Below are 56,685 nucleotides of genomic sequence, written 5' to 3' on the forward strand. Positions count from 1 at the left end.
CAGGAATGTGCCATTTATAGCAAATGGATTCCTGCAGGTCAGATGCAGCCCCGCCCCGTCTGGACCAGCAACAGGGCCTTGCCATTAGATATGAGGGATCTGCTTTACCTTTTGGTGCTTCCATCATTTTCACACTGTGATTTGCTAAAGTGATCAACCATTTTTCATTTTCTGGAGTAGTCCTGAAATCTGGGCTGTGTCCTGGCATGTCCAAGGACTCCCTGAACTGGGATTTTCATCCTAAATTTGAGAAACTGGTCCTGGATCAGCAACACCTGGTGTCTTGTTTAGTGTTAGGGCAATGAAAACTGTGCAATTGAGGATTTCCTGCCCGGAAAAGCCCCTGGCATTAGCCGCAGAAGTGAACTAGCAGCTGTCGATATCCTGGCTGCTGTGATAGTGTCTAGTAAAAAACAGGGGCACATAACTGGCCTTTGGATTGAGTTCCCAAAAAGTAAACCCTAGCATTAGTCCTGCTGCATCTGCTCAGATGCTGCCTGGGGCCATGGCTACATCCCGGGGCAAAAGCTGGATAGCCACATTCATGCAGTCCTGCACCGAGGCCTGCTTATTAGTTCTGCCTTTCAGCAGAGCTACATAACAGTGACCATGGTAACCCAAACCAGAAGTGGTATAAACTACTTCCTGCCCAGTGATCTGTGGATTGTCTAAAACCATGTTCCAGATTTTGCTTCCTGGAAGCTGGTTACTTTTTGATTCATATGTGCTTCTCCACCCTGCCAAACACTGATGTCCATTAAAAGTCCTGTTAAAAAATATGGCACGGAGGCAGGTTCTTCACTTTCAGAACAAAACTGGACACACAAAGGAATGATTTAAAACAATCCATAGTCAAGATTATTATTTTAAGAAACAGGCCAGTGAGGTGAGTTGCAAATCGCCTGAGCTGAAATGTATCAGAAGGAATGAGTTCAGATCCCCATGGAGCATATGTTTCCTGTCTAGGGATCAAAGAGGCAACACATGTTAGAAATCATTCAGCAGTTACAGGGCTTGAGGTCAGGCCGCCAACTCCCTTAAAGAGACAGCATTGCAAAGCAGAGGCCTGGCATCTAAGCTATACTAACAGTGCTGCAGTATAGAAAGCAATGTCCTCCCTAACTTAAATATGCAGTCATGATTTCTTTCTTTATGGAGGAATTATAAATAAAAATATTCAGAAAGATGAAGTGCACCACTATGTATGCAAAATGCACATCTAATTTGCATGTATAATAATCACAAATGGAAATAAAACTGGGTAACTGGCATTTGATGGGTTACCTGGCTCAGATTATATTTCAGTTCAATCAGTCTGTTTCTAGTATTCCCATGTCACGTGCTCCCCTCAGTATTCTTGTGAGTCCCCAGCAAAACCCCATGTTTTGTCTTCTTTCACTTGCTGTGCCCCATTGATTAATGAAGAAGCAGGTCTTCCTGAACCCTGCAGACATCTCCATGCTGCCAGGGCATAAACCAAGGAATTAAATGAATGAAAATCTATGTTCCTCTCATCTGCTGTCAGGAGGTTGCTGCCATCAGAGGGTTCTTCTTGAACAATTCTAATCTTGGCAGGCTGGGCATTATTCTGCTCTCAGGTCTTGCAGGTCACTATAAACAGCCCTGCTAACACCATCAACTGTGGTGAAAGAAAATACTCCTGCTTTGCAAATTCAACACTTCAACACTATACTATGGCCTCATGTGAGATCTGTGCAGCCCATCAGACCTCCAAATAGACCATAAGTAGGACTGAAGAGCTGCCAAGTCTTGGGCAAGGGCAAATTCCCTGTATATGAGTGAATTTTCCCCCTCACTGAGCTACTGTATTCTTTATCACATATACCTTCACCTCTCACTTTGTTAGTGTTCTGGTGCAAAGGTTCACAAGGTTTTATAATGAAGGAAACAACAAAGATTATCTGTTTTATATTGGATTTATTATAAAATAGCCAATAATACAACTCACACCTCCTCCCAAAATGCCAATGCAATTCAGAGCTCCTTGGATACAGCCAAGAACAATGGTAGCTGAGTCCTGGCTGCGACCTGTTGGTGTGAATGGAATTATAATATTTGAGGGTGTGTACACACATACTATAAGGCATCCGTTTATCAGTGAGTCATTGTGGAATATGGCCATTATTCTACTGACTGATGGTACATTTTCTCTAGTTGCTGTAAAGACCCATGTTAGACTTGCAGCTCCTGCCACAGTGGTCACGGGTATATATGGTGTTATGGGCTATTGTACTGACAGCTGTTTCCTTCAGACAGTCACATTTCTGTTGTAGTTCAAATGACAATTTCTCGTGATGTTGGACTCCATGATTGAGAAGGAAGTGCCACTTTGTCCTGTCTCCTGCTAAGGCCTCCCAAAGGTTTGGCTTAATTCCAGAAGCCTTCATATCCTGCTTGCAAATGTCTCTGAAGTGCAATTTTGGGCACCCTACTCTTCTCTCTCCATTTGCAATTTGCCCTTCAGGATGTCCTTCAGGATTCACTCATCTTCTATCCTGTGAAGATGGCCAAGATCGTGTAGGCACCGATGTTTGAGTAATGCACTGATGGTTGGCAGGCTGGCTTTGGCAATGACCTGTGTTAGTGATACTGTCTTGCCACTTGATGTCAAGTATGTGCCATAAGCAACGTAGGTGGAATTGTTCAGCTTCCTTTCATAATATGCATATGTTGACCGTGTCTCACTGCTATACATAAAGACACTGAGGATGCAGGCTTTGTACACAAGCAGCTTAGCTTTGATTGTGAGTTTTGTATCATTCCAGACTGATCTGGAGAACTTACTGAAAGTGGTAGCTGCCTTTCCAATGCTCACATTTAGCTCTTCATTTAGTGATAGGTTATCGTTCTCTGTGGATCCAAAGTAGCAGAACTTGTTCACTGCCTCGAGAGGTGTGTTGTCAAGGCAACTTAAATGAGGCAACTTAATTAACTAAGTTGACTTGAGTTAAGCCACATTGAAGCATACACACATACAGCTCCTTGATGTGGTGGTAGCCATCTTGTGAGCTAAGTCAATTTAAACTAATGCAACTCAAGATTTTCATAGATTTCATAGACATTAGGGCTGGAACGGACCTCACAAGATCATCGAGTCCAGCTCTCCGCCCAAAGGGCAGGAAGTCAGCTGGGGTCATAGGATCCCATCAAGATAAGCATCCAATTTTTTCTTGAAGGTGTTCAATGTAGGTGCTTGAACAACTTCCGATGGCAGGCTGTTCCAGACCCTGGGGGCTCGGACAGTAAAGAAATTCTTCCTTATGTCCAGCCTGAAACAGTCTTGCTGGAGTTTATAACCATTCAACCTCGTCATCCCTTGGGGCACTCTGGTGAACAAACATTCCCCCAGATACAGGGGATCACCCTGTAAACTTAGAGGTGGCCATCAGATCACCCCTGAGCCTGCGCTTTTTCCACGCTAAAGAGCCTCATGGTGCTCAGCCTGTTGTCGTAAGGTCTGTTTTCCTGACCTCTGATCATTTTTGTGGATCATTTGAATTGTGGAGCCCAAAACTGGACACAGTACTCCAGCTGCGGCCTCACTAAGGCTGAGTACAAGGGAAGAATGATGTCCCGGGATTTGCTTGAGAAGCATCCACGGATGCAAGCCAGCATTTTGGTCACTTTACTAGCCACAGCATCACAATGCAGGCTCATGTTCATCTTGTGGCAACTGATGACCCCCAAGTCTCTTTCTTCCGTAGTGCTAGCCAGTGTAGCACTGCCGAACCTATAAGGATGCTGCAGGTTTTTCCTCCCAAGGTGGAGTACATTGCATTTTTCAGTGTTAAACAACATCAGATTCTCGTCCACCCATTTGCTGAGCCTGTCCAGGTCAGCCTGGATCGCCCTCCTGTCTTCAAGTGTGGATGCTTTGCCCCAAAGTTTGGTGTCATTGGTGAACTTGGCCAGTCCACTTCTGACTCCAATGTCCACATCATTAATGAAGATGTTGAACAGTATGGGTCCAAGGACAGAGCCTTGGGGGACCCCACTGGTCACAGGGCACCATGATGATTGACTTCTGCCAATTACTACCCCCTGGGTCTGCCCACGGAGCCAATTTCCCAGCCAGCAGATCATGGTGGACCCAAGGCTACAATTGGCCAGTTTCGCCAAGAGGTGATCATGGGATACCAAATTGAGGCTTTTTTGAAGTCAAGATATATGACATCAATCTCTTCTCCCTTGTCCAGGTGATAGGTCACCTGGTCGTAGAAGGAAATGAGATTGGTCAAGCAAGACCTACCCGCAACAAACCCATGCTGGCTATCCCTCAGGATGTTGGCATCGGCCAGTCCATTAAGGATGGCCTCTTTAATAAACTTTTCTAAGATCTTCCCCAAGATAGAAGTCAGACTGATGTGCCTATAGTTTGCCAGATCCACTTTCCTCCCTTTCTTGAAGATAGGCACCACATTGGCCTTCTTCCAGTCTTCAGGCACTTCACCAGAGCACCAGGAGTTCTCAAAGACCTGTGCCAGGGGCTGGGCTATGATGCTCGCCAGCTCCTTGAGTACCCTGGGGTGTAGATTGTCAGGGCCAGCTGACTTGAAGGCATCCAGCCACTCAAAGTGTTCCTTCACAAGGTCAGCTTCGATGGAGGGCAGAGGATCTCCCTCACCTGGACCTCCCTGTCCCGTAGTGAGCATGGGTGTCCCATGGGACTGATGAAAGACTGATGCAAAGTACCCATTTAATAGGTTGGCTTTTTCCTGGGCGTCAGTTGTCAGTTGTTCCATCTGGTTCAGCAAGGGTCCAATGTTGCCCTTGCTTTTCCTCCGGCTCCCCACATATCTGACTTTTTATTGTCCTTGATGCTCGAAGCTAGTTGGAGTTCAGTTGCAGCCTTGATTTTCCTGGTTCTCTCCCTGCAGGACCGGACCAGTGCAGAATATTCCTCCTTGGAGGGGAATCCCATCCTCCATCCTTTGTAGGCCTTTCTTTTTAGCCTCAGGACATCTGCTAGATCCCTGGAGAGCCAGGGGAGCTGCTGTGCCCTCTTGCTGCCTTTCCTTTGAGATGGAATAGAATTAGCTTGTGCATTGAGGATCGCTCCCTTGATGAGCAGTCACTCTTCCTGAACTCCGCTCCCCCTGGGGTCGTGGTCCCTTAGGGCCTCACTGACGAGCCTCCTGAGCTTGTCAAAGTTGACTTTCCTGAAGTCAAGGACTTCAGTGTTGCTGACTGACTTGCTAGCTTTACGGCAGATGGTGAACATGATCAGCTCGTGATCTCTGTCACCCAGCTTCCCATCGATCACTGGGTCATCAATTAGGTCATCCCCAGTAGCCAGTACCAGGTTGAGCAGCGCTTTACCTCTTGTTGGCCTATAGACTTCTTGAGTCAGGTAGAGGTCATCCACGCACGATAGGAAGCTTTGCGACTGCTCGGATTTTGCTGAGTGATCCTCCCACGAGATGTCTGGGTAATTGAAGTCACCCATGACATCCATGGTCCTGGAGCATGTGGCCTCAGCCGGTTCCCGGGCGAACTCCTGGTCAAGTTCTTGACTTTGGGTGAGAGGTCTGTAGTAAACTCCTACTGTTGTGTCCCCTGTGCCATGCCATACGGATTTTAACCCAGAGGGTCTCCAGTCATCCACCCTGGTCACCAACATCAGCTTGCAAGGACCTGTAGCTTTCTTTAACACAGACAGCTACACTCCCGCCCCTTTTATCTACTCAATCCTTCCTGTACAGGGTATAGCCATCTATACCCATGGTCCAGTCATGGGTGAAGTCCCACCAGGTCTCCGTTATCCCTATGACGTTGTAATTATTTGTGTTAAGCAGGAGGACGAGTTCCTCCTGCTTATTCCCCAAGCTCCTGGCATTTGTGTATAGGCATGCAAGTGTCCCCTTGGGGGCTCTTGCCTCGTCCACAGATTGTACCAGGGCTGGGGCAGGAGTGGGCTCCCTTAAGTGCCTTGGTCTGCTGGCTTTGCAAGGGTTGCTCAGTGGGCCAGCAGTGGCGGTAGTCCCCCCGTTCCCCAGCGGGCTTAGTTTAAAGCCAGGTGGAGCAGGTCAGCCAGTCTAGCTGAGAGGAGCCTCCTTCCCAGGGGAGAGAGGTGGAGGCCGTCTCTTCCCAGCAGCTCACTGCCTCTCTCGCCAAAGAGCAGGCTGTGGTCATGGAAGCCAAAGCCTTCCCGATGACACCAGCACCGCAGTCTTTGTTTCACTACCTGTATCCTCCTCTCCCTCCTCAGCTCATACCTGGAGACTGGGAGGATTGAAGAGAACACCACCTGTGCCCGCAGACCCTTTAGCCCTGCTCCCAGATCCCTGTAGCGCCTCATGACCCGGCTGGGAGCACTCCGAGCTGTGTCATTGGTGCCCACATGAATAAGGAGCATGGGATAGCGGTCTGTGGGCTGGAGGAACTTAGGGATCTTCTCCACAATGTCTCGGATGTGAGCCCCGGGAAGCAGCAGACTTCCCGGGCTAAGGGGTCGGGGTGGCAGATTGCCCCCTCAGTCCCCTCAGGATGGAGTCTCTCACAACAAACACTTTATGTTTTGTCTTGGGGAGAGCGGGGGCGGTAGCTGCAGTGGGGCCCATGTTGCCTGTGGGAGCCGGCAACTCAGCAGGCTCTGATGGGGCTGCAAGAGGTGCGTACCTGTTGCTAAGCTCCAGCGGGGGAGGGGCCTTGGTGCGGCAGGCCTTAGGGCCCTTGACCACCTTTGTCCATCCCCCTGACTGGACAGAATGGGAGGTCCCTGGGTCCTCTCTTGTCCTGGAGGGAGACCGTGGTCTACCCTCCGGCTCCCGGGGGAGAAGGGCCTGGCAGTAGGAGTCTATCTCGCTCGCAGTCCCTGATGGCGCACAGTCTCTGGACTGTGGCCTGGAGCTCCTCCAGCTGGCATGCCAGAGACCCCAAAAGGGAGCAGACCTCACAAGGGGAGGTAGCCATGCTCCCGGGCCCCAGAGCCTGAAAAAGGGACAGGCAGCCCCCGCAGCCGAGAGCCAGGGGCTCTGTCTGCGTGCAGCCCAAAACCATGGGCTCCGTCTTGGTGGCCGTCTCTGAGGTGCCAGAGGGGGGGCTGCAGATCTCGAGGGGACCCGAGGGGTGTGGCACATGCCCATCTGCGTCATGCCACTGGTGGGCTGGCTACAGCTGGGACTGTCTACCCTGGGGGGCTCACAGGCAGGGCCTCGGGCCCTCCTGTGCGAACCCCGCGCTAACTCACGCGCCAGCAGACAAGCGCGCCTGTTTGCGCAGCCTGTTCGCGTGGCTCCTTGGGGGGCTGGGCGAAGTAGGGGCCTGGGCGGGGTGAAACCCGGGGTGGCTCCACTCAGCCGCCTCTATCCACTCTCTAAGGGTTAACCTCCTCCGACCACGGGCCCCGCTGACCTCCAGCTGTGCTGGGGGTCGGTGGGGGGCTCTGCAGCTGCTGGGCAGTCTCTGGGGGGCTTCAGGGCAGCGGGGGTGCAGCAGGCTTTCACTCATGCGTCTCTCACCGCTCCAGAGCCTAACCTTGGAGGTGTATTATCTTGTGCAACACTTAAGTCAACTCTGCTCCACATATGTGTGTATGCTCTGACAGTTAAGTCAACATCAACAAAGTTAAATTGGCTCAACGGTCAGAAAGTTAGTACATGTGTACTCACCGTGAGATACCAGAGGATGTTGTCATAACACCCTTGTGCCAACCACAGACCAGGAAAGTGAGCCTTGGGTTTGAACCCCCAAAGCTCTAATCCAGATGTATTTATGTGGTTTCAACACTGACACACACAAACCTGATGCAATCACTGCTTTTTTACTACAGAGGTGGTATCTGCATGGCTGTTGGCTGTGGAAGAGATCTCTGCCTGCGTATGAAAGGGAATAAATGTAGCAGAGAATGGCTTGGGGACTGGGGAAAGGATCATGCCAGGGTCAGCTGCAGGATGGGAAGAGAGTGTCAAGGGAGGAGAAAGAGTGAATGGAGTTGGTCCAACAGATAGGAGCATAGCGTGGTGGTTAGGAGACCTGGAGCCTATTCCTGGCTCTATACCAAGTGATAGAAAGCAAGTCACGTCCCTCCCTTCCACTGTTATGATTTGCTCCTGTAGATAGTAAGTTTGCCAGGGCAGGGACTGTTTTGCCTTATGTGTTTGCACAGCAGTAAGTACAGCGAGGCCCTGCCATCACTGGAAAAACTGGCAGAAAGAGCAACGCATGAATGAGGAGATATAGAGATGGAACATCCCCGTAACTGCTGCAAGCAGGCTCCCTAGAGGCTGGGGCTGCCTCCTGCTTACACAAATTATTTCAGTTTACCAGGATGAGAAGAAAATCAGGCCCATCCCCACGCAGGGGGCTGCAGCCCACAAGCTTCCCCAAGATTATCCAGTGGATTCCACTTCTAAAGGCACCAGGATTCAGGATCCACTTCTCCTTCCCCCTTGCTCCCAACAGAAGCAGACAAAGCTGAGGGCAGAGAAAGAGTGCGAGTAATGAAAAAAGTCACAAAGCTCTACTAGCAGCACAAAGCAGGAAGACTTCAACTGGGGCCACTATTATTAAGCAGTCTGCTGATAAATGCAGCAGTCACCCATCCCATCTTTGACTCTTCTACTCCACTGCCAAGTCCTCAGGCTGGTTCACCTTGGCTCTGTGTGTGTGTGTGTGTGTGTGTGTGTGTGTGTGTGTGTGTGTGTGTGTGTGTGACACAGCAATGGGAGTCATTGCCCCAGCTACCACAGTGAGGAACAATGCTGGCTTTCTGCTGATTACTGTTTGGGAGAAAGAGGATAGTTTATGCGGGCTTAAATATGACAAATCAGACAAAGCTATGGAGATACCAAAATTAGATAAAGAGGATAGAGGCCCAGAAGCCAGATCAGAACCATGGTCTAGGGCATCTCTTCCCAGAAAGGTGCTGACCCCCAGTACAGGCAGGACTGGAGTGTTTTATAAACTCAGATCTGTGTTAACATTTTTCACAAGTGACTAGGTATCTCCATCCTTGGAGGTTTTTAAGACCCAGCTAGACTAAACCTTGGCTGGGATGATATAGTTGGGAATGGTCCTGGTTTGAGCAGGGGGTTGGACTAGGTCCCTTCCAACCCCCATTTTCTATGATTCTATGATTTGGGAGCCTCCATTTTTGTAGATCCGGCCAGATACCCCACAAAAGATTTTCAGACAGCCCTGACCCCTTCCCCTCTGGAAATCAGATATCTCCGAGGTATTTGAATTTCGGTGTGCCTAAAGTACTGGTCACTTTGGGAAAAATCCTGGCCCTTGGCCATAAAATGGTTTGCAAGGCCATTTTATTACTGGGTTCATTATACTGGGCAGTTTTACACTGGGATCTGAAACATTTCCAGCAGAAACAACTTGAGCACGGATCTGCCTAGCTCACCTCAAACTGTAGTCTAGACAAGGGTAGGGAAAGACAGTTTCATCTACAGGCAGTCCTCAGACTTACGATACAATTAGTTCCTGAAAACTGTCTTAAGTTGAAACGTTGTAACTTGGAACCAATTTTCTCATAAAAAACAATGTTATAAATGGGGGACTTGTTCCTGAACCAAGGTTCAATATCCTATTTTCACCAAAAATACCCCAGAATTTTGTACTCAATCAGTTATAGATGAGTAATATAGCTACATTACTGTATTTATATTGTAAATAGCAATCATATTGATTTGGAAGGACTTCTTTGAGGTGACTTTGCTGGACTTTTTGAAAGGTTCTTGGCTGGAGTCTTCTCAGGAGTCCTGGCTGCACGTTTTTCTGGAGTCTTGTCTTCTTTCTTAAAGAAAGTGTCCAAGGCAGTTTGGACAGATGTTCTCCAGGGAGATGAGTGATGCAGCAAACTTGTTGGCTGGCATGGCGTTGCATCAGATCAAGACTTGTAAAGTCGAAACTGATGTCATAAAGTTGAAACAGGGTGTCAATTTATAAACACCATAAGTGCAAAATGTTGTAACTCGAAACGTTGTAAATGGAGGACTGCCTGTACACTGTAATTTGTATCATGTTAGCACCTAAGTTACAACATGGCAGTCCCCCTACACAAGTAAATATGATTTGGTCTTGATTACACAGAACAGCTGAACTGAGTTTTAAGCACGTTCCCAAGTTGAACAATGGAAGCTTGCAGGGTTGAAGCACTATCTGGGAATACAATTTAGTGCCACCTTCACCAAGCATGTTTCAACTCTGTCATGGAAACTAGTAACATGTAAGACCAGGAGTAGGGCAGATGGAATCGATAAGGAAGAGAGAAGGATGAAGAAAAAGAGAATGGGCACAGAAAAGAAAGAGAAACTGGGCTCATGAAAAGTAAAACCCTTCAGTAAGGATTCTACTTTGGGTTTTTTCCTGCTTGGTATTACCTTATTAGTATCAGGAATGTCTGGGCTGGCCTCCTCCATTTTGCTAAAGGTCTCTTTGAAGAATTCAGAAAAATGGATCAGGAGATCTCCAAATCTTAATCTACTGGATCTACAGGGCTACTGGCATAGGCAATGCATATGGAGGGAAGAGGGGGGCATGTGCCCCCCATGAGATTGGCTGCCGCCAAAGCCACTCCCAGCTTCTGCAGGCAGTCACCACTCACCGCCTGCCCCCCTCACTGCCAATGCGGCCAGTGGTGTCTGTGGGTGGTCCCTGCTCACCACACACCCCCTTGCCCCTGCCGCCAACACCACCTTGCCCCCTGCCCCCCAAGTCTCGGGAGGTACCAGTCGTTCATGGCTACTGGTAAGCCACAGCCATGGAGCCTATTTTGTTTCCTGTCTAATCTCACGTGTCAGGTGCATTTCCTCTGGGTAGAATCTGTCAAATCCTTGAATTCCTAGATGACCTCTAGAGAGAGGTAATTAGCCATGTTAGCCAGAAGTCAAGCAGAAGGGTGCCTGTAGATCTTAGGGTTCCTGTAGACATGCTGTAATCGCAGTATATTGGAGAAGATTCAATTAATGGAATCTGCTGGAGTGTGCTAATTAGAATGCTTCAGCAGCCTTGGCATTTTAGGTATTTAGCATCCCTGCACTTCAAAATGGTGGTAGGGATGCTTTAACTACAGCTCATCAAATGAGCTTTAATTAAAGCACCCCCACCACCATTTTGAAGCACGGGACACTAACTAGATAGCCATTAGCCATGTTCATGTTAGCTTTAATCTAGTTAGCACAGATAGCAATAGCCATGAAGATTCATGGATTAGCCATATGGAATATAAGGTTGCCTGGAAAGCAGACAGCTCAGGCTGAATCTCTGGAACTTGTTCAGTAGTTGCAGATGTTAGTTACCTAGCTCAGTTGCAGCTATATAATCCAAAACTGAATGATAGGGTATGGATATGTATAACTGCACCACAATCACCACCAGCTCATTTTCATAGATTCATAGATTCATAGACATTAGGACTAGAAGGGACCTTGTAAGATCATCAGGTCCAGCCCCCTGCCCAAAGGGCAGGAAGTCAGTTATGGTCAAAGGATCCCAGCAAGATAACTATCCAAATGTTTTTTAAAAGAGTCCAGAGTAGGTGCTTACACCACCTCTGAGGCAAGTCTATTCCAGGCCTTGAAGGAAGAAGTAAGAAGCTTTTCCTTATGTCCAGCCTAAAGCAGTCTTGCAGGAGTTTGAGACCATTGGACCTTGTCATCCCTTTGGGTGTTCTGGTGAACAGGCATTCCCCCAGATCTTGATGCACACTCCTTATGTACTTATAGGCTGCCACCAAGTCACCCCTGAGCCTGTGCTTCTCCAGGCTGAAGAGTCATATAGCTCACAGCCTCTCTTCATAAGGCCTGTTCTCTTGCCCTCTGATCATGTGCATGGCTCTCCTCTGGACTCTTTCAAACTTCTCCACATCCTTCCTGAATTGTGGAGCCCAGAATTGGATGCAGTACTCCAGCTGTGACCTCACTAAGGCTGAGTACAGTTGGAGGATGACATCTTGGGTCTTGCTTGAGATAAATGCAAGCCAGAGTTTTGTTTGCTTTGCTGACTGAGGTATAGCATTGGTGGCTTATATTCATATTGTGGTCAGTCGTGACCCCCAAATCTCTTTCAGCTGTGGTGCTAGTGAGTGTAGTACTGCCAAGCCTGTAAGTGTGATTGGGGGGGGAGGGGGTCGCTGAGGTGAAGCACCTTGCATTTCTCCATATTGAATGTCATCAGGTTTTCATCCACCCACCTTGCAAGCCTATTGAGGTCGGCCTGGATACTGTTCCCCAAAGTTTGATGTCATCAGTGAACTTGGCCAGTCCGCTTCTGACACCAGAGTCCAGATCGTTTATGAAGACATTAAAGAGTATAGGCCCAAGAACAGAGCCTTGGGGGGCACCACTAGTTACTGAGTGCCATGTTTATTCAGTTCCACCAACTACCACTCTTTTGGTCATCAGCCATCAAACTGTAGTGTAGCCAAAGCTGCAGTTGCCCAGTTTTTCCATGAGGACATTGTGTGACACCAGGTCAAAGGCTTTTTTAAAGTCCAAATATATGATATAAACCTCTTCCCTTTTGTCCAGGTGATACATCACCTGGTCATAGAAGGAAATGAGATTGGTCAGGCAAGACCTACCCACAACAAACCTGTGCTGGCTGTCCCTCAGAATGTTGACTTCTCATGGAAAAACTGGGCAACTGCAGCTTTGGCTACACTACAGTTTGATGGCTGTGGAACTGGCTCTGAGGTCGGACCAAAAGAGTCGTAGTTGGTGGAACTGAGAATGTTGACTTCTTCCAAGATCTTCCTAGGGAGTGAGGTCAAACTGATTGGCCTGTAGTTCCCCAGATCTTCTTTCCTCCCTTTCTTGAAGATGGGCACCACATTGGCCCTCTTCCAATCTTCAGATACTTCACCCTAGCACCACAAGGTCTCGAATATCCTTGCCAGTGGCCATACTATGATGTCAGCCAGTTCCTTTAGCACTCTTGGGTGCAATCTAGCTGGACCAGCTGATTTGTGGGTGTCCACTCCAGCCTCTCAGTGTGCTCCCTTACAAGATCTACGCCAATGGTGGACATATATTCTTCCTCACCCTGGTCATCCCACGTCAAGTTAGGCAGGGTGGTCCCCTTGGGCTGGTGAAAAACAGATGCAAAGTAATCATTAAGGAGATCGGCCTTTTTCTGGGTGTTGGATGTCAGCTGCCCCAATTGCTTTAGCAGGGGTCCAGTGTTACTGTGGCAAGGCACTGTTGGTGCCTGCCACTTTAAGACCTGTGGCCAAGCAGCCAGCAGGTGCTTAATTGTGGCAGCCATTTTAGAGTCCTGGCTGCCCATATAAACAGGGCAGTTCACTGCTGGCAGCCCAGGCAGCAACATTGCCTGAGTGTGAGACTTCTTGGAAGAGCCTGGAGGTAAGGGAGGAGCTGTAGGGGATGGTCTGGAGGCTCCTGGTCCTGGGCATGACCTAAAACCGCACCCTGCCAGGCGTGGGTCGCCTGGTGGGGCTCTCAGTGGTGCGGGAGCCCCCAGGAAATGCCAGGCCAGTTACCACCCCAATGAAAGGCAGGTCGGGGCACCTTAACCCCAGCTCCCACTACCGGGTGGGCTAACCCCAAGTAGGGGCCAGAAGGCAGACCACAGTAGTGAGAGTGGGGCTAGAGGCTCGGAGGCCTGACTGAGAGTACCCAGGACTGGGACTGGAATGGTCAAAAGAGCCAGGGGCCCATGGCAAGGGACACCCAGAGCTTGGAGGGCCTGGGGTTCCCAACTAGCCTTGGAGGTGAGGTCAGGGCCTGTCTGGCCAAAGGTCCCAGGAGGGGACCATGCCCAAGAGGGGAAAAAGCGTCAGGGAGCAAGACAACCCTGAATGAGGGTGGGGTAGGCTGCCTGAAGGGAGGGATCATGGAGGGGTCCTGATAGGAGGATTCTGGGGCCCAGTGTGGGGTTGGTGATGCAGATGGCATCCAGCTGTTATCCTCAAGGCATGGGCTGCAGTGTAGGGGAGGTACAGAGCTGCAGGTAGCGCCCCCTGGCATCGGGGCAAGAAAATGGGCAGCCTCCCACCTAATTAAGGTTGTTAATTAATTAATAACAAGGGATGGCAGACAAGAAGGCGGGCGGTTGGCCCAAAAACAAGTGGGCAGGCCAAAGGTAAATCGGCCCTGAGAAGGCCCCCTGTTACAGTTACCCTTGTTTTTCTTCCAATTCCCCATGTATCTGAAGAAGTACTTTTTATTGTCCTGTTTCATGTCGCCAATTGGAGTTCGGTTGCAGCCTTGGCTTTCCTAGTTCACTCCTTATAGGTGCAGATCAGTGTAGACTACTCCTCCTTAGTGCTGTTTCCTGTCTTCTGTCCTTTGTAAGCTTCTCTTTTTAAACATAGGAGGTCCATGAGTGCCCTGTTGAGCCAAGGGGGTTGGTGAGCCCATTTACCACCTTTCCTATGGGTTGGGATGGGCTTCCCTTGTGCTTCTAGTTTCACTTCCTTAAGGAGCAACCACTCATCATGAATTCCCTTCCCTGTCAAATCATGGAGGAGTCCCACCAGGTCTCCATTATCCCTATGAGATTGTAGTCATTTTTGTTTAGCAGAAGGACCAGTTCCTCCTGTTTATTCCCCAACTCCTGGCGTTAGTGTACAGGCAAGTAAGTACACTGTTGGAAGCCCTACGTTTCTTTGCAGTCATGGAGAAGCTCTGTTTCTGGGCTGAGGTAGGAGTGAGTTCCCTTAAGCATCCTAACCTGCTGATTTTGTAGTTGATGCTTGGTGAGCTTGCTCTGGTGGTTGTCTGCCCATCCCCAGGCAAACTTAGTTTAAAGCCCAGGCGAGCAGGTCAGCCATTCTGGCTGAGAAGAGCTTCTTCCCCAGTGGAGTGAGGTGGAGGCCGTCTCTTTCCAACAGACCACCGGCTCTCCTCCAAATTGCAGACTGTGGTCGTAGAAGCCGAAACTTTCACAATGGCACCAGCACCACAGTCTTCTGTTTACTACCTCAGTTCGTCTCATCCTCTTTAGCCCGTGACCTGTAACTGGAAGGATTAAGGAAAAAACCACCTGCACCCTCAACCCTCTGAGCCCCACTCCCAGAGCCCTGTAGTCATTTATGACCTGGGTGGGGTTGCTCCGAGCAGTGTCATTTGTGTCAACATGGATAAGGAGCATGGGGTAGTGGTCAGAGGGCCAGATACATTTTGGGATCCTCTCAACAGCATCCCAGATATGGGCTCCCAGGAGGCAGCAGTCCTCCTGGGCTAAGGGGTTGGTGCAACAGATGGTTCCCTCTGTCCCCCTCAGGAGGGAGTCTCCCACAAGGACCAGCCTGCGTTTCGTCCTTGGGATGGTAGCTGGTCGTGTTTCTTCCTCACTCACAGGAGCTGGCAGCTCTGCTGGCTCTACTGGTGCTGCAAGGGGTTTGTACCTCTTGCAGAGATCCAGGAGGGGGTGGTGATCCTGGTGCAGTGAGCCTTGGGGTTGGAGACAACCTTTGTCCAAACCCCTGGCTGGACAGTATGGGAGTGCCTCTTGGCCTCTCTTGTCCTGGCAGGCAATCTAGCTCTTCCCTCTTCTTTCATACACCAGATGCTGCTTCTGGGAGCCATTCTAATTAAAGTACCCCACCCCAGGAGCACATGTAAAGACATCCTTAGAGACTGTTTCAGAGAGGGATGTGCTTTCATAGGTGACAACATCTAATGAAGTTGGCTACGAAAGCTTATGCCTCTCTGAATTAGGTAAGTTACCTGAAAATGCTCTCCAGGGATCTCTTCTTGAGGTCTTGTTTTAGTTCCTTCATTTTAAACATGACAGGCTGGGATGAGGGCACCAGGGGCCAGACCAAATGTCAGGCAGCAGTGCCCAGTGAGAAGGTGGCATGGCTGGGCAGCCCCAGCTTGCACACCACAGCTTTTACTATCACCAACCAGTTGGGGCTGAAGGCCAAGCTGCAATCCCTGCTGCTGACCACCACCACAACTGCTGAGGGTGAGGGTGCAGGTGACCAGGTACCACTGGGAAGTGGTGCCCTGCTGCTGGTGCTCAGCCTCCTGTAAGGACAGCCCTGCCTGCCTGTCTGCCCTTCCTGCTGTTCTGTGCTGAGCTCCTGCTGCCCCCAGCCCTGTTGCCCAGCACCAGGTCAACATTTGAGGTGAGCAGATACAAGCTGCCCCACGATAGCCCACAGGGTCCCCTGCCACCCACAGCTGTTGGGGCACATGTGCTCCTTATGCATGCACTCCTCCACACACACATCCCTACCCCACTCAACCCCACAAACACACACCCCACACATCTCCTCACACACACACACACACGCACGCACTCCCCCCCCACACACACACTAGGGATGTGAAAGATTAAATGATTAATCATTTTAACCAATAAACCAATATTTTAACCATTAACCATTTATTTTAACCAATAAACCCAGTGATGCTCCATTAGCTTACCAGTTATCATTTAGCTCAGGGCGAGAGAAGGGAAAGGAAGCTCCGCGGCGCTCCAGCAGGAACCAGAAGGTGACAGAACAGGACAGGCAGGAGGGAGGGAGGGAGGGAGGGAAGGAGGAGTGAGGAGGAGGGGAAAGGGGAGTGGTGAGGGGAACTAGTACCCATCGCTAGGGACCTACCAAATTCGTGGCAGCTGCCTTCCAACTTTGCAGTCTAAGCATGGCACTGGTCACCATTTTTGCAGTGGAGCATGGCATCCCCCCATGCCTCTGATTGGCCAAGAGGCCCCAAAAGTCCCGCCCCCCCTCCTGAGACTGATATATAGCCATCTGTCAAACTCCAGAGAGAGGCGGAACTTCCAGGGCCCCTTGGTAATCAGAGCGGGGCAGGGCCTCCACCACAACCCCCTGCTCCCCCCCACACAGAACACACTCCTCTCTGTGCTTTAGGATGCCAGGCCTTCCCACCATTTCCTGTTTGCAGCTCCCTTTTTTCCCCCTGATCCTTACCTATGTCGAGGTTTCAGTGAAAACTGCAAAATTGCGAATTCAGTAGGTCCCTACTTATACCATAGCCCAAGAGGAAAACAGCAGGCAGCCTAATGACTCCTCATTTAAGCAATTAGCTGCTCCTTCACAGGTGCATCCTTTCACCCAGGGTAGAGCTTCACCTGGACTGTGTTGTCTAGCTGGGCCAACATTGTCAGGTCTTAAATATGAAATGATCATATTGGAAGCTCAAAATATTGTATTTTCTGAAAATTTGTCATACACTGAACAAAATAATGCAAATAAGTATGCAAATAAGTATGCAAAGACATCTTATTTACTTTATATTGCTCACTTTAACTCCCCAGTGAGTGAGTGAGAACTGAGTTATCAAAGTTGAAGCATTCCTTTTTTTCTAGGTAAGCAATCATAAGAAAGCGCTGACAGTGAAGCTGAAACTCAGTTAAGACTCCCTGAGAGTGACTTGGGTTTTGTATATGCGGCATCAATTAACTGCCTCAAAAATTATCATACATTTTGATCATTTTTAGTATTATCATATGTTGTACAACGGTTGAAATTAATCAAAGGGCCCTGGAAGCCAGGAGTGACTCCCAGCAGCAGCTGTGTTCTAGCTTCTGTATTATTGGTTAATTGTTTAACCAATGCAATTAGAGAAGATTACATAAATATATTTTTTAATGATATTTACATTCCTAACACATAGTTCACCCCCCATACACACACTCCCACACATGGCCCCCTACACCCTACATACACTCTCAAACTGCGCACACAGCCACCCCACTTCCCCAAAACACACACACACACCTCCCCACACCCTGCACACAATCACCCCTACAGTATACCCCACCCCAGACACAAACCCCCACCCTTCCTCACACCCCACACACACAACCTACACACACACTCCCCCCCCACACACACCCCACATAACTCCCCCCACACCTCCCACACAACACAACCCATGCACACACACAGAGCGCTGGTGACTTGGGGGGGGGGGGGCATCAGGAGGAGCAGTTCAGCCTCCAGCCCCAGCATGTTAGTGATGGCAAAACCCTTGGTGTACAAGGTGGGGTTGTTCAGCCATGCTGCCTTATCGCTGTAGACAGCAGTCTTGTCCTTGGCTCAGCCCTCAGCACCCTTCTTTCAGCCCATCATGCTTCCTGTCAACACCTGCCTCTGTTGCTGCCCAAGGGGGTGCTTTTTATCCTGCTGCCCCAGCTAGCTGGCTCTAATAAACTCTGGGTGCAGCTGAGCAGGGGACAGGCCCTACTGCCAAGCCCCCAGGATGAGTTGCCACTGAAGTGCCCCAACAGCTCTCACCCTGCACAAGCAGAGGAGCAGAGCAGGGCAGGGCGTGTGTGTGTGTGGCACCCCGCTGACCATGGCACCCTGGGAAGTCCCACATGCCACCCACCCCTAAGGACAGCTCTGCCTCCAACCCAGAGCAAAGCTGGGGCAGGGCAGGGGGAAGGATTCTGATTGGAGAGTTTCTTTGCAAGCGGCTACAACATGCATTTCATGGCCCTGAAAACACAACAGATTGACAGGAGGGTTATGTAACTTCTGGGTCCAGAGAGCAAGTGACTGGAAACTAGATCTCGCTGTGCAAACAATCCAAGTCTAAGTAGCAGACACAAACATAGATACTGACCATGCCTCGTAAAGGAATACAGTGAGTCTAGGACACAGCCATTTTCAAGGTAGCCAAGGCATTATGTAAGGGATAAACACTCTCCCTCCCTGCCCCCTGGAAGGAAAATGGATGTGCAGAGGTGAGAAGAGATAGCAGGCAGTTTACACACCTGACATCTGCTTCTGGCTCTGTTGTGGACTCACTCAACTTGAACAAGTCATTTGCTCTCTTTGGGAGTTTATACACATGCTCCGGGAGTGGTGGGGGCACACTAATTAGAGTGGCTCCAAGAGCTGCTCTAATTAAAGTGCCTAGAGCGTCTCATGTATCAGCATCCCTGCACTTTAAAAAGGTGGCAAGGTCACTTTAAATCTCGTTTGACTGCCTGTCACCATTTTTAAGTGAGGGGACACTATGAGACGCTGGAGTATGCTGGAGCACAGTAATTCCCACACTCCAGCAGACTCAATTAATCGAGCCTGCTCCAACACACTGTAATTACAGTATGTCAGAACAGCCTCGCTGCTTGTGTATAGGCACCTTTTGTGCCTCTGCTTCTGCTCTGGTAGCCACAAAGGTCATGCTAACCCAACTCATAGAGGCAGAGGGAGTCTTCTGTGGCCTGGCTTACCGCTTGTCTTTGCCCTGCCATGTTATGTGACTGTGTTGGTGAGAGCACAGTACAGATGGCAGGCTGTCTACTCCTGCTCAGCTGGCTCAGGCTGCCATCTTGTCAATCTCCTATATTCTGCTAGGTAGAATGTTGCAGAGGGGGCCACAGAGTAGACATTTGGGCTCTCTAGGAGATGCCTCCATTGCAGGGACCACTGCATTGCCTCCTTAGGACCACAGGAGAGCATTCTGGAGCAGGCCAGAGTGTGGGCTTTGCCCCAGCTATTGTGTCCTCTGAAAAGCCCCAGAGAGCCATTGTAGCAAGATAGCAAACTGGCTGCTCTGGACTGCATGGACCCTCAAGTCCCAGAAGGGCAAAGAGCCTTCCTGAGTTCCTGGGTAGATGCTTGATCCGGTTAAACAAAAATGACTTTGGCTTGAGGTGACTGAAACACTGATGGCTCCCATTCCCTTATCCCTAGGTGCTCCTGCCAGTGAAACTGCAAGGGTGGGGCCTGTGATGACGTGAACGCCATGCAGACACATCCTGGGAATGAAAATATTAGGAGATCCTTGAGAGAAGGCTTCCTAGCCCATGCTCACTATCGTCACCAACAGTATTCTCACTGTTGAGAGGGTGTCCTATGCATCTCTGAAACAGATGATACTGCTGCAGTAGGAAACCACTGGTTTTTCCCAATGCAACAAGCCCTTACAGTGGACCTTCTGAGCCTTCCCGTGATCTAGCAATTTTGCCTATCAAAAGAAAACTTTCCTACCAGCACTTCCCCTCCCCCACCCCCAAATCTGTATATTAACCACAAAAATCATCCCTTTTTCAGAAAACAGCTGCTCTCCATATGCCTGGCTCCCAGCCAACAGCTCCTTCCAAGCACTGGTTTGGACTATCAGCAAAATCATGCCTAAGATTGCATCATAATGGAGTGCGAATAGTGTGCAGGCAGCAGGCTACACCCACAGCTGTGGAGAATCAGAAACACAAGCCATAAATATCTCTGCTGAGACAGAAGATGGCAGCTCATCAAACCAGGCGAGCCTAGATCACCAACGGGGATACTCTGTTAACAGTCATCCCTTAACATTACTGTAACTCCTGCCCTACCAGTTTATGGCAGGAATTCATTAAACAGTAAGTGAATAAATATTTCCTGGCATTGATACAGTCATGTGAGGCATGAAATAAATTCAGGACCCACTGCCCTGCAAGACAGGATTGCAAGAGAGAACCAAGAACCATGAGAGCAGACAGTGGACGGGTTACTACAAACCATCATTTGTCCTGCTGTATTGCTTTTTGCCCAAAGGTCAAGCAATGCTATACAAACACTAACAGATTCATCCTCATAACCCCCTTGGAGGTGGTACAGAGGAAGAAACTTAGACCATGAGCATCTCAGGACAAAGACACTCTCTGGGGCCAGACCAGGAAAGGACTGTGGCAGGAGCTAATGCCAGCAAAAGTATCTCCCCGCCATTTCCCACTGCAACCACTTCCCAGCCCAGCCTTGCACATGCTTTCTGGAAACAGAAGAAGCATGTGGGGCAGTTTCAGTTGGAAGTAGTGGTGTCAACACCAGAGCTGCAATACCTCTGAAAGTAACAGCAGGGGCTGTATCCCACTGCCCTCATTGATTCTGACTGCTACCACAAACAAACACTAATTTCTTGACTCCCAGTCCTCTTCCTATCCACAGGAAGACCCTTCCTCCTTTATCTATCATGTAACCAACTTTGTCTGCTCAGAATCTCTGACCAAGTAGCCTATGAAGGCTCAAGACTAGGAACAATTTAGTTGTCAACCTGCCTTGCCTTCTGCCTAAATTCAGACTAACACAGGTAACCACCTCTCTAAATGTTGATGAAGTAGTCTTCCTTCTTCTCCTTCACAATGTGAAGCTTGCTTTCTTCAGATGAACAGAATGTTTCACAGACATCAGTGAAGTTCCCCAGTGCCAATGGTAGCCATGAAATATTTCTCCAAGAAAACTTAGGTCAAAGGAAAAGCAAAGCATGTAGTGAGTTACAAAGAGAAGTAAACCAGGAAAAAACCTGAACTATGATGACAATTCTTAAGCATTTATTTGTGGTTCAGCCTTTGAACCAGCCAAGCCAGAGCACCACTATACTGGATGATAAGCTTATGGTAAATTTCAGGCTCTGATTCAAATAATTTACAATAAATAGCAATCACATAGAAAGTTACTGATGTGAAAAACAAAGTCAAAGTGGCTTGCAACTGGAATAAACGGGGGAAAAAGAAGAGTCTTCCTGGAAAAGGATACAGCATGCTTTATCCTGCCTTTTAATGGCTCCTTTTCTTCTGCATTCTACTGAGCAGCTACACTTCCTTTGTCTTGATCTATGTCCGAGCAGGAAACTCAGATTGACAAAGCACCAAGAAAATCGTACTGTGGAAGAGCAAAATGGTAACAGATATATTTTTTAAATGTTTCCCTTTGTCTGATTGTTCTGTGGAAACGATACTCTGGTGAGTGATTTCCCCTGAGAACAAAGAAAAGAGCAGAGCAACTTTTGAAGCTTTCCTTACATAGTAACTTTGTTGTATAAAGGACAAGTCATCCTTGCTACCTGGATTGAAAGGCCCTATCCTGAACACTCTTTTTCCATGTTACTGGAATATCATTTGTCCCTGGACAAACATATGGAAGACACCAATCCTCCTTCAAAGTGCATGTAGTCTAAATCTGGAATGGCAAGAGGGGAAACTTGAGGCCTGAAGCAAGGAAGAGATGTGCCCAAGGTCACATGACAGAGCAGTAGCAGAAAGAGGACTAGAAGCCAGGGGATAAAGCTGGGGGCACATTTTTGGTGAACGGTAACTTTACCAAAATACACTAATTTGGAGTGACTGAAAACAGTTCATGGCTTTGGGATGAATTAGGCAAATGGTTTTGCCATAGAAAAGAGGGAGAGGGAGGAAAGGGGATTTCTGAAAATTCCAAATATTTTCCATTGACATTTGCTGTTCAAATTATTGTATATTTTTAAAGGATTAAAAAAGGGTTAAGGCATCCCAAACATAAACTTTTTTGTTTTGAGACAAATTAAATATGTTGTTCACGAGCAGTTAAGTTCTTTTGGTTGCTTTTTCCTTTTATTGTACCTGCAGCATTTTTTTCTCATGATTGTTCTGTGCAATGGCCAAACCAGAAGCATTTGTTATTCACCCCACCTGACTCCTAAGCCTGTCTCTGTCCACCACCCCACACAGGTGCTAATTTTGCCTTCCATTTCTACTTGCATAGCCTCTTCACTAGTTTCACAGAAGGCAGAGCAAGCACCTACCCAGTGTCATCTCTGACATATGTAGATCAGTGACTGTCTCCAAGTCACTACTCAAAGGCCTTATCTATCTGAATCAGTCGGAGTATTCTGGCTGAGATCCTCAAACATGTTTAAGCACATAGAAATCTCAACATAATAATTGGGGATATTGGTTTTCTCTGATTTAAAAAAAAATCCCCAATTTTTGGTTAAAAAAGTAACCCCAAATCCATATTTTTCCATGATTTAAATGAAACACTACTAATATATAGATATATTATATATTAATGGTGTTTCCTTTTAATCATGGAAAAAATGCACTTACTTTTCTTTAACTGAAAATTGGGGATTTTTTTAAATCAGAGAAAACCAGGATCCCTGGTGATAATCTGTATATTAGCATCTATCCCCATCCAACTTTCACTTTAATTCTTCCACCCATCGCCGACAGTTCTTCCTGGAGATAGAGTTTCACAAATTAAAGAGAGTTCTTTGATTTTTTTATTTACTAATTCATATGTTGTCACCTTTTTAAAATTTGTGTCCTGATACTTGTGTGAATTGAATGTTTTGGTACTTTTTAAACCTTGTTTGTATATTTAAGGTAATATTTATTCTCCACATTTAGCAACATTTATGATTATTTACATGTATTTGATTTTCCTACCCCTTGATATCATGAAGTGCTTATGAGTTGTTCTGATTTATGTAGTCCCAGCAAAAGTTGTGTTCATTTCAGTAGGAATCTTGGGGCTGCAGCTGGGGGCCCCAGATGAACAAAGCCTTTGTTCCTACAAACACCTCCTGGGTCATTTTAGTCACATTCCTTCAGCATTACTTAGAACTAGTGCATTATTTCCTTCTGTGAGTTGCAGCCAGACTGGGTGGTGATATATACACAGGAGGAATGGTTTCATCTGCTATAAATGCAAGCACCTCTAGAGTACAACACGGCAGCTGGGTAACAGCAACACACAACAGCATACACATTTAGGCTGAGAAGGAAGGAAGTGTCCCCATGTCCCAGTGAAGCTGGGGAGGGACCACTGAATTCTGCAGCCAAAGCCCCCCCCCCCCCTTAAAGAAGTGGTTCTCAACCTTTTTAGACTCAAGGCACACCTGGATAGACCTGAGGCCCCCCCTTGGAAAATGCAAGCTCTCCCTTTTCACTCCTTTTAGCTACAGAAAAATAATGGAGCAGTTTTTCTAGGCAAGGAACTCAGAAAGCACACAGGTATGGGTTTCTGTTTGAAGTTTCTGGGTAATTCTTGTGAATCATATTTGTAACCCTAACATTGTGCAGCACCCTGAGGCACCCCTCAAAGGGATCTCTGAATGGTGCTTGTAAACCTAACAGTGCCAACATGGTGTGGTGCTCTGTGGCATCCCTTGAAAGGATCTCAAGGCAGCCCAGGGTGCTGCAGCCCCCCTCATTGAGGGTCACTGCCTTAGGGCAGCATTTCTCAACCTGTGGGTCGTGACCCAAAAGTGGGTTGCAAGGGTTGTGAACAAACCTTACAAATGGATTCTCCTTTCAAGGAGAAAAGCATGGGAAACTGTGGCTTTTCCTTGCAGGCTGGCAGAGCCCCAGCCTGCAGGGCTGCTTGGTGGTACTTGCCCCGCACACTGCGGGGCTGGGGCCTGGGGGCAGCCGGCCGGGAGTGAGGGCACTGGGTTGAGACTGGCAGCCAACATTTACAACTGGGTCCTGGTACAAAAAAGGTGGAGAACCACTGCCTTGGGGAAACAAGCATCTCTGTTGCTCCCAAGTGGCAAGGACCTTGGCTGGTGCGTGAGGGAGAACAAGCGCCGCAAGAGCAGGGGCTGCCCCACGTTTTCTCTCTGGGGTGCCTTTTGTTTGCGCAGTGACCTGAACTTTGCCCGGGCTGAAGCAGCGAGATCTGGCCGGGAATCAAATGCCTCTTGGAAGGAGGCTGCTGGAGCCGAGAGCCGGGGCCTCCCCTCCCCTCCCCTCCCCTCCCCTCCGGCGCACGCACACACCCGCTCGAGTTTGCTCCCTTCCCTGCGGGGAGCGGCTTTCTCCAGAGCGCTTCCGTGTGCGCGGGGCGAGGGCGCCCGGAGCGGGCGCGGGCGCGGGAGCGGGGAAGCGCGCCGGGCCGGGCCGGGCCGGGCCGGGCCGGGCGGACCATGCCATGGAGCCGCCCGCGCAGAACAACCAGTTCTTCCGCTCCGACAGCAGCGACTCGTCCGCCTGCATGATGGGCCCGGCGGCCGGGCGCGGGGAGCCGGGCGCCGGGAAGGGGCGGCGGAGGCAGCCGTGCAGCCCGCTCTGGATCGCCATGGCCGTGATGTCCATCGTGGCCCTGCAGATCGCCTCCACCACCGGCCTCTTCGTCTACTTCACCATGTCCATTTCCAAGGTGAGTGAGTGTGTGCGTGTGCGTGTGCACACACATCAGTGTGGGGGGGGGACAGGCACGTGTGAGAGATGTGTGTGAGTGGGTGGGTGTGCGTGCGTGCGTGGATGTGAGAGAGAGAGAGCCATGTGGGTGTGAGACAGGTGTGTGTTTGTGTGTGTATGTGACAGTGTAGGTGTGTGTGACAGGTGTGGGTGTGTGAGAGAGACACACACACACAGATCTGTGTGGGTGTGACATCTATGTGTGTGTGTGTATGAAACAGGTGTGTACGAGACAGGTGTGTGTCTGTGCGTGTGACATCAGTGTGGGAGTGTGTGATGGGGGTGTGAGACAGATCTGTGTGAGAGACAGATCTCTGTGCAACAGATGTGTGTGTGTGTGTGTGCGTGCATGTGAGAGAGATCTGTGTGCATGTGAGACAGGTGTGTGTGTTTCTGTGTGTGTATATGACATCTGTGTGTGGGGGGTGATGGGTGTGTGTGGGTAAGAGACACACACACAAAGATCTGTGGGTGTGACAGGGCTTGTGTGTGTGTGACATCTATCTGTGTGTGAGACCGGTGTGCAGGAGATGTGTGTGTGTGTGAGATTGTGTGCGAGAGAGAGATCCGTGTGGGTGTGAGACAGGTGTGTGTGTTTAGGAGTATATGTGACATCAGTGTGGGGGGGTGATGGGTGTGTAAGAGAGACACACATAGATCTGTGTGGATATGACAGGGGGGGTGTTACATCTATGTGTGTTTGTGAAACAAATGTGTATGAGACAGGTGTGTGTGAGAGAGAGAGAGAGCGGGGATGCGAGCAGCTGCAGTGTATGAGCTCTTGGGGATGCTGCAGGTCCCGGACGTGAGCGGTGGCGCTCGCAGGGGCACTGCAGACGCAGCCCTGGGCCAGGGCAGAGGGTGGGACAGGGTAGGCGGGCCCAGGTCGTGCACCCCGCAGATCATGCCCCAGTAGGGCACCGTGGGGCACAGGGCTCTGCATCATGGACAAGGCAGGTGAGACCTGATGGCTGCGGAGCAGGCCATGGGTGGCTATCAGGAGTGGCCTCCCAGGCAAGCAGGCAGGGGCCACCCATCTGCCTACCCGCCTCGCCAGGGCCCACACCCCTGTGCAGGTGCCAGACACTGCTGAACTTTTCCTGTAGAGAAAAGCGAAAGCAGATGGTGCCTGGGCCTCATCTCCTTTACAGGAAAGGGAAGGGAAGGGTGCAGGGAGCCTGCAGGCTGGAGCCAGCCCTGGCTCTGGGCTTCCCTAGAACAGTTCGCAACAGCCTAGATGGCTCTGGCACGCACAGAGATGCTGGTGTTCCCTTGGCAGCTTGGCCCAGGAAAGCCTCCATCCTATCCCTGCTGGAGCCAGGATGTTTTACAACCCCTCCCCCCCACAAGTGAAAGGGGCTGTGGGGGTGGGGGTCAGTATTGCCCTAGAGTTGGAGGAATCTCTCTGAAAGACTCTGTAAGACCCAGCTCTGTGTACACGATGAGAGAGGAATGACCCTATTGTCTCTGCCTGGGAACTGAGATGGGCAAAGAGGATCTGTTGAGCAGCAGCCAGAAAGAGCGGGGGGACTGGGGAATGCAGCTCTTCCCAGACAAGACTGTTAAGTTTGGGATTTGGTGCCTAGATGCTGTAGTGGGACAAGGCCAGCTGGAAGACTAGACAATGCTTCTCAGGCTCAGGGGAGCCCTCGGTAAATTAAAAGCACTTGATGTCCTCCATCACTTCTGTGAACTGAGTGGCACCCAGCTTCAAAAACCAATTAATATATAATAGTGCTTATGAAGGGGCTGGGCAATGGGAGCAAGGACTAAGCCTGAGCCGGGACTTACCTCGTTATATCTCCCTTATCTCCAATCTCAAGGGACCCCAAGAGTCTCAAGTTGAGACTCACTGGACTAGAAAAATGGGCCAGAAGTGACCAGTGAAGTGCATTGTACATGTTGGCTGGGGGACTGTTCTCCTCTGGAACATCACCTCTTGGGTGAAGCTGCTCTTGGAACTAGTGGCTGGGTCTGGTATGGCAAGAGTCAGGTTACCAACTAGGGTCTTGTGTAGACGAAACAAGGGGAATTTGTGCATGACACTTTAAAGCAGGTTAAATGCTTTTGCACCACTTTAATGGTGTTGGTGTTTGCGCGTGTCAGTGTCGTATTCCACAGTAATTCCAGCCACTGTAGCAAATGCGGTGGCATAATGCGCCTTAAATGACTTGGGGCACAGCAAACTAAAAGTCCTCTGAGGAGTTTTAGTTTGCTGCCCTACAGCTGTGGAGCAAAGCACCAGGCTCCATGCAGCTCAGGGTCTCCGCAGGAAGCCCGTGCAGGCAGCCTGGCATCAGCCTGGGAAAGCAGGCTCTGCCCAAGAAAAAAAAAAGTGGCAAGCTTGATCTTTTTTTCTTTTTTCCCCCCCTTGGAGCCTGCCTGCCTGAGCTACATGGGGGCCTGGCGCTTCCCTCCGCAGCTGTGGGGCACCCCAGGACCGCCCGAGCCGGGTGCCTGTGAGCGGGTGCTGCTGCAGAGGGAAGCACCAGCCCCCACCCACAGCCCAGGGACAGCTCCACCTGCCAGCAGCTCGCTCTCCTCTCCCTGCCACCAGAGAGCAAGGTAAGTTCAGGTGTGTGGATGACACGGGGTTTAAAGGGCCCTAAATTGAAGCAGTGTTTTTAAAACCTCACCGCTTCAATTTAGGGCCCCCATTTCGTGTACACAGGCCCTAGGAGCCTAACCTAAAGCCCACAAAAGTCACTGGAAGGATTCCTGTTGACTTGGATGGGCTTTATCTCAGACAGTGGGGTGATCTGCTAGCTAGGAGATCAGGGTACTAGGCTACTTGATTCAGAGGTATGATAAAACCTGGAACAGCCTGCCACCGGAGGTGGTTCAAGCGCCTACATTGAACACCTTCAAGAGCAAACTGGTTGCTTATCTTGCTGGGATCCTATGACCCCAGCTGACTTCCTGCCCTTTGGGCAGGGGGCTGGACTGGATGATCTTCTGAGGTCCCTTCCAGCCCTAATGTCTATGAAATCTATGAAATAATAAAGAGAAATTGGTTTCTGTTTAAGAATTACAGCCTGAATTCCTTTTAATTGTAAGGTTCCCACTGACTTCAGTGGGAGTTTGAGTGTAATGGTGTCCGTATCTTTATCTTTGTGCGCTTTCAAGTTTTTGTCGATTGGGGAGCTCTTGGCCATCAGAGACGTTAGCAGGATCACTACGTGGAAGTGGCTTTTTCAGTGTATAAACAGCCTGTTATCTGGCAATACATCTGTCTCTGGACTTCCAAAGTACCCCTTCTTCCAAAATGGAGGTAACATTTTATAAACTCATCAGTCATAATAAATAAGCCATGAAGCCGCAATCCTTTCTTCTTAGAGCAGTTAGATAAAGCATTTCACAACCTGATGAAGAGCTCTTGGAGGCAGGAAAGCTGAAAAATGGGGGGCAGCATTAGTTCAGTTTAATTCTTCCTAAATTGAAGTGGTGTTTTTAAAAGCCACCATTTCAATTTAGGGAGAACTAAACCAAACTAAACCCCCATGGCATGTACAAGCAGCCTATAACACCTGCATGTGATTCACAGAATGAATGCAGAGATTTCAAATAGGAATCCAGTGTGTCAAAACCATTGCCACCTGCTGTGAGCTTTCTGAATTCTTTGCAACAAAATGGCTCTATTATTTCTCTATAGTCAAATAAATGAGGGAAAGGTAAGAACTGGCAATTTCCCGGAGGTGTCTGGAGATAAGCAGACATAAGTCAAAAAGGTAAATATATATAAATTAGCAAATAAAACATCAAGGAACACTCTATTTTGAGAAACTATCTCAAGGAAAAGCTTCAGGTGAGTGGAAAAATGAAAGTGAAAGAGAAGTTAGGTGTGGACAGACACTAACACCCAGATCGTTATGTTTCAATACCTAGATGCTTGTTTGAGGATCTGGGCCAAAGGATTAGAATTAAATCAGTTAGACAAAGCCTTTAAGTAATGACATGCCATGGGAGTTTGTCACTGATAAATGTGCATCAGAGTTTATGCGAGGTAGGCTCCTTTGACAATTTTACTCTGTACCTTTAGGTAACATATCACCATCAGATTTGGCATTTACTCTTTGGGCTGCAAAAACAGCAGGTCTCTTCCATCAGATCAGATCTGTTAGCACTTTTAACTAGGTATAGTCACGTAGCATGCATAAGGAGCAGTCAGGTTTGGAGCCCTTAGAAGCAGCAGCTGTACAGCTGCAGTCCCTTCTGCAAAGAGGTCACAGTTAAAAGGCCTGATGCTGCAGGCAGACCCCTATGCCCAGGTTGGGACCCTGTTTACTTCACTGGGGCACTGTGCAGGCTAAGGCAAAGCTTTGAAACAGCTTAGAGAATTGGGGCCTCAGAAGCCAAGTGACACATAAAGGGTAAGTGGAGAGGGCCACAGAAAAAGCAGTTTAGTCCTTGGAGTTCTCTCAAGCCATGTTAGCTGGCTGATTCCCCATTGGTGACAAAAGTCAGTGGGGAGGCAAGGATGCATTATTGAGATCAGAAGCAGTCCATCTTGATCAGGGGTCGGCAGGGTAGGTTAATCGTCATAGACAGAGGAAGATTACTGTATTAACAGAGGGTCAAGGATTTTCATAGCTGTTATCTTTTATTGAAAGCACTTGGTCCAATAAAAGATAATCACCTCTATGAATTTCCTTATACCTGAAGAAGAATGCACTGCATTTGAAAACTTGCTTAAGTCTATCCCAGCCATGCAGTTAGTCCAATAAAAGATATCCTCCACAAAAATTCTTGACTCTCATATATTCCCTTGACCGTTACAGCTCCAACATGGCTCCAACATTACCTTGATAACAACAGTCATTTTTACAGGATTATTATTAGAGTAGTCAAGGAACGTGACCCCACTGTGCTAACATCATACAGTCCCCAAATTGGAACATCCCTGCCTGAAAATGCTGACAGTCTAAGGACGAGATGGAGGCAACAGGAGGTTGTATCCGAAGAATGAGACTGCATTGACCATCCTGCCCCCTTGCAGCTGCTCTGGGTGCAGAGAGGATCTGGAATCCCTTTGGACAGGTTCTGAATACAGTCTGTTTCATTTTCCTATAAGCTAATGCTGTTCCTGTTTCCAGAAAGTGTCCCGTTTCCATTTCCTAGGATTAAACAAAACACAGTGGAGAGGCAGGACTGGAGGTGGGATTGGTGCCATATGGCAAGGATGTGTTTACAGGAAAGTGTTGGATGTAGGAGAAGCTATATTAAAATTTCCTCAACTGGCTTGGAGGCTATTTTATTAGCATATAATAACCGGATCCTTTATCAAAATTCACAGCCTTTCCCAGGGTCCTAGTCTGAGCCAGCTGCTCAGATCTGTCTCTGATCTAAAGGAAGATTCCTGGTGGGGCGGGCTCTAATGGCCAGAGAGTTGTGGGGATCCTGGAGTGCTGAAAATGGTGTTCATCGGAGCCTGCTGGAGGTGGTGGTGTGTGGGCAGAGTGTGTGCAATGGAGTAGGCAGTGATTCAGGAGAAGATGATGATGGTGGGATTTTGGTGCTGTTGAGATGACTTGGTGGAGACCAGGGGATGTCAGTTATTTTTTGTTAGCAGCATTTAAGGGGAGATGCCCCCGCACAAAATCAGGCAGGTCCAAAACCAAGTGCTACACCTGAATTAGCCAACTTTTATAATCATATTTTTCAATTTACTTTAATTATTCTTTTCCCCTCCCCTGTGACAGAGGCAATGGCTTGCAGCCTCCATAAACACAGCTGCGCTACCTTTAAATGAACTCATCTACTGAAGCCATGGCTCTAGGGCCTTTTGCCTCCAAATAAAATACCCATGGAGCTGAGGGTGGAGAGTCTTGTCCAGCTTCTGCTGATGCATTGAAGTCCCAGCTGCCATAACTCCCTTGCTAGTGTTGCCCAAATTAGCTCGGATAAATGGAAAATGGGTTTGGCTATGCAGGCTGGAGTCACACTTGCAGCATAGACAGTTTTACACACTGAACCTGGAAAGGACTTATGTAAATATACCTTTTGCATGTGAACACTTGCACCTGGAGGGTGTTGTGCACACTGGATAGTAGACATATCGCAGCTAGCTTCAAACTAGCTAGCACAGGTACTGCTAGGAGAGTAATCACAACTGCATGGCTGCAAAACCCAGCCAAGAAGCTGGGTAAATTCTTAGCCACTGAGCCTTTGAGCTACTGCAGCTACGCTGGGGACAGTATCTGAATTAGCTAGCTTAAAGCAATAAATATATTTTCATGAAGTGTAGTGAAGATGTTCCCAAAGGCTGATCTACTGCCGAAATGATGTCAGTTATGCATGCAAAATGATTCAGTCTCTGAAGGCCTGACTGGATATAGCAAAACAATAAAACAGACACAGAAGACTGTATGGCACATAAAGTAAATGGAGAGAGACAGAGAGAAACTTTTCTTCTCATCAGTTCTTTCATTACAGCCCTGGGAGGAGAGTAAGTTTATGTATTATATTCCAAGGAGAGCAATGTTGAAGCCAATGGTGCCCCTTCAAACTATGCAAGTGCTGAATTATTTTAAGCGCATCGTCAGACTCTCCACCATTCCTTTCTGCATACCCTTTTCCAGGGACATTTTGGCAGGGGATCTCAGCCTGCTGCCAGGCTACTTACCTGTCATTGTTTTGCAGACACTTCCTTCACCCCACTCCACCCTCACAGTTGAGCACTGCCATTTTTATTATTATTTGTATTACAGTAGCACCTAACAGCCCCAGTCAGGGTTCATGGTCTGATTGTGCTGGGTGCTGTACAAAATCAAAACAAAACCACAGTCCTGGCCTTACTCCAGCTCCATGTATGCTGAAAATGTACCAGGAATGAGACAGACAGGAGTCTCATTGGATCTACTTGTTCATGAGATCAGGAAGACTGATATAGTAGGACTGTGCTCTAGGACCAGAACTGAGGAAGGCTGTCAGGATTCCTGGGTTCTGCTCTTGGATCTGTGGGGGAATGTGCTCTGGAGTTATAGCAAAGATGACAGAGACAGTGGTTGGTAATGTTTTTCTGGAATGACCCAGCTTGGGTCCAAGGCGGGACAATGCTATGATCTGGCCATCACTGCCAATTCTCCCCATGCCCCAACCACAATGTCGCATGGGCAAAGCTGCTAGCCATCCAGCCACAGAGTAGCATGGCACAGCTGAAATCCCCCTGCTCTGCAGAACATATCCAATGTCTGCATGGGCTGTATCCAGCTGCCAGGTTGTCGGTTGGGTAGGTATTGCAACAATCCAGATACTGGGGTCCCGTGTGCAGTAAGTTGGTATGAGGCTAGTCTCAGCCCATCCCTTCCTTCAGGCCCCTTGGTGGCTGGCTGGCTGAGCAGGGAGGCCAGGGAACAACCATCTGGGGTTCAGCCTCCCGCTTCTCCCCACTTAGTCGAGGGTTTCAGCAGGGTTGAGACACCTTAACAGAGGGCTAGGAAGGGGAAACATGCAATGCAGCTCCCCAGGCCACCCCTCCACAGGGCTGGGACCCAGCCATCCCTCCCCTGCCACAGCCTAGTAAGTGTTTCTAAGGGTCTGTCTGAGCCAGTGAGTCATGCCGTGCACTCAGGAGACAATAATTTGACTGCAGATATAAACAGCTGGAGGGCAGCTCAGGCATGTGTGCTTGCCACAGATGGAATCCATTTCACAATACCTGACCTAATTCTCTGGTGCTAATTAAAGCAATGGGAGAGCTGCCCAGTTCATTCAGTGCAGAGAGTCAGGGCATACAGGCCTTCCAGGCTCTGTGCTCAGTGCAGCTCAGCTTTCATGTTCCATAAGACTCAGCTTTCCTCCTCTACTTATCTGGCAAGGAAGGCTTAATCTTTGCCTTCCAAAGCCTTGAGCAGCCTCCTCAACAGAGCTCAGCTGCTGGTGTCTCCTGTTTCCTAAGGACAGTGTGCCACAGAGGGGAAATTCTGCCTCAATGGCAGCCCCCATGTCAGGTTCAGAGACTTTTGCTAATAACGTGATTCACAGCTGGGGTGGGACACATTCTGGGTTAGGGCTTGGGTTTGGGGTCTTGTGCACTGACCTGCAATAACCAGCACCATAGGGCTGCCAGAAAAAGGAGGCCTTTTGCCTCTATGTCACTGGTCCTGTTCAGCCCAGCTTGGTAGTGGCAACAGATTTGTCCCCTGTCTTGGTGCAGGAAATAATCTGGGAGTCTCATGAGGTATCCCTGTCTCTGGTGACACTTGATGGCAACCTCAGTAGAGGTGCCAAGAACTGAATGGGCTCTAGAGCCTGAGCTCCTTTGGTGCCAATCAGTACTATGGCATGGAGAGCAGAACAGTACATGGAAAGCTTGGATTCCTGGTGTCAGGTTTGTTGGAGGAGAGGAAGTGAGAGAGAATCCAGGGGGTTTAGGCCAGGCTTCTCTGCTTATTGAGTAAAAGATCTTTCCCTTATAACTCTGCCTACCTATTGTGTTGTTTGTTACTAATGGACTGTGGGCTGCATTCCTGGGGTAAACAGACGGGGGTATTTTTGTCTGCAGAATGATCAAGCAGGCCTATATTACACGCACACATTCTGAGGAGAAAAACCTCAAAGCAATAGGGGTCCCATGGTCTAGGCCAGTGCTTTTCAACCTTTTTTTTAATTTTCAAACCCCTACACATTAGAGAGTCTCTTTTTTTACCTTGAATTACTACTACTGTTGAATCTCCCTTACACACCTTTGGCTTTTTTCTACCCCCTCCCTTCCCTGCTTTACCTTTTGTTTTCCTTAGCTTCTCTCGTTCCTTGGAGTCTCAGAACAGCAGAGACTCCCTTATGCCTGAAGAAGGGTGACTGCACCCAAAAGCTTGCTAAAAACTTTTTTCCAACTACTCAGTTGGTCTAATAAAAGATACATCTACTCAAAGAGCCTTGCCTGCCTAAAAAATTAGAATGGAGGTATGGATGGCTTTGGAAATTTTGAATGGAGGTACAAGTCCTTTTGACTTGTAAGTGTGGGTATTAACTTACTTTTGATTGATCATAGTAATCTTTTGTGGACTCTTTAGACATAGTCTGCAAAACCCCAGGGGCCCACGGACCACAGGTTGAAAATCGCTGATCTAGGCTGAACAACTGGGAGGAGCTGTTCAGCTGGAAATGGCTCAGGTCATCCCTTGTAGATTGCTGTAGATATTTATACAAAGGTGAACAGAAGTGGTCCAGGGCTGTGAAGGAGACTGTGCCCATAAGGAGCTTCTGCTTCCTATTAGGTAGGGCTCAGGCTTTGCAAAGCATGGGAGAGCAGTCTTGTGTATATGAAACAGTGTTCAAAACACCAGACCCTGAGGGTACTTCATGCCCCAACTTTATCAAGTCCATGGTACTCAAGATGCTCAGCACCAGACTGGCAAGAATTGTAAGTGACGGAAAGCCTAGTCACAGGAACACTTCAGCAAAGAGCCACATCCCTGCTTGTCTCCCAAGTTCAAAACCAGCTCTGAGCAGAAGCAATAAATGATTCTAAAAGCAGAAAGAAAAGTGTGGGAAAAGCAGTTAATTCCAGGGACTGACTGGGCCTGTTCACCAGCAAAGCCTGCAGGGCAGGGATGCAACACTTGGATGGGACAGTCTGCAAACAGCTTACTTTATCACTGCCTGTCTTCTGCCTGCTCTGGGAGAAAGGGCTGGAGAATCATTAATCCAGCATCTCAGCCAGAGCTGAATTCACACGCCAACAGAAACAAGGCTGCTAGCACATACAGCTGAGTAGTGCAATGCACTGCAATTACTCACGCATGTTTATTAGAGAAGTACTCTTCCAGACCTGGGCAACAGCAGGGCTTCATTTCACTGATCAGCAGGCCAGGTGGGATCCAACTACTGGCATTTTTTTGCAACCAGGACAGAGACACAGATCTAAGTCAGCAATCCGGGAGGTTCCAAAATCATGAGTTGGGTTCCCCAAGATCACGAGTGGACAAAAATCATGAGAGAAAAAATATGTTAGCTTCTCTCGTTGCCTTACACCTTTGGAGCCTCTCTGTTACTCTCACATCTTTCAATATTTTCCTCACAGTCATGAAAGCTAGAGTGTAATTTCCAGATGACTCCAGAAGCTGGAGCTTTAATGAAAACACCAAATATCATGCAACTAGCAACAACATTGTAAGATTTATTAACAACTACTAAGTCTGCTACTGACAATGTGCCTATTAATGTAGAATGGCATTCTGATAGCAACACCGGAAAAAGCTTTCTTTGCTTAAGGCTCCCAATGCTTTGCAGAAGCAAGTGAGAACCATTCTCTCCGTGATGGAGAGAGTCAGGGGAGGCATGAGGCACAGAGAGGATCAGCAACTCAGCTAACATCATACATCAAGTCAGCAGTAGAGCTCAGGGCTTGAATCCAGGGTTTATGACCTGTCCCTTGGTTCATGCTGATTAGTACCAAGACATTAGCTCAGGGAAAGAACTAGACAGTCTCTTGAGGTTCCTTTTGCCCTGTGTTTGTAGGATTTTCTCTCCTCTCAGGATCTCAACCTCTGGGTTCAAAGAAGCTCACTCAGGCTGCATCTTAGCCCTGTGCTCTCTTGGATCACATGAACCTAACGCTCCCTTACGTAAAGGACAGAGCTGGAGAATGAAGAACTGATTCAGTCAATCTTTTTATTTCCCAGCTAAAAGCCCAGACGCAGGGTAGCTCTGAGGAGCTGAGATGTTTGCAGCTTATCAACAGACTGCAGGAGATATCTGACTTGGAGGAGCTGATTGGTAACCAGTCCTGCCTCAAGCTGGCCAGCAGCATCAAGTCCTACGTAACCATGGTGAGTCCATGAGGAATCCAGGGGATCAGCGAGGGAGCTCTCTGACCCCAGAGCAGCGCAAAGGGTCACATCCTAGCAACAGGTTCTGGACAGGCCAGTCTCCACATGCTACCATTTCTAATCTGTTCCCTGATTAAGAGGGACTCCAAATTGTTCCCACCTGTAAGTTCATGCGTCTCCAAGTGTCTAGCCAAAGCCGCCATCCTGACTGGAACCACCTTGTTGCCTGTGCAAGCAGCAAGGATAAGGAATGAAAGGGTCACTGAGATTCTGCTCCTTCTCTCACACCTACCACTGACTAGCTGGGAAAGCTCACTTCTGCCAGTCACAAGTAGTGTCAGCAACAGGTGCAGCTGAACCTGCACTGAATGGGCTTTAACAGGCCAAGCACCAAAGGAAACCTTGCCCTGAACAGGACTTAGTCTTGGTTTCTGAAGCCAACATAGCATGTTGCTGTCTACACTGGCTGTTAAACCCTGTTGTTTGCTATTTCAACTGCACTTATTGTCAGCAGTGGCATGAACACAGCTTCTGTGCCCCAATTTCACCATCTATTCCTTCTTTGAGAGACAGAGGGAGGGATTGTTAAGCCTGACGTACTAGTATCCAAGCTGATCAGTGGTAGGGGAAAATAGAGTAGCAGTGACAGGAGATGCTTGTAGTCTGATGGCATAGTAGGTAGTGATAAGAGGGCACAGGGGAAGATCGTTGTTTCCTCTAACTCACAGGACCTTTTTCCCTTCCAGGTGACAGAGAATGTTATGCGCAGAAGCACGCTTAAGGGTGAGTTTCCGGCCTATGTGGGCAGCATCCTTCCTCAGAGGAGACTGAAATGGCCTTATCTGTTTAGAAGTGCAAAGCACTGAACAGCAGGCTGGGCTGGGCTGGGCTGCTCTGGTCCCTGTTTAGTCTGTGGTGAAGGGCCATGTTGGCCAAAGCAGCCTATGACAATGCAGGCTGTTTTGCATGGCCATCAAATACATGCATGCAAAGCTCTGATTTGCACGTGCACAGTGACTGGTGACACTCAACTAGTCTGCTTCCATTTAGTTTCATGTCCTGGTTGTGGTATGCTGACACAGAAATACAGGACCTGTCTTCCAGCCGTTCACTCCAGGGCAGCACCTGTTCCATTTACATTGGAACCATGCCAGCATAAAGGTGGTGCAAGAGAAAGGGGAATGGAAGCTGCTGTGTTTGGGCAGCAGAGGAAGATTTCAAGCCAACAAAACCACTTTGGCATTTAAGTATGTGGTTACAGCTTAGACTGTCAGCTCTTTGGGACAGAGACTGTCGTTTATGATGTGTTTGTACAGAACTTCATGGAGCAGAGATCAATGTGGCTGGGGCCATTAAGTGCTGTAGAGATTTTAGCAACCATGAGCATTAGATCATTTGATAAAAATATTTCTTCCCCAGAAAATCAGACTGGGAGTTTCAAAAAGGCTGAAGTTGTTGATGCCCCAATACTGTGGAGTTCCAATGAAAGTTCAGTACCTGAATCCTTCCAGCTTCCATATACACATCAGCATTCAACCTGATACCCCACACCTGCTCAGTCACTCTAGTGCAGGGTAAGGAGCTGCAGGTTTTTCTTTAGGGCTATGAAAATGTGCAGGAGAAATACCAGCCTTCTCACCAGTCCCTTTTCGCCTCCCCATAAATACTTAACGAGAGCTACAAGACTCACTGTGCTGGCTTCCCAGCACTGAAATGGGGCCATGGCTCAGTTCACGTGAGCTTCCTAAGCTGTAGAGAACTATTTGTTCCTTTCCTTTCACCATAGAAGCCAGGAGGAGCTATTTCAATACCTCGGATGGACCGCTGGCTACAAAAGCACCTACCAAGTCCTCAGCCCATCTCACGCTCAGGCAGCAGAAGCCTCCCCAAGGTGGTAAGTCTGGATTCCCAGTTGGGGCCAGAACCCAGCCACAGTCGCTGGTTTGGGACAGAAATAGAGAACTATTAGCCAATTGGGAGGGATGAAGAAGTGGCCTTTGGCTTGGGGGGGGAGCAGGGGGATTTTCTTGGCAGCTCCAGACAACATTGCCAGATTTGAAAAGTGGAAATATACTGGAATCCCAAAATTATTGCATTAAAAAGGAAATTGTCATACATTGCAAATATGTAATTTTTTTCCATCTTTAATATCTGATCAAAACATTTGCTCTTTTTGGCAATGTGATCATTTCACTCAGCCTCACACCTTAGCACTTCAGTATCTCAGTTGAATTTCATTTCAGGATTGCTGTCCTCTGCCTCTACACGCTTGCTTTTAGAACCACAGTCATGAGTGAAACGTGCCTCTGAGTGACTACAGGCATAAGGGACAAGGAACAAAGACAAAGACAATTTTCTGTCAACTGAAGAGAGAACTTTGATCAAATAGAAATATTTTCTTTCAAACAAAAGCACCTTTTGTAGTGCCTCACATTAAACCTGACACCCTACACTCACATAGGTTTTGGCCACTTTGCAGTTATCAATCTGACATTGCATAAGAGTCACATTTGCTTTATAAATATATATCACACACCTGGCAACACCGGCTCCTTGTCACCTGAGGAGCTTCTCATTTGGAACATCCCTTGTTCTCCATGTTCCTGACATAGAAACAAGTCCAGACTTGACACCTGTTTCAGGACAGTCTCCTTTATGCACTCCATCCCTAAAAAATACAGTCTACTAGCTCAGTGTGTTCTCAAAAGTAGGCTGTAGCTTGGTCCCCTCAGTGACTTCTACCTGTGTTCTCCTTTTAGGAAGCTCAGAGCACTTCAGGGAGCTCCCCCAGTCCTGCCAACACCCCATCACTCAATGGGAAGACCGAGCCATACATTCCCATCTTCAGAACATCACCTATCAGGACGGAAAGATGCGGGTGAACCAGGCAGGGAAGTACTATGTCTATTCCCAGATCTACTTCCGCTACCCCAGTGAGGATGCCAGCACCCGTGTCTTGGGACACCAGCTGGTGCAGTGCATCAACCGCAAGACCACTTACAGGCAGCCCATCCTGCTGCTCAAAGGTGTAGGCACCAAGTGCTGGGCACCGGAGGCTGAGTATGGCCTGCATGCCCTCTACCAGGGAGGCCTCTTTGAGCTCAAGGCTGGTGATGAGCTTTTTGTCTCCGTCTCATCCCTGGCCATCGATTTTGATGACACAGCAGCCAGTTATTTTGGAGCCTTCCAACTTGATCTGTGATGGGTCAGGACCTGCTTTATGACTGCTTCCCATCAGATGTTTCCTTTTCAGACTCTCACTGTTGTCACCTGCTACCAACCTGCACAGCCCAGCTTTGCTGAACATGTTAGAGACTATGGACATACCTGAGCTGGGTGACCCTGCATGGCCCGGCAGCCCATGGCTTCTGTGATAGGGATGCTGGGCCTGCAGATGGTGGCCATGGTGATCACTCCCTGTAAGCTGTTCTGACTTAAAAAGATGGTGTCACAGATTTGTTCCTGCTTGCTGTTCTCTCTGGAAGACACAGCTGAAAGCTCCTATGGAACAGCCAAGGGTGGAGGGAGGGGCATCATGCCTATAACACCTCTTGGCATCCCATCCTGAAGTCAGCTACAGGCAGCAGAAACAAATTGGGCACAGATTTCTAGTGAGAGTAGGGCAGGGCTCCTCACCCTGCCCTTGGTATCTGGGGGCCTGGGGTGCTGGTGCAAGGAGACCCCCTCATCTACTGTGAAACTCACTTGGATGAGCCTTGAGGGGGTAGCAGCTGGGATGGGGGGAGAGGGCACCAGCCAGGGAAACTAGTCCAATGAGCCAAAGGTTAATAGCGGTGACTGCCTTCTACATTCTAAGGGGGCTGCAACAGGATACTGCAGCATCCAGTGACAACTCCCCCCATGCACACCAGTCTCTGCTATGAAGGCCACCTCCTCAGACATCCATCTTGCATCTGAGATAGGTAGAACAATAGCATGAAAAATGGTCAGGGAATCTCTCCAGTGTCTCTCAAATGCACAGGCAAACAGAAGAGCTGGAGTGGATCCTGTGGACCTGCCAGTCCAATAACTCTGTTGAACATAGAAGCAAGGGGTATGCAAATGGCACTGAAGCCTTGCACATCAGCTCCCTAAGGAGTCAGGATCTCATATAAGAGACAGAGGGAGAGACATCTGAGCAGATTTTGGCCTGAAGTAAGCAAGCAACTGAAGCGAGGTGCAACATCCAGATATGAGGCAATGGGTAACACCAGTGGAGGTGTGAAAGCTGCTATTTTCTTCCCTCCTCACCCAGTATGCAAAAGGCATGCTGCTGCCAGCATGGAACCCTGCCCCAAGGAAGGAGCTGAGGTGGAGAACACAGTCTGATTTGTTGTTAGGACCTAATAAGTCGCATCTGATCCAGGCCACACCAACTTTGGAGCCTCTGAGAGGGCAAGCCTCTCTCAAATGAACACCTGGATGCCTAGGGAGACAATGCATAGAAGCGCTCTATGAGGGGATGTACCATGTTACAGCACAATGATGCATCATGATCCTGTGTAAGACTGTAACAATGACAGACAACATCCCTTTGAGATCTCTATGTTGAAGAAGGGGCAATCCACTGTGGAGCTAAATCTACATCCTTCTCCCAGCAAGTGATACACAGCTTTCTGGGCCTGACATGCCAAATTCCATACATTAAAGCAAACTATGCAGTCTCATCTGTTGGATTAAACAGTGCTGGGAGCATTGGGAAATAAGGGAGGGAATCAGAAAGCTGGGTGTGAGAGCACAGTGAAGCATACTTACCTTGGCAGGAAAATGTAGGTTAGGGTTGTCCCTTCTCTGTTCTCCTTGCCTCTCTTCACAGAAAGGTCTGAGACAGCCAGGAGGTATTTAGTAAAACAAACACCCACCCTTGCACTGCTTTAATGAAAGGTGGGATTTTAACCCAAGATAGTTAAACAGATGCCACTTTGCATATGGACTAAATCAGCCTGAGTGTCAGAAATCAGTTAAGGTTTGTTACTGACTTAAGCTGACCTGGGTGCCTGCAATTGAGGAGAGTGGCACCAATAGTAGAAAATCATGTTTTAAACCAATCTAGTGAAGTGAGTGCTTAAGCTGTGTAGACAAAATCTGAAGCAACTCTCTGTGCCTTATAGCAGCTATGCACACATCTGATCCAGCATCCACCCCTCCTTCCCAGTAAACATTTGACATCTTGCCTGTCTTGAGATGGTTTAATAGTAACAGATTCTGAGTTGGCACCTCAAGCCCCAGCGTTTACAGCCCCAGTGACTTGGTATGTGTGGTTATCAATGGGCAGGGAAGAAAAAAGATGGTTTAGATGTGATTAGAGGTGGGGTTTGCTGTTAAATCAACATGACCTATTACAGTGCCATATAGTAGGTTTGGTCAAAAGGTTGGAGCATGTGGGTGTGAGGAGAGGATGCCTGTGTTGAAGAACATGCAGGAAAAAAAGTCAAATGTCTCTCCCCACCAACATTTAAAAGCCCCCAAAAGTTAATCTGTGGAAACAGTATCTTCACACTGCACGGATCTGCCTCCTGGTGAAAGAGTCACCAGGAACACAAAGGTGCATCCCACACGTGCCTGTCCACACTGGTGCTACAGATACACCCAGGTTGGTGCTCAGATGTCTGGGGGTGTATCCTGCAATACTAAGAGTAAAGTGGAGATGCTCAAGGAAGAAGTTTGTGGTGGACTGTGGGAGAGCTCATCTGGCCTGTTGAGCTCCTAGAAGTGGTTCAGCCCACAAGCACATTTAGCAGAGGAGCTGCCCACAGTGTCTGCTCCTCATGTCTGTCCATTCCAACTTTTTTCCAAAGCATGTTTTCTTCATACTTCCTTCCTATCAGCTCCATGAAGCCAGCATAATCAAAAGCCTGCTAGTTGGATTCTGCTCCAGTTCTTTCATCATCCAACCTAAGCTATGGCCTTGCCTTCACTGGAATTTTAGCCACTGGTAGTCGCAGTTCACACTACAGTAGCCTGGGTTTTTTTGTAATTTACCCCAAGGCTGACTCTGTATTATTCATGCTGCAGATGAATAAACCATGCCTTCTATTAGGAGGTCTTCTCTGCTACAGCTACCTCCTGTCCAACTAAAATCCCAGCCTAAGTTAGGCCTTAGCTTCCACTGTGGACCCAAATTCTGCTTTCAGTCACTCTACAACTGGAAAGCCACTAAGACTGAGAGCAGAATTTGAATCTGGGACGAAATCAAGGCTGGTTATATCATTCTATGCTGGCTTAAAGATACTGCTGCATCCCAGGTGGCTGATCTGCCTTTCACTTCTGTAAATAGTTGTGTATTTCCTGTATTATACGAAAGCCACTAAACCTATTGATGTGTACAAACATGTCTGAGTGAAGTATCAGTTCCTATGAAGGAAGTGAACATGGTGTGTGTTATGTATGATTCATGTGCTGGTTAAATAAACTGCATTTCCAGACCTGAGTTTGCATCTCTCTATGGAGAACAAAGTAACTTGGTTGATATAACAAACACTGCCTGACCTCCAACCAGACACAGACTTGTTGGCTCATGCTGGCCAGACTCTTTGCAACAGGCTACTACTTTCTCTGCCACTGCTCTGCCTTTCATTAGCACGATCTGGGGGAAGGTTAGAGAGCATGGAGTCTCTACTGCACATCAGTGCCATTTGCCAGTCCCTTAGGAAAGGTGAGAATCTTGCATGCCAAAGCCAAACTATGGCAAAATGTGTAGCCACAGACCCATGTAACAGAAAACAGGAGCCCTCAGTTCAAGGCTAGCTGACCTCAAAGAAAGCAAGCTAGGCTCCACTGAGGTCAATGGGGATTTTGATTTCAGTGGAAGTGGATTTTACTCTGTCTTCCTACTGGCCACTCTCCAGGAAGCAGAGGACTGACCAGATAGATGGTGTCAACTGAGTATTTTCCTTTTCAGTAGCACTCCTGGCAAAAGCTCCCACATGCACTACAAACCAGATCCCTCCAACACCTCCAGAAGAGACTCTAGAACCACAGCATGAACTTCTGCACTGAAGAAGTCCTTTCAAATCTTTACCAAGGCAACAAAGCAAACTCAGTACATATGGGCCATTGCTCACTGTACATTGTACCCTTCAGACCCAGGGGAACTTTGAGGTTGGCTCTTGTCCTAGTCTCAAGAAAAAAAAAAAGAGAGGTCATTGTGGCATAGAGCACTTGGTCAGAGAAATACCCTCCATGCCTCCCCTCAACCAGCCCCAAGCTATGAGCTTTCTTCCTTTAAGCTCATCCATTGGGCTCCCCCCTGCCCACATTCTACATCTGCTTCCTCTTGGTAGCAAGTCTTGATCACAAGAGCTTTATTACGAAAGAAAGTCCCTTGCGGTTAAGGCACATGACCACCCCCCTCAGGTGCTCTGTTTCAGTTTCCAGTGGTGCTGCTTGGAGCAGTTTAGAATGAGCTTGCCCACAGAGACTCACGTGATTCAGACCTTGCAGGAGCAGACAATCCCAGGGGCAAGGATCCCCCACTTCCCTGAAATCTGGATACGCTGGAGCAGGCACTGTCTGCTCCATCACTTGAGCCCTCCCCATCACCAACATGCTGGGCCCAAATGCTCCTCATGTAGTGTCCTGGTCCGCAGGATAGGCTCAGGTGCAAGACTGTGATATGGGTACTCATGGACATGGTCATTCTTGCACTTTCATGTGACCCCACACTGTCACCAGGTCAGACCACATTCCCAAGTAGACTTGTCTCCCTTTGAACTGCCCCCTTCTCCCTCACAGCTGGCTGGGTTAAGGTTGCTCCCTGGTTGTTTTGTTTTTTTCCTCTTCCACAACAAACACGATAGAAAAGGAACCACAAAGGTGCGGTGGAGTTTTAAATAACTGCTTGCAAATGGTGTAGAACATGCCAGGCCTAACTCCATACACACTGTGCTACGCAGTTACACTGTGCTGCTGGGGATTTTTTCTAGGGCTTCTTCACATAAAACACCAAGTGCCATGACAGGGCTCACAATATTTTTTTAAAGGAATACTACCCAAATCCTACACACTACCAAACCCCATCCAGTCCCTACAAGCCACATATCCTTCCACTTGGTATAAAGGGGCATTAAAATGCACAGATGTACAACATGCTACAAATTAAGTCTGGGCTAGTTCTCACTGGATAAGACCTTAAGAGAAATCATAGCAGCATCTTGAACGGCACCTGTGTTTTCTAGCATGGCTATATTAGCAACACTACCTCTGCTTTGGAGCTGGAGCTGAAGCTGGAACACAAATGTTCCACTGAGCTTGGATCATGTCCATTTTCCCCAAGCTTTTTTAACCCTTCTCATCACCAAACAGACAGCTGCCCTTTCCCAGTCGGTTCTGCAAGACCTCTGCAGCTCTCCTCTGCTCCACTGTATTCCTGATTTAGGACTTCTCTCATCCCAATCTCTCAGATTCAAAAATCATGAGATTCCTTCATGGTCTCTTTGGCCTATGCTGATTTTTGAGCTCCTTCAGGGTGGGCAAGGGAAAAAAGGAATGCTGCCCACTCTCCAACATTGAGTGAGGGGATTTGGGCCTCGCTGCAGCAGCTTTCACCCCATGTCTATCAATCCTCTGCCTAGCAATTGATTCTGCTACCCCCACCTCCAATTAATCCAGCTGCCCCCCCACCCAGTTCTGGTCCTCCCCACTTCATCCCAGAAACCCTCTCCCCTAGGGCAGGCAGCTGCAGTTGGTTGCCCTTTCCCAGACTAGGGAAGGTAGGAAACTGGAGCAAAAGGCAGCTTCTGGGCTTTCTGCTCCCCAGCCCTGCCTGGTAAAATGATGTCATGAAAATCTTTAGCTCCTCCCTGTAAAATCCCTAATTGACTGCCCTCCCCAGGAAGCAGGCAAATGAAGCAGGCAGCCAATTGCATGAAGCTTTTCCAAACATTGGAGAGAGGGATATTGCTTCTTGCTTTATCTTCAGACCAAGTCCAGTTATGGTTGAAACCTTATAACTAATGAAAAAGTTCCTCATCATCCTTGTCACCAACTGTTGCATGTTTGGCCTCCTACACAACACAAACCATGTACATTTTTCTATTCCTGAGGCTGCAGACATGGAGTAGGAACACTGCATTGTGAAGGGTCATGAGGGTCATGACTAGGTCATACATAGCTGAATTTACTAAGTGTATACCAACAGGCCAGATCTAGCTACACATATACTGATTCTTGGACCGGTTTGTAATGGTTTCCACAGCAAAAGACACAGGGAGCACCCCTAGAGGACTCTCAAACTCTTTGAAGCAATACTACCTTTCAACAAATGCACCATCCTTTTAGGGTGCCGTGGCACTCAGCAGCCATGGACTGTGATCCTGGCAAGTTGCATGAGCTCAGGGTGCTGCAGACCTTCAACCACCTGCGTGCTGCAGGAAATTAAGTCGGTGATCCAGTGTGTGATGCTTTTCCCTTCTATACTCAGAAAACTTTCATAGATTCATAGAAGTAGGGTCGGAAGGGACCTTGTAGATCATCAAGTCTGATCCCCTGCCCTGGGCAGGAGAGAAAACTGGGCTCAAATGACCCCAGCCAGGTAGATGTCAAGCCTCATCTTAAAGACCCCCCAGGGTAGGAGCCATCACCACTTCCCTTGGAAGTTGGTTCCAGATCCTAGCCAGCCTAACTGTGAAGTAGTGCCTTGGGATGTCTAGTCTAAACCTACTCTCTAACAATTTGTGGCCGTTATTCCTTGTTACCCTGGGAGGCGCTAGGGGAACAAGGTCTCTCCCAAACCCTGCTGGTCTCCCCTGATGAGTTTATAGACGGCCACCAGATCCCCCCTCAATCTTCTTTTGTGGAGGCTGAACAGGTTCAGGTCCCGTAGCCTCTCCTCATAGGGCCTGCCCTGCTGTCCCCAGATCACGCGGGTGGCCCTCTTCTGGACCCTCTCAATGCTGTCCACATCCCTCCTGAAGTGCAGCACCCAGAACTGAACACAGTACTCCAGCTGTGGCCTGACCAGTGTCGCATACAGGGAAAGGATCACCTCCTCAGCCCTGCATGAGATGCATCTGTGGATGCAAGACAAGGTACGGTTAGCCCTACTGACCGTGACCTCGCATTGTCAGCCCATGTTCATCTTGGAGTCAATAATGACTCCCAGATCTCTTTCTGCCATCATGCTCTCAAGAAGGGAGTTTCCCAGCTTATAAGTGTGCTGCTGGTTCCTACTGCCCAAGTATTGAAACCCATCCTATTTTCGTTAGCCCACCTCTGTAACCTGTTCAGGTCCTGCTGTAATCTGTCCTTCCCTAGTAGCGTGCCCACCTCACCCCAAATCTTGGTATCATCAGCAAATTTAAACCGGCTGCTTTTTACCCCGTCGTCCAAGTTACTAATAAAGAAATCCTGTTTGAGGAGTCCCAGTTCCTGCACAAGAAAAAGGAGGCGAAGAATTTGTTAAAGAGGTCTGCTTTCTCCTCTGGTGAGCAACCACCAGATTGCCAAGCATATCCTGCAGGGGCCCCACATTTTCATTCTCCCTATATATTTAAAAAAGGACTTTTTATTATCTTTGATCCTTGACACTAGCCCTAGCTACGTATCTACCTTAGCTTTTCTAACAGCCCCCCTACAGACCCGAGCGATGCAGGTATACTCCACTTTGGCGACAGCCCCTTTCTTCCACTGGGTGTACGCCTCCTTTTTGGCAATCAGGCATTCATGAATGCCCTTGGTGAGCCAGGGGGGCTTTTGGGCACTCTTGCCCCCCCTTGCTTCTTGGTGGAATTGTCACCCCTTGGGCTCTGAGTATCATCTCCTTAAGGAACGACCACTCATCTTGGGCACTGAGTTCCCCTACTCTCGAAGACCCCAGCGCCTCTCCCACTAATCTCAACTCGTTGAAGCTGGCCCTCTTAAAGTCTAGGGCTACTGCCTTGCTGCAGGCCCTTGGCACCCTGCGCTGGATGGTGAATTCCAGCAAGCAATGATCACTATCGCCCAGGTGGTCAAGGACCTGGAGCCCTCTTACCAGGTCGTCGCCTGTGGCCAGGACCAGGTCCAGCAGGGCATTCCCCCTGGTGGGACTGTGCACCTCCTGGGTTAAGTGGAGGTCCTGTATCTTGGCCAGGAACCCCTGTGAGTGGTCTGACCTGGCTGACTGCTCCTCCCAGCAGATGTCTGGGTAATTTAGATCACCCATGACAACTACATCACTTGCCTTAAGTGCCTCCGCAAGCAGACCTGAGAATTTGTGGTCCAGCTCTTCCCCTGGGTTGGGAGGTCTGTAGTAGACCCCCACCGTTAAGTTCCTTTCCCCACAACCCCCCTGTATCCTGACCCTGACCCCTGTATCCTGACTTCAGCCTGCCCCTCCTCTGACCCAAGCCTGCTGGTGGAGGATGTGTATTGCTCTTTGATGTAGAGCACCACACCCCAGCCTTTCTTCCCCGCTCTACCCCGCCTGTATAGCCTATAGCCCCTAATGTTGACCACCCAGTCGTGGGATGAATCCCTCCAGGTTTCTGTGAGCCCTACTATGTCTGGGTTTGAACAGGCTATTCAGAGGGTGAGTTCCTCTTGCTTATGCCCCATACTACGAGCATTTGTATAGAGGCATTTAAGGCCTTGGATTGCTGCGTGTGCCACCCCCCGATTTTCAAGACTATCTGGACCCCTGTTACGTACCTGGGTACTCTTTGCGTATGTCACCTGTCTTGGTCGGGAGGTGCCCTTAAGTCTTCCTGCGGCCTCAAGTCTTCCTGCTTTCCCCCAACAGGGTGGGACTTTCTGACACCATTATTTGCAGTCTTCCTCCTTACAGATCAGAGCAGAGCCTGGAGGATCCTTGGTTCATGATCACATTTGGAAGAATCTGGGGACTAAGCCTGACTCAAGTCCAGTCTGGGTAATAGGTGGCTGCAATTAACTGACAATAAAATGATTTCTGTGCCTATTTAATGGCTCCAGTAGTATACATGGAAATGGAAGGCAAATTATCAAAATTGCAATAACAGTACAACTACAGCCTTGTACAAGGCAACCCATGCTGCACAGAGCGTAAACAGCACACTGTTTGCCAAGGAAAGAGCCAGACACATGCAGAATGAGGTCAGGGTCTCCTCAAGGGGACGAGCCACACCCCTACTCATTCCTCCTCCCTGAGCCTGTTAACGAATCTAGTCATATCAACATCAATGATCCATGCAGTCACTAGTTTTTAAACAGCCAAGTTTCCCAGTGTTTTGAGACTATGCTGCTTGGTGAAGTATCTCAACAATGTCAGCTTGCAGTGTGCTAAGAGGACTGTAAAGACAGGATATTTAAAGCACCAATACTTTAAAGAGACATTTCCAGGCTCTTTATTCTCAGGTGCTGACATCCAGCTACAGCAGAGAGTCCTAACATCCTGGAAAGGAGAAATACCAGGTCAGCACAAGGCTGACTCAATTTTATTAGCCACAGAAACAAACTGAACCCCAGATGAGAACCAGATGGCACTGTCAGAAATACAGGAAACTTGCTCGTCTCCAACCAAAACTCCACGAGGGAGAAAAGAAAAACAAAAAGCTTGTAAGCACCAGCAGAAGAGAAGTCAGCAGGGGAAGAAGCACAGGAATGTAGCTGCCTCTGGGTGGAAGGAGGCAGCTGTTTAACCATGACTGCAACACTAAGCAATGCTCAAAGAGCAGAAAAAAAGCACGCTGTATCCAATCAAGGTTGCAAAGGGCTTGGGAAAGAAGGACATTGCCTGGGCTTCTGAGACCCTCAACCCAGTCCTATCTAACATAGCAGGGAAGTCTCTTCATGACCATAAATAACACCTCTGGTTTATGTTTCTGTCAGTGGATGGCACCTTTGCCACACAACACTTCCCCTAGCATTGCACTTGGGGTACTTGTTGCATACAAACCCCAAGAACCCAACTGCTCCTTACCTCTCAATAACACCTCCTGTGCCCTCCCCACAAGGCCTCCGGTACCTGTTCTGAGGAAACAATCTAAACAGGACATATAGGCTAAGGACAAAAGTTATCATTTAAACCAATTTGTGTGTCAGGAACTCTTTTAAAACTGTAACAGAACAGAAGTTCAGTGCGCATAAACCAGTTTCAAAATAGCTGAAACTGGCTTAAGATAAGCGTGGTTGAATGTTGTATCAGATTTAACTGATTTAGGTCAACCTGTTTATGAAACTTCTGTCCTAGACCCCTTCCTGGTTCAAGTTATATTAGATTCTCTCAGTATCCCAGCATTTTATAGCCCTGGGCTGGGCTGTCTGCAAGTGAGCAGAGCTGGCCCTACCCCTCTGCTCCCTCTGCCCCCCCAAGCAAACCCCAGCTGGGGTCTGGGACCCGGGAGGGGTTAAAAACCCCCCTTCCCTCAAGTACAGAGATGCCCTGCCCTGCTTGCTTAGTGCAGGACTGTGGACTACAAATCCCAGAGGCACCTAGAAGCAGGAAGAGTAGTGATTAACAACCCTGCAGAGGCTTGCTACTGTGATTGTGCACTGCAAATCCCAGAGACCTTGGGAGCAACAGGAAGAGGAAAGAAACACAGAACCCATGATGTGTATCAGACAGCTATGCTCTAGTGCCCCCCAGCTGCTGGTTTCAGCCGCTGCAGGCATGTGGCTGCATTTCCTGAATCAAAAGTGAATGTCCGTTTGTTTGCTTATTGGTTCAAGCTTTGCAGCCTAGACTAACCTGCAAAAACTTAACCAATTCAGCCTTGAGCTTTTGACTGTCTTTACTTGGCCACAGACTACATTGCTATGGGAAGCCTGTTCAGGTGCCAGTCCTTATCCCTTGCTCTGGCTAAGTACAGACACTAGGAGAGAGGTTAATAGCATAAACATTCCTGATCGCCTTCCTCAGGCTGACTTGGGAGGAATAGGATGGAGACTCCCAATGATGTTTTAGGCCAGGGCTTGCTAACTGGCAGGCTATAGGCCACAAATAGCCCCCAAGGAGTTGAGCTTCAGCACTGGGCTCCCAGTGTTGATTCAGATTCCCCCACTTCTCCAGCTGCTCAGTGTCTGCATATGGCATGGGCACAGTAGGGGAGAGGCACGCAGGAGGTGCCACGTAGAGCAATGTGCATGGGGCAGGCATGCTAGCATGAGGTAGTAGAAGAGGATATGTCACACTACAGCATGTTTCATAGTTGGTAGGGTCAGAAGGGACCTGAGATCATCTAGTCCGACCCCCTGCCGTGGCAGGAAAGAGTACTGGGGTCAAACAACCCCGGCCAGATGTTTGTCCAGCCTTTTTTTAAAGACCTCCAGGGTAGGAGCCAGCACCACTTCTTTTGGAAGTTGGTTCCAGGTCCTAGCCACCCTGACAGTGAAATAGAGCCTCCTGATATCTAGCCTGAAACTACCCTCCGCTAGCTTGTATCCATTGTTTCTTGTAACTCCTAGGAGTGCTCAGGGGAACAGGGACTCTCCCAATGCCTGCTGGTCCCCCTTGACTAGTTTGTAGACTGCCACTAGATCCCCTCTCAGCCTTCTCTTGTGGAGGCTGAACAGGTTCAGGTCCCTCAGCCTCTCCTCGTAGGGCCTGCCCTGTTGACCCCTGATCATGTAGGTGGCCCTCCTTTGGACCCTCTCTATATTGGCCACATCCCTCCTGAAGTGCGACGCCCAGAACTGGATGCAGTACTCCAGCTGCGGCCTGACCAATGTTGCACTGAGGGGAAGGATCACCTCCTTGGCCTTGCTTGAGATGCATCTGTGGACGCACGACAAGGTATGGCTGGCCTTCCTGACTGCGTCCCCACACTGTCAGCCCATGTTCATTGTGACATCAATGACGAATCCAAGATCCTTTTCTGTCTCGACACTGGCAAGAAGGGAGTTCTCCAGCCTGTAAGTGTGCCGCTGGTTCTTCCTCCCCAGGTGCATTACCCTGCACTTATCAGTGTTGAACCCCATCCTGTTCTCATCGGCCCACCCCTGTAACCTGTCTAGATCCGCTTGCAGCCTGTTCCTTCCTACTAGCATACCCACTTCACCCCGCATCTTAGTATCATCTGCGAATTTGAACAAGGTGCTTTCTACCCCCTCGCCCAAGTCACTGATGAAGATGTTGAACAATGCAGGCCCGAGGGCCGAGCCCAGGGAAACCCCACTGCCCACATCCCTCCAGGTCAAATAAGACCCATCCACCACCACCCTCTGGGAGCAGCCCTCCAGCCAGTTAGTGACCCATCTGACCATGTAGGCATCAACACCGCTGTCTCCTACTTTCTTACTGAGAATGGGATGAGAGACTGTGTCGAAGACCTTCCTGAAGTCCAGAAAGACTATATCCACCGTGACACCTGCATCCAAGGACTTGGTGACTTGGTCATAGAAGGCCACCAGGTTGGTTTGACAAGACCTGCCCCTAATGAACCCATGTTGGTTGCCCCTGAGCATAACCTCCCCTGCTGGCCTTTCCTGGACATGTGCCAGGATAATTCTTTCAAAAAGCTTCCCCAGGACTGAGGTAAGACTCACGGGCCTATAGTTTCCTGGGTCCTCCTTCCTCCCTTTTTTGAAGATGGGGACCACATTGGCCCTTTTCCAGTCCTCCGACACATCACCCAAGTGCCGTGAGTGCTCATAGAGCTGTGCCAGAGGTCCCGCAATGACCCCTGATAGTTCCTTCAGCACTCTGGGGTGGAGATCATCAGGACCTGCGGATTTAAATACGTCTGTGACCCATGCAGCATGCTGCCTGTGCAGGTGGGGGGCCCGTCGTCCCCAGCCACTCAAAAGCTGGCCAGGCACATTCTCAGCTTTGCAGAAATGGCCATGTTACATGACTGGAAAGTAGATGGGTGTGTAAAAAGGCAAAGCAACTGTGTTGGAGAGATGCTGGGAGCTCTGTCATGGACACAGGAACACAGAACTGAAGGACCTTCCTGGGCCTTGGAGCCTGGGCCTATGCATAAATGATCTTCAAATGTAGCAAAACCCTGTTTTTCTTTCTTTTTTTTTTTTAAATTCCCTCCCCTTCCCCAACCATTTTCAACTCTTTTGCTGCCCTCTCTATTCCTTATAAGTAGTAATAAGTAGTCATAGATAAGCTAAGTTCTTGTAGCCCATTATTGTGACAAGCCCCTCTATACTGTAAATAGTATTGATATTTTTGTATTGATTTTTACTGTTTTATGTTGTATTCCTATTATATTTGTATTGATTTTTATTGTTTTACATGGATATTGTATGATTTAGGCCTTTTCCTGTAAGTTAACCAAAGTAATGTCAAACCTCCATCTTGTAATGTCAAATTTCCATCTTGTAATGTCAAGTCTCCATTTTGTATCTCCTGCCCAGGCATACCCTATTGTATTTGTGTTGCAACTGTGACTCATACCTACCCCTCCCATGTAAATTGGTTCGTGGATGAATGAGGGTGCTTGAGACAGAATGATAGCAGGTCTAAAAACAGCTCCTGCTGAATGACCGGACCACCACTTTGCATCGACTCTCCCTGAAACCACAGACCTACTCCCAGGACCAGACAAAACCCAATATTTCAAAGATAAAGACCCTCCAAGAAACCAGCAACATGGAAACAAAAAACAGAATAGACACCAGCAACTGCACCATTGTATTTCACCAGACAATGAGGACACCTGGAACTGCCTGACCTCATCTGAGCAGGACTGGCCCTTGCCTGGGCACATCCTTCCCATAGGAGTCACAGGTAGCCCACTCCTATAAAAGGGATGGTAGAATGTGACCTCCTTGGGATGCCCTCTCCATCTGGACCAGCACTGTGCCACGCCACCTATCCACCCAGAGGCCCTGCCAGTGACCCCTCTGTTCAACACCTTGCTGGAAAAGATCCCGACTGGCCATCGAGGATCAACTCTCAGTGTGGGATAGGTAGCTATTGCCCACCTTTTTCCTCCAAGCAAGGAACCCGAGTTTTGTCTCTGTGCACCTTGACCTCAGTCCCTCTAAGCCTTTTCACTTCTGCTAACATGAGAGAGAGAGAGAGAGAGAACAAACCAATAACTTTGTAGGCTGTATAGTGTGTTGCCTGTCTAATAAAGCTGTTATTTGGAGCCCCGAGTTAGGTTTTGTCTTACTGCGGTCCCAGCCCCACTCCAATCTCTTTCTCACCTCCACTGCCTCCCGGCTTCAGATCTGGTTCTGCACTTTACCTCCCAGCTCTCTCTCTAACCCTGACCTACCTCCTGGCTCCAGCCCTGGTTCTGCCCTCTGCAACCCCGATCTGCATCCCGGCTTCAGCCCCAGTTCAGCCCTCTGCCTCCCAGCTCTCTACAACCCTGACCTGCCTCCTAGCTTCTCTCTGCCTCCCGCAGCTTCTCAGCATCCTGGCTTCTCTCTCTCTGTCCCCTGCAGCCTCCAGCTTCTCCACCTCTCCTGATCTCCTGGCTCTGCTCCATCACCTCCAACTCCAACTCTCATGACCGCCCAGCTTCTCTGCCAGCTTCCTGATCCCCCAGCTCACCACCTCCACCTCCCAGCCTTCAGCTTTCTTTCGCCAGCTCTTCTCTGCCTCCACCTCCCGGCTCTCTACCCTGGCTTTCCCCACCGCCTCTCCGGCTTCTCTGCCAGCTCTTCCCCCCCAGCTTCCTACCTCCACCTCTGCTGCCTCCGCTCTCTCGGCTCCACAGCCAGCGCTCCTGGTCCCGTCTCAGCTGCCTCCTCTGCCCAGGGTCCCAAGTGCCCTCTAGTCACCAAGCACCCCAATTACCCCCAAGTGCCCCCTAGTGTTAATACACACACAGGCACTGAATTGCGTGCATGTGTGGACCCATAATGTCATATGTGCAGTTTGTGTGTATATAATGGTGTCATGCCCTCCTAACAGTGTGATATTGAGATCCCAAGTATTGACCTGATGCATGTCAAGTCAACACAAGAAGTGACATCCAGGATTCTAGCATCAAACTTTGTACTGCAAAGGCAAGCCCTGAAGCAGGAGAGGCCTTGGTGCAGGGGGAGGTGGTTGGTTCTTGCTTCTGCTTTATCCTTGAAATTGGTCCCCTTGAAGAGCAGAGCACAGCACAGCACAGCACAGCACAACACTTGGGTTGCCATGGTAGTAGGATTGGGTTGGCAGCACCTGACTGGATTCAGCAGATCTATCAATATTTATACTAGGCCAGTATCTAAAGGCTCCTGTCCAGATCAGGATCCCCCTGTGCGTGGGCATAACACAGAGTGAGAGACTGCCCTACCCCCAAGTAGGCCACAAGACACGCAGCTATGCTCAGTAGATTTGAACCTAGATTTCTCTCTTCTGTTAACTGTTTGTCCCCCTCCACAATGCAACTCTCCTCCTTGCTCCTGCATCACCATGTTACAGCTTTGTCCTTCAGTTTGGAATATCTTCACAAGCAGATATGGCCTCAGCATGAGCCGACTTGTTTCCACTCTGCTTCTGCCCTCCCTCATTCTCTTTACCTCAGCCCCACCTCGCAGTATCAAGGTCCCATCATGTGTACTGCACTTGCTGCCAAAGCTGCCTCCACTCCGGGCTCAGAGTGCCTGCTCTGCATTTGTTTATCCTGGATTCTGGCTGCTTTGCTAGCCTTGGAGTATTAGCACATTAAGCCCTTTTTCTTGGCTAGTGGCTGCCTCAGCTGAGTCATCCTTTCCTGAGAATCAGGCAGCTAGACTCCCCCTACTAGAAAAACTTCTGTTACCAGAGCACATAGATAATGCCCAGCTGGAGAGATGGGCCTTACAGACGCACAGAAGCAGGTAGCCCAAGTTGCTAAGGGGATTTGCACATAGAGCTGCAATTCAGCTTAATGAGAAGAGCTCTGGATTCCTAACAATGCTTTGAGAATCTTAACTATAACTTCCAAGTAAAAAAAAATAATGATTTCTCTAAGATAGCGGTTCTCAACCTTTTTAGACTCGAGGCACCACACATTCAACTCGCTCAGAGCACCCCTCAAAAAATGCCAGATCTTAACTTATACCCATTTTTGTGTATATAAAAAATAACAGAGCCATTCTTCTATTGCAAAGAACTCAGAAAGCCCAACAGGTCAGGACCATTTCCTATGGATTCCCATGTGAAATCTCTGGGTTTATGTTGCGACTCATGTGGGTGGTGGCACACCTAACTAACACTGCTAATATTGTGCAGGACCCTAAGACACCCTTATAAAAGGATCTCACATCAGCCCAGGTGAGAATCACTGCTCCAAGGCAAAATCCTGAAGTGAGTGAAAATCCTTTCACTTCAACATACATATAGCACTGGGTGACACTTTGCTTTTGCATCCCTTTCCCTGTCAACATTGGAAAAGATTTAGCTTCACTGACTTTAGTTGCTTTCCCCATACTGAGGCTCTGGTGTCTGGCTGCAGACAGTGTAGGAATGCTTCATTGTGGAAACATTAGTTTTATACAAAGCTTGTTTTTATAAAACCTTAAGCACAGGTCAGATTTTACCCAGTAGTGTCACAGAGAATATTCCCAGTGGCTGAACTCTGTGTTTCTATAACATGTAACCTGAGGCAGGGGAAAAACATGAGCATGCATGCATGTACACACACACATACATGTACATGTACTCGCACTCGTACTCACACTCTTTGTGATTATAACCTGGAGCCTTCCCTCCCCACATCTTAAAACAGGGGCGAGCAATTATTTCGGATGGAGGGCCACTTACTGAGTTCTGGCAGGCTGTTGAGTGCTGCATGGGTAGCCCCGCCCCCTGACAGGTGCCCCGCCCCTGGTTGCCATTTTGTGACTGGAAGTCTTGCTCCCTAGCCTCTGACTTTTGCCACCAGAAATCCCTCTGCTTGCTCCCAGGAATAGTCTGCCATATATTTGCCATCTCAGAAAAATATCAAATTGTATTCTAAAAATTTAACATTTACAACATCCATTAATTTGATTTAAAAAAATATTTTTGTCCCAATTTACATGCATTTGTGTAGTATACACAGAGGTGATCACACAATAGCTTAAAATGAAGTCTTACTCTTGTATATTGTGGAGGGGTAGGGGGCTGTGGGGTATGGAGGTATGTGGGGGAAGGTGTGGGTGTCTGAGGATTGGGGTGGATAAGTGTGGGGGATATGTGGGGTGTGGGAAGGGGTGTGGGTATGGGGGTCTATATGTATGGCAGTGCAAGGGGCGGTGTGGGTGCATGTGTATGGGGGGGGACAAGATTTGCCCTACAAACACACACACCGTAGGGTACCAGCTTGGCCCCCATGCTCCTGTGGTCCAGTGAGGGGCAGGAAAGCAGGGAAATGGCAGCTACAGGCAGGGAGAGTGGCAGCAAGTGGGTGCATGGGGCCAGTGCTGGCAAGCCCCAGAGCATGGCACCAGGAGCATACGGCTGTGCTGGAGGTGGGACAGGGGCCCCATGCTCCTGCTGCCCCACCCTGGGCCCCACCAGCTGTCACTGCACACCAGCACACCCACCCGCAGCCTCTTCCCCCCCTGTCTATAGCTGCCATTTCCCTATTATCCTGCCCGCTGCTGGATGCTCTAGCACCACATAGCTCCTGGCTGCATGGATGTGACTGCAGGACTCAGCAGAAGCCAGCCCAGCCCGGCCTCAAAGACTGGGGCGATCACCCGCAGTCCTCCCTTGTCTCTTCCCCCCCACTCCCTCCCTCCCTTACCCGAGTTTCCCTCTAGGGCAGAGAGAGGCCGAAACAGCCCCAGGGGCCCAAGCCAGAAGCCTCTGCTAGGCAACATCTCTCTGTTCCTCGTTTTTGCCATCTGTAAAATGGGAACAACACTGATAACCTATTTGGCAATGTGCTTTGAGATCTATGGATGAAACTTGTTAAGAGCTGCAATTTACTTACAGATTTTTAGTGCTACAGTTTATAGATCACACTCATCCTATGGGAAGTGTCCAAGCAAATTCGCATCAGAGCACCCACAGGTGAGAATTACAGGCAATATTGATATTTTGGCTCCACTTTCCACATGGAGATATCTTAGCTATTTGGTCTTCTCTGGATTGTCTTAGCAGTGACTGAACTGTAGTATTATGGAACTGAGCTGGGAATTCCAGCAGAAGAGTTTCATTAGTGTTTATGTTAGGACAGCACATAGGAACCAGCCATGGACAGGACCCCACTGGGCTTGATACTGATCACTCATACTC

General features: G+C 48.8%; 1 protein-coding gene across 1 annotated transcript; it reads left to right on the forward strand.

The window, feature by feature from the left end:
* The first annotated feature begins 24,478 nt into the window (after window positions 1-24,478).
* LOC102572120 (tumor necrosis factor ligand superfamily member 10) lies at window positions 24,479-42,055 on the forward strand. The gene is made up of 5 exons (XM_006274127.4): window positions 24,479-24,817; window positions 35,484-35,630; window positions 36,377-36,413; window positions 37,417-37,524; window positions 38,390-42,055. The coding sequence occupies exons 1-5, from the start codon at window positions 24,590-24,592 to the stop codon at window positions 38,830-38,832; spliced, it is 963 nt and encodes a 320-aa protein (XP_006274189.3). The 5' UTR covers window positions 24,479-24,589; the 3' UTR covers window positions 38,833-42,055.
* The last annotated feature ends 14,630 nt before the right edge of the window (window positions 42,056-56,685 follow it).

The sequence above is a fragment of the Alligator mississippiensis genome, chromosome 8 (assembly GCF_030867095.1).
Source record: "Alligator mississippiensis isolate rAllMis1 chromosome 8, rAllMis1, whole genome shotgun sequence".
Classification (NCBI taxonomy): Eukaryota; Metazoa; Chordata; order Crocodylia; family Alligatoridae; genus Alligator; species Alligator mississippiensis.

What these genes read in the sequence shown, in the direction of transcription:
- LOC102572120 (XM_006274127.4), top strand. Translation starts at nt 24,590, where the DNA reads ATGGAGCCGCCCGCGCAGAACAACCAGTTCTTCCGCTCCGACAGCAGC. An exon ending in TCAAGTCCTACGTAACCATG is followed by an intron (nt 35,631 to 36,376) that starts GTGAGTCCATGA and finishes TTTCCCTTCCAG; the next exon opens with GTGACAGAGAATGTTATGCG. An exon ending in GCAGAAGCCTCCCCAAGGTG is followed by an intron (nt 37,525 to 38,389) that starts GTAAGTCTGGAT and finishes TTCTCCTTTTAG; the next exon opens with GAAGCTCAGAGCACTTCAGG.